General features: G+C 42.4%; 1 protein-coding gene across 1 annotated transcript; it reads right to left on the bottom strand.

The window, feature by feature from the left end:
- Positions 1 to 25931: 25931 nt before the first annotated feature.
- On the bottom strand, positions 25932 to 38391 carry IYD (iodotyrosine deiodinase). The gene is made up of 6 exons (XM_033143985.1): positions 38114 to 38391; positions 32946 to 33137; positions 31924 to 32083; positions 29270 to 29426; positions 26546 to 27607; positions 25932 to 26402 (listed from the first exon to the last, which is right to left on the bottom strand). The coding sequence occupies exons 1-5, from the start codon at positions 38295 to 38297 to the stop codon at positions 27425 to 27427; spliced, it is 876 nt and encodes a 291-aa protein (XP_032999876.1). The 5' UTR covers positions 38298 to 38391; the 3' UTR covers positions 25932 to 26402; positions 26546 to 27424.
- Between the last annotated feature and the right edge of the window lie 33698 nt (positions 38392 to 72089).

Genomic DNA, 72089 nt, shown 5'->3' with positions numbered 1-72089 from the left:
TCAGCTGCAGCTGCTGCCAAATAGGTTGCTGCTCCTCACATACTGTTAGCACAAGATAAATGTGTAGCGCTGCTACAAAATCCTTGTTTCCTTTTTATATTTTCTGAGCTCCTTCCAGACAGGTGCCTCAGTCCTAGCATGAACTCACTTGTTGCTCTTCCACTTTAAGTGGCAAGTGGAACTGCAATTAACACCCTACACTATCAGACGTATTGCTGACTACATAGCATGATATATGCATATACAGACTTTTGTATGTGTACATGTTGCTGTGTTCAGTCCATGATGTAATAGCTGTTCATGTGGGGCCATTAGAAGTTCAGTGCACATCCACTATAACCCTTGCGGTGGTCACCATTTTATAACACCATTTTTAAACAAAAAAATATCAAACTTTCAATTAATGCTAAAATGTTTTCCCCATTTACAAACCATGTGCAGTAAACCAAGAACAAACCTTGACTACACCTCGTGGTTTCTTTAGAACAAGAATCCTGCTTGCTGGTTTCCAACAGGCTACTGTAAGAACAGGATGTTGGACTAGATGGGTCATTGGCCTAATCCAGCAGTCTTCTCTTATGTTCTTAATGATGATTTTATCAAACGTTTTTCTATTTGTGTGCTCAGTGTCTAGAGCAGCAGTATACAACAAGAATCAGAAAAAAGGAAATTGGATTAAAACAGGTGGGAGTTAATGCTACGACTTGTGTGAATGAGCCAGCAGGCAGTTATATGTACTGTGATTAAGTGGTAATTCTCCTACTGTTGCAGATTAACAATGCAGCCTGTGGTATAGAGATGGAATACAGCATCTCCTGCGCCACAGCCATAATTACTATAATTCTGAGCAGCTTGCAAGCCAAGCCTATCGTAAGCTATTTGACAACACAGATGCGCTTATCAGTTTGAGTGTTGTCAACTCCTTTATGTAGAATCAGCATTTAAAAATATTTGCAGGGAGGAAGAAACTTTATCTAAGAAATACTTATTACCATTAGACAGGCAGGCTTTTTAACTAAATATATATAACATGGATAATTGGTTCTGTGATATAAATAAGCTTTGGCTCATTATATACAACTGGAAATAATAAACCAAGGTAGGTTTGGCTATGGAGAAGACTTGATAGTTTATGGGCAACTTGAGTTTTTAGCAGACACTTTGAGGTGCCTTCTCAGCGCTGCTTCTCCCAATGCAGCTACCACATGGCAGTTTGTTCAAGAAAGGCCTGTTGGGGGTGGGGTGGGGAAACATAGCAGGCATACAGCAGTTGGTTAGATATGAGCATGTTATACTTAAGATAATAAGTGGAAAGAATTGCCTTGCTAAATCAGGCTGAAAGACCATCTTGGCTGTGAGTCCTGGAATACTCACTGTTGTTGAGCAATTTGAATGCCGGTAGGGTACTTTTCCTTAGTCCCAGAAGTTAATAATCCAACTCTGATCCTTAATACTGTTTCTAATGGCCAATAGGTGGGGGTTGGGCAGCGAAGAGAGAGAAAGATGGAAAATTGCGTTGGTGAAATGACAACACTTCATTCAAAACCAATCCACTTCCCTTTGAGCCTAATTGGTAAGGTACAAGAAAGTCTTAAAAATATATATTTAGACAGGGGTGCCAACTTGAATAAAATATTGGGGGGGGGGGAGGTAAGCTCCACCCTGCATAATAACTCACAAGACATGGCACACACACACCATTTGAATGCCAATGCCCATAAATTGTATGGGGGGGGAGGGCAAAGGCACCTCAGCCTCATAGGAGTTGGCTTCTATGTATACAGAGATACTTAATTAGCTGCTTGCAAACAAATGTAAGGAAATGTGAAATGAGGATTCTGATCATTCAACAAATGGAGAATCACTGGCTGTTTAAAACACCCAACAGTTGTGGGAGGCTAGTATTTTTAATGCACACATACATATTACAAATGAAAGAAATGATAAAGAATGGGGTACACTGGAATGTTCTTTGGAAATTGAAAATTGCAATGATAATTAGTCTCCTTCATGTTCATCTTCCAGCAGAAACACTAAAGCCCAAATGGTAGCATGGGCTAGACAATCCACCGAGCACTTCCAATTTAATGGTGCTAACTATAGATAGTTATTGTTCTGTGCTTGCCATGGTATTAATAGAACAGGCAAAGCCCGTGAGAAATGCTGAGCTTTCAAACTTTTCTAATTTGAGTAGGGAAATGCAGCTGCATCTAGCTTCTCATTTGATAAAGCCTTAAGATCAGGTGCCATATGTCTGACCTAGGCTTCCTGCTATGAAAACTGCCCTGCGAGAGCTAAATATGGAAACCAGGCACTGCAGTTCCTGTGAGATATCCTCCCAATGCCAAATGATAGGTTACGGTTTAATTTCGCGGAATGATCTGATAGGGCCAACCTAAAAGCATTTTAAATTTTACAGAGATGGCGCCATCCGTGTGTGTGGCACGCTGATGGAGTGACACAAGCAAAGCCCAAGCAAGGGGCTTAGAGTCTACATTTAGACATTATGGAAAAGTCAACAGGTGGGGAAAAGGCAATCAAAGGAGCTAGAGGCAAAGATACGTAGTGAATGGATGCAAGCAAATATGATATCTTCATTCATGGATTGAAGGGTTAAGCGAAAGCATACAGGGGAAAGGTGGGTTGTGATCTGGGTTCTGCTTTCTGGATTGCAGTGTGATTTGTGATCATTAACATGTTAAGTGTTGCAATAATTGTGCTATGGAGTATTATTCGTACTTTATTTATTTCTGTACCACACTTCTGAGCTAAAGAAATGTATTTTAATGTATTTTAACATTTGTTGGAAGCCGCCCAGGGTGGTTGGGGAAGCCCAGCCAGATGGGCGGGGTACAAATAATAATAACTTATTATTAAATTATTATAAAGTATCTATCCCAAATATATTCAAAATAGTAGTAAAACCAATAAAAAGTCGGTTACACCTCCAGGCTCAATTTAAATGGCAACATGGGACCAAAACAACCCCACGCAGCAGTTTGAACCACAATTTTAAGCAGTAGTCTAAGAGGGCAACACTGTTCTAACTATCCGCCCTAAATATGAGTAGGATGCTGGCCATCTGGGCCTCTCCATGCAAGGAGTTGCCTGGAGGAGGGGGCATCGTGGAGAATGGCCTCAGCTTGATAACTGAGCTGTGTGGTTTTTCTGGCTGATATCAGTGCACAAGAGGATATACTGAGTAAGAGATGCACCTTTTGACATAGAACAGTATAAGTCTGCTATGACTTTGAAAGTCCCGACCAGCACTTCAAATTACCGGTATTCCCAGAGGTGTAGTGGTACAATTACTTGAGAGCAGATGCTGCATGTCCTTTTTGGCTGATGCCAGATGACAATCTCGCTACCATAATCTGGATTAGCTGTACTTTCTGAGCACTCGTCAGAAACAGCACTACAGTATATAGAATTCATTGCAGTAGTCTCTCTCTCCAGTTTGTTTAAATTTTGTCCCTTAAAAAAGAGTAACATAAACAAGAACAATCCAGAACAATGATGTACATATTTTTGCTTATGTTATAAATTAGCTGTACTGTATCTATTACAATCATAATATTTTTCAGACGAATGCATGTGCTACCGCTGTGGTTTGCTGCAGAAGCTAGAAAGACTCTTAAAACTTAGTTACAGGTGGGTAGCTGTGTTGGTCTGCCATAGTCAAAACAAAATAAAATAAAAAAATCTTCCAGTAGCACCTTAGAGACCAACTAAGTTTGTTCTTGGTATGAGCTTTCGTGTGCATGCACACTTCTTCAGATACACTTCTACTTCTTAAAACTTAAGAAGTTTTATATATTTACAGCACATCACTGTTAGTGGTATTCCTCACAATAAATCTTTACTTGGTTCAATAGCTTGGACTCTTGCTTCTTTACTGTCTACCTGTTTAGTAGTTGGCTTTTGCCTTAATATATAGCTTTATTGCACCCTTTGCAAGAAGGAAAACAACAAACAGAATCCAATTGTTCAAGAAGGTTGCAGGCATGGTGGGGGGGGCAGAGTTCACAGCTACTGCAAACTAATTGTTTAAGGACATCAGAATGAAGAAATTGCTGGAGGAACTGGAAAAGGCATATCCTGAGGTTGCCTTTGAGGCAAGAAAAACAGCAGCAGCAGTGGGACAGGAAGTGCACCACATTAATTCACGTCTTCCCCCAAGATTTCATCTATTTGGATGACAAAAGAAATCTAATTTTGCCTCAGGAAACAATAGGAAAACAGGAGCAGTTCTGGATAATATAAGGGAAAGGCAAACTCACTCTTCCGAGGAACTTCTCCCAGTCCTGATAGCGTTTCAAAGGGGGAGTATGTAGCTTCATGCTCTCTCTTTCCCCAAGCATTGGGAAATCCAGGATGGCTTGCACAGAATAGATTTCCTTTAGAGAAGGGATTTCAGTCACAGCAGATGTATAGTGTCTTTGATGTACAAATTTAAATATTGGGCAGATATTACAGGGATCCAACAGCAAGCACGCAAGCTGCACCAGATTCACTGCATCATCTATTCAGTTTCCCAAAAGTTTTTAAATGTCATTCCACTTCCTTTGTACACATTCTGACAAGCAATGGATTTTAGCCTCTGACCTAGCAGTTGTTTGCTAAGGCAGAGGAAGGGGGGGTGCGGTCCGCCCCGGTTGCCACCACTGAGGGGGGTGACAAAATGCTGGGCAGCACTCACCGCGGGGCCTGCAGCGTGCCCAAGCCACGTGTCTCTCCTGGGAGAGTTGCGGTGGCTTGGGCGTGTGCAGGCTCCGTGCTGCCCAAACAGTCCGCCTGCTGCCTCCCCACCAGCTGTAGGGCGGCTGAGTGGGAGGAGGCAGGCAGACTCTGGAGGCCCTGCGGTGGCACCCTGCCCCTATGGGCGGCTCGCCCTGCTCCTGGGTTCATCGCCCCAGGCTCCCGAGCGGCTTCCTCTGCTGCTGGTTGTTTGTCCTGGAGCTGAGCAAAAATGCCCTCCTAAAGTTCTCCATGCTATTGGAAGTGGCAAAATGGGGGGATTGTGACAAATATTCCTTAGAGTGTGAGATCCTACATCAGTCCGTCCATCCCCCCCCCAAAAACCCTCTCTTTTGAGGAATTTCAGCTCATTTAATAGTGAATGAAACTATTTTAGTTCATATTGGTGAGCGAAGGAATCAATGAGCTAAAAAAGGAGGGCTAAAAAAAGAGGACCCAACTCTATTGCTCCCTTCAACAATATTAAAACTATTACTAATGATATTAAAACTGAATCCACAGATGCCTGAGGTGAAGGGTACGATGACATCAACCTCGTATTCCAATTACAAAAGCCAACTGAACTGTCAGCTGAATCTTGCTTCACCATTACAGTATTTATTATTTTCTACATTTATATCCCACCTTTTCTTCAAGGAACTCAAGGCCGTGTCCACGATTCTCCCCAGCTCCATTAACATCCTCACAGCAGCTCTACAATACAGCCTAGGCTTAGAGATAGTGAATAGCCCAAGGGTTCATCCAATGAGCTTTCTGGGTGAGTGGGGATATGAACCCTGGTATCCCAAGTTCTAGTCAGGACAATGTGCTTTATCACACCCGAGGGCAGCAGGGCAGCAAAGGGGACACAGCCAGAAAGGCCATGTGGCGCATATACCTCTGCCTTCCAAAACATTGCTGTCCCATCTCCCTCATTAGGCTGCTGCCTCACTGTAGGGCCAACCACGGTTCTGCCTGAAATTCCATCCTATTCTCATGTGGCAAAATTGTGGAGGCTATGTCATGGAATTGCCTTGCTAAATCAGGCTGAAAGACCATCTTGGCTGTGAGTCCTGGAATACTCACTGTTGTTGAGCAATTTGAATGCCGGTAGGGTACTTTTCCTTAGTCCCAGAAGTTAATAATCCAACTCTGATCCTTAATACTGTTTCTAATGGCCAATAGGTGGGGGTTGGGCAGCGAAGAGAGAGAAAGATGGAAAATTGCGTTGGTGAAATGACAACACTTCATTCAAAACCAATCCACTTCCCTTTGAGCCTAATTGGTAAGGTACAAGAAAGTCTTAAAAATATATATTTAGACAGGGGTGCCAACTTGAATAAAATATTGGGGGGGGGGCAGGTAAGCTCCACCCTGCATAATAACTCACAAGACATGGCACACACACACCATTTGAATGCCAATGCCCATAAATTGTATGGGGGGGGAGGGCAAAGGCACCTCAGCCTCATAGGAGTTGGCTTCTATGTATACAGAGATACTTAATTAGCTGCTTGCAAACAAATGTAAGGAAATGTGAAATGAGGATTCTGATCATTCAACAAATGGAGAATCACTGGCTGTTTAAAACACCCAACAGTTGTGGGAGGCTAGTATTTTTAATGCACACATACATATTACAAATGAAAGAAATGATAAAGAATGGGGTACACTGGAATGTTCTTTGGAAATTGAAAATTGCAATGATAATTAGTCTCCTTCATGTTCATCTTCCAGCAGAAACACTAAAGCCCAAATGGTAGCATGGGCTAGACAATCCACCGAGCACTTCCAATTTAATGGTGCTAACTATAGATAGTTATTGTTCTGTGCTTGCCATGGTATTAATAGAACAGGCAAAGCCCGTGAGAAATGCTGAGCTTTCAAACTTTTCTAATTTGAGTAGGGAAATGCAGCTGCATCTAGCTTCTCATTTGATAAAGCCTTAAGATCAGGTGCCATATGTCTGACCTAGGCTTCCTGCTATGAAAACTGCCCTGCGAGAGCTAAATATGGAAACCAGGCACTGCAGTTCCTGTGAGATATCCTCCCAATGCCAAATGATAGGTTACGGTTTAATTTCGCGGAATGATCTGATAGGGCCAACCTAAAAGCATTTTAAATTTTACAGAGATGGCGCCATCCGTGTGTGTGGCACGCTGATGGAGTGACACAAGCAAAGCCCAAGCAAGGGGCTTAGAGTCTACATTTAGACATTATGGAAAAGTCAACAGGTGGGGAAAAGGCAATCAAAGGAGCTAGAGGCAAAGATACGTAGTGAATGGATGCAAGCAAATATGATATCTTCATTCATGGATTGAAGGGTTAAGCGAAAGCATACAGGGGAAAGGTGGGTTGTGATCTGGGTTCTGCTTTCTGGATTGCAGTGTGATTTGTGATCATTAACATGTTAAGTGTTGCAATAATTGTGCTATGGAGTATTATTCGTACTTTATTTATTTCTGTACCACACTTCTGAGCTAAAGAAATGTATTTTAATGTATTTTAACATTTGTTGGAAGCCGCCCAGGGTGGTTGGGGAAGCCCAGCCAGATGGGCGGGGTACAAATAATAATAACTTATTATTAAATTATTATAAAGTATCTATCCCAAATATATTCAAAATAGTAGTAAAACCAATAAAAAGTCGGTTACACCTCCAGGCTCAATTTAAATGGCAACATGGGACCAAAACAACCCCACGCAGCAGTTTGAACCACAATTTTAAGCAGTAGTCTAAGAGGGCAACACTGTTCTAACTATCCGCCCTAAATATGAGTAGGATGCTGGCCATCTGGGCCTCTCCATGCAAGGAGTTGCCTGGAGGAGGGGGCATCGTGGAGAATGGCCTCAGCTTGATAACTGAGCTGTGTGGTTTTTCTGGCTGATATCAGTGCACAAGAGGATATACTGAGTAAGAGATGCACCTTTTGACATAGAACAGTATAAGTCTGCTATGACTTTGAAAGTCCCGACCAGCACTTCAAATTACCGGTATTCCCAGAGGTGTAGTGGTACAATTACTTGAGAGCAGATGCTGCATGTCCTTTTTGGCTGATGCCAGATGACAATCTCGCTACCATAATCTGGATTAGCTGTACTTTCTGAGCACTCGTCAGAAACAGCACTACAGTATATAGAATTCATTGCAGTAGTCTCTCTCTCCAGTTTGTTTAAATTTTGTCCCTTAAAAAAGAGTAACATAAACAAGAACAATCCAGAACAATGATGTACATATTTTTGCTTATGTTATAAATTAGCTGTACTGTATCTATTACAATCATAATATTTTTCAGACGAATGCATGTGCTACCGCTGTGGTTTGCTGCAGAAGCTAGAAAGACTCTTAAAACTTAGTTACAGGTGGGTAGCTGTGTTGGTCTGCCATAGTCAAAACAAAATAAAATAAAAAAATCTTCCAGTAGCACCTTAGAGACCAACTAAGTTTGTTCTTGGTATGAGCTTTCGTGTGCATGCACACTTCTTCAGATACACTTCTACTTCTTAAAACTTAAGAAGTTTTATATATTTACAGCACATCACTGTTAGTGGTATTCCTCACAATAAATCTTTACTTGGTTCAATAGCTTGGACTCTTGCTTCTTTACTGTCTACCTGTTTAGTAGTTGGCTTTTGCCTTAATATATAGCTTTATTGCACCCTTTGCAAGAAGGAAAACAACAAACAGAATCCAATTGTTCAAGAAGGTTGCAGGCATGGTGGGGGGGGCAGAGTTCACAGCTACTGCAAACTAATTGTTTAAGGACATCAGAATGAAGAAATTGCTGGAGGAACTGGAAAAGGCATATCCTGAGGTTGCCTTTGAGGCAAGAAAAACAGCAGCAGCAGTGGGACAGGAAGTGCACCACATTAATTCACGTCTTCCCCCAAGATTTCATCTATTTGGATGACAAAAGAAATCTAATTTTGCCTCAGGAAACAATAGGAAAACAGGAGCAGTTCTGGATAATATAAGGGAAAGGCAAACTCACTCTTCCGAGGAACTTCTCCCAGTCCTGATAGCGTTTCAAAGGGGGAGTATGTAGCTTCATGCTCTCTCTTTCCCCAAGCATTGGGAAATCCAGGATGGCTTGCACAGAATAGATTTCCTTTAGAGAAGGGATTTCAGTCACAGCAGATGTATAGTGTCTTTGATGTACAAATTTAAATATTGGGCAGATATTACAGGGATCCAACAGCAAGCACGCAAGCTGCACCAGATTCACTGCATCATCTATTCAGTTTCCCAAAAGTTTTTAAATGTCATTCCACTTCCTTTGTACACATTCTGACAAGCAATGGATTTTAGCCTCTGACCTAGCAGTTGTTTGCTAAGGCAGAGGAAGGGGGGGTGCGGTCCGCCCCGGTTGCCACCACTGAGGGGGGTGACAAAATGCTGGGCAGCACTCACCGCGGGGCCTGCAGCGTGCCCAAGCCACGTGTCTCTCCTGGGAGAGTTGCGGTGGCTTGGGCGTGTGCAGGCTCCGTGCTGCCCAAACAGTCCGCCTGCTGCCTCCCCACCAGCTGTAGGGCGGCTGAGTGGGAGGAGGCAGGCAGACTCTGGAGGCCCTGCGGTGGCACCCTGCCCCTATGGGCGGCTCGCCCTGCTCCTGGGTTCATCGCCCCAGGCTCCCGAGCGGCTTCCTCTGCTGCTGGTTGTTTGTCCTGGAGCTGAGCAAAAATGCCCTCCTAAAGTTCTCCATGCTATTGGAAGTGGCAAAATGGGGGGATTGTGACAAATATTCCTTAGAGTGTGAGATCCTACATCAGTCCGTCCATCCCCCCCCCCAAAAACCCTCTCTTTTGAGGAATTTCAGCTCATTTAATAGTGAATGAAACTATTTTAGTTCATATTGGTGAGCGAAGGAATCAATGAGCTAAAAAAGGAGGGCTAAAAAAAGAGGACCCAACTCTATTGCTCCCTTCAACAATATTAAAACTATTACTAATGATATTAAAACTGAATCCACAGATGCCTGAGGTGAAGGGTACGATGACATCAACCTCGTATTCCAATTACAAAAGCCAACTGAACTGTCAGCTGAATCTTGCTTCACCATTACAGTATTTATTATTTTCTACATTTATATCCCACCTTTTCTTCAAGGAACTCAAGGCCGTGTCCACGATTCTCCCCAGCTCCATTAACATCCTCACAGCAGCTCTACAATACAGCCTAGGCTTAGAGATAGTGAATAGCCCAAGGGTTCATCCAATGAGCTTTCTGGGTGAGTGGGGATATGAACCCTGGTATCCCAAGTTCTAGTCAGGACAATGTGCTTTATCACACCCGAGGGCAGCAGGGCAGCAAAGGGGACACAGCCAGAAAGGCCATGTGGCGCATATACCTCTGCCTTCCAAAACATTGCTGTCCCATCTCCCTCATTAGGCTGCTGCCTCACTGTAGGGCCAACCACGGTTCTGCCTGAAATTCCATCCTATTCTCATGTGGCAAAATTGTGGAGGCTATGTCATGGAAGCCATGAAAACAAAACAAAAATTAATGGCCAGAAAATCATTTTCTGAATTTTTTTTTGTTCAACCTAGATTGTAAAAGGCTTGCATTCCAAACACTTGGAAGAGTCACTTACTGCCCTCTAAGAATAATTCTGCCATGTCAATCCCAGTGGAGATCATTTTTCCTTTTTCCATAGCAGCGTGGCTTCCAAAGTTAGCAATGCAAACCACAGACATCCTCAGAGAACAAGTTATACTTAAGAAATGGACTCGCTGAGTGTGGCTTTGAATTAAAATAAAAATAAAAATCTACTCACGGTCTTATTTGATCCTAATCTCTTCCTTCTCACAATAGCCACGTGAAATGGGTCATTTTCCCTAGTTTATACACTGAAAAGTGAGGCTGAAAGAAGTGACTTAAGGCTGAGTAAATCTAATACTTAAAGCATGCCACAGCCACAGCTAGGGCAGGTGGTGGGGCAACTGTGGCATCTTGGGAGACTCAAGGTTAGCAATGACAACAAAAAACCCCAAGGAATTTGATAGGGGCCTACAGTGAACTTGGGTGCCTTGAGTGAAAGAGCTCGGAAGGCCATCCATAGGAGAGAATGAGGAGCACGGTGGAGACAAAGACCACATTCACACCATACACTTAAAGCACCATGGACAGTCCTTGGACAATAATGGCTTCCCCCACAGAATTCTGGGAGCTGTTGTTTGTTAAAGATGCTGAGAGTTGTTAGAAGACTCCATTCCCCTAACAGAGCTACATTCCTCAAAGTGACAGTCAATCCCTCCACCCAGGGAACTCTAGAAACTGTAGATCTGTGAAGAGAATAGGGGTCTCAGCACCCTTAACAAACTACAGCTCCCAGAATTCTTTGGAGGAAACCATGACTCTTTAAAGTGGTACCATAATGCTTTAAATACATGGTGTGTATGTGGCCGAAGTGGATGGGAGGGGGTTAGGAGATTGGTGAGGTGAAAGGTGGTGAATATTTGGGGCCCTGAAGGAGATGAAGTATTAGAGGCCTTAAGCATACAGGAAAGAGGGTCATGACCAGAGTGTGCAAACTTCTTAACCATGGACTCATTAGAGCAAAGCACACGGTTGTTTCAAGTTAAATCCATCAGGATTTGGACCAGAAGCAATGTAAGGTATTAAAGTGAGGAAGAAAAGCGGGAGCTTTGCTGTGAAATATATTTCACCCTTTCCCTCTTATGAAACTCTAACCAAGACATATCATGTACGATCTTTGGAGACAGGAATTAAGCTATGGAATCTTACACAAATGCTGAGAATGAAAGCCGTGTGTTCTTTGGGAATATTGGATTTCAGCCCCCTGGAATGATGAAGACAAGAGACAACACAGACTGCAATGAAATAATTGGAACAGAGTTTCCAGCCAGGGCACCTTTGTGATCAAGCGGGAACACTATTCCCAATTGGCCCGGGCCTTCGATGGCTGAACAAAGAGGAAGAGAACAATGCAGATGGAGGGGCTCCTTGTTGCCAGCTCTAATTAAGGCCAAGGAGATCTCTTTGCCTGACCTACATTATGTGGGATTTACACTTGACAGGCAACAGGATGCCTATCTGCTTGGGTTAGTTCATTACCGGAAATCAGTGGTGACTGGTTTGAAGTGAACTTTTTAAGCATGTCAAAAGCAGAAAGTGCGGGGTGGGAGGGAGTAAGACCGGCAATTCTTTTACTCTTTATCCTGATAGGTCATGTCCATTTGGGATATGGGTTATCTAAAGTGCAACACTGCTTAAGCCAGCTGGAATAAGCTGTCATCGTACACATGCTAATGTGAGACTGACTGACTTTAATTTAATATTATATTGATATGCCTGTACCAATACAAAAGGGAAGCATACAGCAGATATAAACAAAACACAGCTGTAACAACAGCAAAAACCTCCACACTGCTGTTCAGGGTGATAAGACCATGGTGGTCAAGGCCAACAAAAGCAACAGGGGCAGTACATCACCCCACAGATTGCAGCAACAGAAAATAAGTATCTTGTGAATTCTACCAAATGAAGTCACACTTACTTGGGTGAAATATAAATCCAAAGTGATTGTTTACATGTGCTATGAAAGTCCACCAGACAGCCACAAAATTGTGGGACTGACTTCTAAATGAACATGCACAGGATTCAGACTATTTTATGTATGGTGTGAAAGTGTTCCCCACCCCCTACGTGCAGTGAGTAGGAGTGTAAAACCTACATGGGTTACAGTGTTCATTGGATTTTAAATATCAGTTTGCACGAAAACACCAGTCAACAAAACCATACAAGAGCGATAAAGGTTCTTTTGGTGCTATGTGCAAAAAAAATGCCTCAGAACCTTCAGTCTCTTTACCGACTTTTTCTTTCAAAAAGTCATGGAATGATACTCGACCATTTGTCATTGAGCCTTCCGTCCCTGTGCTATTCTCTTAACCACTGGTGTCAACAAAAAAACTCTGTAAAAGAAAAAGAAAAACACCGAACATGTAATTCTCTCCATCATCCATATTGTTGTTCTACCCTTTCCCTCAGTCAACCCAGTTGTTGAATGACCTTTGACATCCCGTTTCCCTTCCGCTCCCCTTCCCATCCCCCAACAATTCATTATTTTCATCTGAATTCACGCTTGGTTTGCTTTTCTGAATTTGGCACAGATTGGACGGCCCAGATGCTTTCTCTCCTCCCTGCTTCTGACAGTGTTTGCTGGGTCCTGCCCCCTCCCTCTAATTTATATCAGTGCTGAATGGCTTGGAGAGTCGCGGTAGACAAAACTGGACCAGGCGACCATTTTCTGGCCCTCTCACGGCTATTGTGTCTGCTCGATACCCCAAACAAAGGTGACAGCCATTCAAAAGAAAGAAAGGGAGAGAGAAAGGGAGAATAAAAGCATGGAGGGAGGGGAGAAAGTAAGGAGAAGCCATTGTGTAACCGATCACAATGAGTGAATACGCTGGTAGTCAAATTACTGTGAACGGAATGGGTTAAGGCAGGGGAGACTGATCAGAGACATTGTGAGGCCTTGAGGACTTACATTGTATATGAACAGGGTATGGCAACTGCTCCCAATACAATTAACAACTGGCATTGCCAACTATCCTCCCTCTCTCTGCTTGAGCCCCTGACTGTTTCCACATCCTTGACATATATGTTGAACCAATACAGTGTTGACTGATTTCACATCCATCTTTTCAAAAGTATGCAAGGCCAAGAGCAGAAGGTCGGGGGGGCATGGGGGAATAGAACATTGACAATAAGATTAAATTTAAGCATTTTGTATAAAGTTGGTACAGAAGCAGGAGTGGAGCAAGGTATCACGTCCTGGGTGTCACCTCCGAGGGGGGTGACAAAATGCTGTGTGGGACTCAACATCTGTGAGAGACGCTGTGGCTTTGGCGCACGCAGGCTTCCTGCTGCCAAAACATCCCACCTGTTGGCTCACCCTCAGCTGTAGGGCGGCAGGCATACTCTTTATCTCAAGGCACGTGATCTCTGCAGAAAAAGCTCAACAACTCTGCCTCCCCCCAAAAAGATGAAATAAAGTCAAACAATTTTTTCAGGCAAAAAACTATTTTTTAAATGGGCGGGGGGGGGGGGGGGTTGACAAGAAATTTTCCGCACCGGGTACCACCTGACCTTGCTATGCCACTGTACAGAAGAGTGGCTCGGAGTCCAAGTTGTGAATCGGAAAGTCCTCCATCTGCAATAATAATGCTGACCTACTTGATAGGGTTGAGAGATACAAAAGAGGACAAGGCGCTTGTACCTTTAATAACTCTTTCTTGCCTGGATGGAAAGGTGCACAAGTGCAGAAGCCTCTGGCATTAGAGTGGCTGGAATGTAGTGGACAGTGCAAGTGTAAGAGTCACATTCTTTGTTGTGCCCACTTTTGCCTTTTCCTCTGATGTCACCCACCATTGGCACCACTGGAAGGCTTCCCATGAGATGATGCAGCTCTCAGACTGAAAAAGGAGTTCCCTCTATTGCGGTATACACTTACCTCACAGACAGTCCCACTCACACCACACCCACTAGAGCACACATGGGGGACCTGAGAGCCTCCCAATGTTGTTTAACGACAGCTCCCTGTATTCTTGACTATTGGCCATGCTGGCCGGAGCTGATGGGAGGGGGAACTCCCCCTTACTGTGTGCCATGGCTCCAATCCAGGCCACTTCTCTCTCCAGCTGCTTTTGCCATGGCCAAGTTATAAGCATCGTAACGAAAAATGCTTTTAACATTACATGTAGTTTGGCCCTTGTGGCACAGGGTTGCGTTCCGAGAGTCTACAATGTCAACTGCAAACTAAAATTGGCTTGTTTAATTCAAAGCTGTTTGCCATCATAGGGAATATTGAGATGGGCAACCTTGAATGGCGGCCTACAAAATAACATATTCAGTATTATGTTTTGTAATAAAATATTAAATATAGTATTTCCTTCGACCAATTGTTTATTAAACTGCAAATCATCTAAAAATGTATATATTTCCTTTAGGGGCCTCAAAACATCACCTTCGTTTAGAGTTTGCAATACAAGGAGGACATTAGATTAAAATGCCAGCTAAATGATGCTTTTTTAAAATAAAAATAAAAATCTTTTAATTGGTGGCTTCTTGACAAGTGCCTGAAGCAGCTGCCCAGCCCAGTCTGGAGAATTGCTTCTTGTTTTCCAGATCAGCTGCCCAGGACTGCTCAAGCATCTGTTGTATGCGTATCAAAGGCAGACGACTTTGGGACAACATGAAAATATGCTTGAGTCTCTCTCTTGTTTATTGTCTGGTTGGCTTCTTTGCGGCCTGTTTTTGTGCCACTGGGAGATCTTAATGAGTCTCAGCTTCTCTAACATTCATGAATTCCCCGGGATAATGAGTATGCAAAATATATTACTGCTGCCTTTAAAAGGGTCTGCTTAGGCGCTCCACTCCCTCAGCAAGCTCATCCAGGCTTGAATAAAAGCACGATTAAGTGTGAAATTGGCCCAAGCAGCTGTTTTCAGTGAAGAGTTTCTCTAAACCTCCCACTGCTGTAGGAAGCAGAAGGAGCCACAAGGTATTTCATTGAAAAGAACAATGTGGAGCCAATAATGCCCACTTACAACACAAGGAACTCGTAATCCATCTACTCTCAGCAACCAGAAACATCATAACCAGACACTGGAAAGACCTGTCAGGAGTCAACATGGACCAATGGTACCAAGTAGTATGGGAAACAGCCCTACTAGAAAAATTAACCAACAACCTAAAACTAGCACGGGGACAAACAGAAGAAGACACCTTCACCCCCGTATGGTCCCCCTTCATCGCACACACAGCCCGACAAGACAATGACAAAAATCTACCGACAGCATACAAATCAATATGGCTAAACTGATCCAAAACACCCACCCACCCCACTCACACAGGAAACCAAAGACCACCACAGCCAACCACAAACGAACAATCAAACCCTACGCCATTCGCAACCTCTCACCGCCAAAGAAACACAAGCAAACAACAGAGAACCAACACAAGCGACGCTGATACCAAATCCTACATATATTAAGGAAAATAGAAACATCATCTCCCCACCCCACCCTCCCACCCATCCCACCCACTTCCTTCCCCTCCTCTCTCCCTAATGTCTCAACAACTAAAATTGATCTGTAAAAATGTTTTATGGAAAAATACGAGAGACATTACACACACTTTGTAAACCAAGAAAATCTTTAATAAAAAAAAGAAGAAGAATGTGGAGCGGCAGTGGGTATCCACAGCCAACATCTCTCAACTTTTCCTTAATACCAGGTACCAGCTAAGCATTCAGGTCAAAAGTTTTGATGGGCTGCTGTCTGGCTCCCTGACCATGGACTAGGGTGCCTTATCATCATCATCATCATCATGTATGGTCCTATGTGCAATTAGTAAGAAGTAAGTACTCGTGAGATCAGTTATGCTTATAAAAACTGCAGTCTTGGATAGTTTGAAACAAGAAAATTGCCACTTGCTAGCTTAAGAAGGACTTTGACAGTATTTCCCTACATTTCCAGGTCAGTGCTACTGTAGCAGATGAAAAATTTAGACTGCTGGCATTTTTATCCAAGTTGCACGTTAAAAGGATTCCATACTTTATGATGAAGAATTCCAGCTATTTCCAACCATGTTTGTGCGTACAAACACGCACAGTCTTTTCTTGGCAGTTTTCAAAACTTCATTAATTTAAGAAATAATACTGCATTCTAGGAAGAAATATTTCAAATTGCTTGACTGAAAATGAGGACCTGTCATTGTGACCTAACAAACCCTGTTTTATTCGAAGGAACAGCATGAGGTCCTTGCTTTTCTAGTTCATTACCTTCATGCTGAAAGGTTTATCTGTAGTCCTGTGACAGCCAATAGGAAAGCAGGCACCTGACATGACATTCTTCACTAAACGTGGTCATTGGCTTTATAAAGTAACAAGGTGATGAAATCTCCCAGTCATCCATATCCTCTGTTCAGGCAAACTTGCCTTCCTGATAAACTGTCTGATTCTGACAGCAACTTTTTTAGCCATCAGATAAACTCCCCTTAAACAGATAGTGCCAGGTTGTTCTCCGTGTAGTTTATTAATTAAAATAAATTAAGGTGTCATTTAGAAGGCTTACTTTTCATTGAAATATCGTGCTCACAGCAAGAAAAAATAGCTTCAAATGTGCTTAGTTTATCTGTGCAGTAGTAACTTTGACTTTTTGTGTCTGATTTTACTCACAGTTTAATTATTAAGTTTTCCTATGAGGATGGGACCAGCTGACAGTGCAAGTGGTCAGAGAATTTTAATCCACTGCCTTTGTTCTTAGATGCAGCTAAGAGGCTGCTATAATATGCAATGCAGTAATAAGAGACAGCTTTACAGCAATTCAAAAGTGCTATCACCTAAACCATGGATTGCGATCCAGAACATGCAAGATTTTCAGTTACATATTCCACGTAGCTATTGGACATCCAGAGATTTATGCATCACTCCAAAGATGAAAGTAATCATACACACCCAAAAGAAGACACATTTGCATAAAATTTACATATGCTGATTTATGTGTATATATGGAAATTGAGAAATAATTACAGTAATTTACATAGAAATTCAATATATTTTACCATAGTGGAGAAGTCTGTGACCAGATGACCTATATGCTCTTCAGTCTTTGGGCCAGATACTAGCTGTTGATAAGCAACGTCAAGGCATCTACAATCCATTCTTACAGGGTTCCCCCTCTTTAAGCCAAACAGACAACCTTTCAAATAAAGGGCTTTTCTCTGGCTACTCTTCAGACACTGTCCTCTAGAGTGCAGGATTCACATCAACCCTGTTCCTCATTCAATACTTACCTGCACATTCAGAAAAGCAAATACAATAGTCATGCTTCCAAATCAAGATGGGGGGAATCATCTGATTGAAATACGTTAATATTTCATTTGTTTTCACTGTGATTTACTACCCCTGAATCACTGGATTGTTGTGAAGATGGATGAAAGGAATTAGTGAAAACCTGAGGATCTGACATTGTCAAGAGCAGGCCGATACATTGGCATAGGATCATCATTAATGTTGCCACAGATACGTCTTAACCTCTTCGCTGTCAATGAGCTACACTACAGGGATGAGACAGCTAAGGGGAAAGTGTTCGCAAGCCTAACCTAGATACAGGTTCCAAGCCAACAACGAAAGAGGAACTTGACTGGGAGAAAGGAGCCAAATTAAAATGAACCTGCAATGTCTATTTTCAGTACAAATCTAAGCACGCTTATTCAAAATGAATGATATTGAGTTCAATGGGACCTACTCCCAATAAAGTGTGTGCAAGATTGAATTGAGGAAGGGCCCTAGCTCAATGGAAGACCATCTGCTTTGCATGCAAAAGGTCTCCGCTTCAATCTGTGGCATCTCCAAAAGGGGCTGGGAGAGACTTCTGGCTGAAATCCTGGAGATTTGCTGCCAGCAAGTGTGTGGACAACACTGGTCTGGCTCAGTACAGGTCAGCTTCCTATGTTCCTCATTCGTCTTTGTGTGCTGCTCTTTTCCTGTTCCATAGAGTCTCTGTTGGCAGCGCCTGTGGCGTACAACTGTTTATATTTAATGTATGCTGTCACTTGCTTCCACATTAGTCATAAATCAGCTGAAAGGAACCAAATGACCAGCTTCCTTCCCATTGGTTGTGGCAACATGCCGTTAGTCACACAGAACGTTAAGCAGATTGTTTCTTTTCATCTCTTAAAACAGGACCTGCAGAGTTCTTCACTTGGCTAGATTTGAATTGGTGGAAGTGCAAGCAGTTAGTGTATCTGGATGACTTCACCGCTTTCTTTTTCAGGTTCCCCTTTTAAGGTTCCCACTCATAAAAGCCATCAGTGTTTTGTGATATCATAGCCATACAAAGGCTGCTCTTTAACCTGTAGTTTTAAATCCATTTTTTAAAAAAGCTGTTGCCGATGTGAGGGAAGCCCTGATCTTAAATGTAATGCAACATGTTAAACATGCCTCAAATGATTTTTATTAATGTTTCCATCTGATTTTTTTAAGTTTCTAAGTGTTCTGAGGACTTATTTGTTTTACCTTAACAAGAGACCAGGTAGGGAGCAATCCTACCTGGTCTGGGGGGAAAACAAACAAACCACAAATATAATTGTCACAATTTTCTTTATCCTGAAAGGCTCCTATTAACAATCCAGGTATAAGTTTGACCCCCCCCCCCATTGCTGGGATGCTGTGTTCATTTTTGCCCCATTTAGAATCATGGCATGGGACAGTGCTTGTGCAGAGGCAATGAAGAGGACAGCCATGTTTTTTACTAGCAATGAGTTGGTCTAGTAACTAGTTTCAGAGGCAAGCTTCAACTTTTACGGTAAGTCCCATCAGCGGAAACTCTGCACAAGGACTTCCACTTGCACAATGGAGGTTTCCTCCCTCACCTCCCCCATGGTGCTCCCTGCATTCCCAGAATTGGCTCTGGGGAGTCAGGAGAACCTGAGACAGCACACAGGAGCAGGAGAAGGGTGGTCATTCTGCTGGCAAGCCCAAATGCTTTCGCTGGCAGAACAATCATAAGAATGTGATTTTGAGCTCCTCCAGTTATTTTATTTCACTTTACCTCATGTTTGCATACTTTGGAATAGACAGAAGCCAGCAACCCACAGGTTCCACTCATTAGGAAGAATAAGGGTGGCAAAATGTGTAGCGGAGTAAGAAATGAAGAACAAGCCTTCCATATGGTACACAGGAGAAGTGTGTGTGTGTTGGGAGGTGGGGAAAATACACTTAGGCAGGAGGTGTCTTGCGTTAACAAGACAGACTTGTTCTTTGTTCCATTCTCTATAAATCTGCATCCCCTCCGTTCCTTTCCCCAGAGGATCTGTTTCCAGCCAATCAGCATAAATGGAGACATAGTCCTTATTCACACTGCATGGCTCCTTGAGGGAGGGTGGATGTCATAAAATACCAGGAAGGACAACCATTAAATCATACAGAAGGTTGAGGAATTTACCGGTATTAAATGGGCTGATCTGAAACCTAAGAACTCAAAAACAAACAAATGCTGTTTTCTGGCCACCCCTGATCTCCCACCCTTCACTTTTCCTCTCCCACTTTTGGATTAAAAACCCTCCAAGAACATTCAGTCTCTGGGGATCTGGGGAGTAATTAAACATTTTGTGCATCGTTTCATCCTCTGCCAAGCAGCTGGCATCGCACAAAACCTCCCCTTGCCAGCCTTTTCCACTGATGCCAAATAATATAAAATCCACCAATCGGAAGAAATATCCAAATGCTTCTGAATCACCCTTGAGATTCCATGTGACTTAAACATATGGATGGTGTCAGGAAAGCTGTGGATCTGATAGCTGTGCTGTGTCCACAGATGCTGTTTATTCGAAGTAGAGCCTCTGAGTAAGACAACTTGCACTTAGAAAGTTTGGGTTCAAATGAGCCCTCTCGCTATGTACTGCTGCAGATGGCCACAATATTGACAACTCAGGCTGCTACAGTCAAATAGCACTGTGTGCAAGGGTGGAATTTCGGGAGGGCAGTTCCTCCACACCATGTTTTAGCACGGAGGTATGGAGAAAGAAGATCCAGATTTACAAGCAATTTTGAGGGCAGTTTAAGAGTTTTTGTGATAGGATCATTGATTTGCAGTAGGTGTTAAAACACATGGCTTCCTACATAGAATTCTGGGAGCTGCAGTTCGTTACGGGTGCAGGGAATTGTAGTTCTGTGAAGGATAACACTACAATTCCCAGGATTCTCTGTGGAAAGGCATGTGCTTCAAAGGCAAAACCAGTCACCTCTGTTTCAATGTGGCTGCAGTTCTGTATTTGCACCTGCAGGTTTTACTACTGGATAACTCCTGGTTTGCAGCAGGTAATGATTCACTCCTCCACTCCCTGTACCTCCTTAGCTCCTGTTGGCTCTCCCCCACTTTCACTGCTGGGTGAAAGCCAATGGGAGCTGAGGAGTGTCTCGTTCAGGATAAATCATCCCCAAAGGATGAGGGGGTGAAAATGCTTACGATTGTCCAAATGCAGGAGAGGTAGAGCAAGGCAATGAAAATGCAAAGGGACATGATAACAATCCAAAGAGGCCAAAGCCCCATAGGAAAAAATGCACATTGCTGAGGCATTTTTTAAGAGACAACATGTATATTTGTTTTTTATGCTGTTGCTAGAAGTCTCTGAGCCAAGATGAGCAAGCAAAAGTGCTTGGGATTTTGTTCTGGTTTTTTGTTTTTGTTTAAGAGCATAGATATAGTGGGCGTAACGGAAACTTGGTGGAATGGAATGGAAATCTGGGGGGAACTGCTGGACATGGTCGTCTCTGGATACAAACTCGATAGAAAGTTGCTCTGGATATCAAAGAGGACATAGAGTCCAACAAGATAGAAATTCCACAAAACAGCAGCGGATGGCAACACTGGACTCCGAGAGTAATTTTGTAATGGGGCTGCATTGTTGCCCTTCTGATCAAAATGCCAGGATGGTGTTGAGATGGAAAATGAAACCACGGAGGCATCAAAAGAAGGAAATGTAGTAATGGGAAAGTCCAATTACCTTCACATAGACTAAGTGTTTATTCCTGCACTGTAAAATTTCTAGATCCTTAAAATGACTGTATCATAGAACAACTTGTTATTAAACTGAGCAGACGAGAGGTGATCCTGGACTTAATCTTAAGTGGTCTTCTGGACCTGCTACAAGATGCAAGTCTTGTTGAACCGCTTGAAGACAGGGACCACAATGCAATCCAATTCAACAGGTAACACAAGTGGACAATTGACAATAACTCTCAGTGGGCTCACATTTTACTTCAAAAGAGGAAATGCTCCACAGTAAATGTAGCAGTCATGGGAAACGAGGGCAGGTTCTGTTATGGATCAGCACCTGGTTAAACAACGAAGCAGAGAGAGGGGGAAATGGACATTTCTCATAATGGAAGGATGTAAGAAGTTGGGGGGTTTTCCCCAAGGAGTGGCACTATATTAGGAATGGTAGTTTGCAATTTTGTCCATGGAGTTTTCTTGGCAGGGATACTGGAGTGGCTTGCCAGTTCCTTCTCCAGGTGGGAAAAGGGGAAGGGGACGACAGAGGATGAGATGGTTGGACAGTGTTCTCGAAGCTACTAACATGAGTTTGGCCAAACTGCGAGAGGCAGTGAAGGATAGGCGTGCCTGGCGTGCTCTGGTCCATGGGGTCACGAAGAGTCAGACACGACTGAACAACAACAACAACAACAAGTTTGCAACTTGCTCATGAGTGACAGGGGTGAACCATGAGGTAGCCAAATTTGATGACACCCAATTGTTCCAGGTGGTAAGAACAAAAAGGTATTGCAGGGCATCCTGTGTACAAAATGTAACATAGGAAACAGCACCCAGTCCTGGACATATTCTCAACTGGGGAAAAGCCCACATTTTATAAGATTCTACCTATGGCAATAAGTTTTGTTAGTGCATGCTTATTAGACATGGTCTGTTCATAATTACTTGCCCTGGCAAATGATACAAAAATGAATTCATCACTTAATTTTTTTTATTTTCAACACCCATCTAGCATTTGCTTTTTCTCTCTTGCAGCTGGCACTGAATACTGGGCCAGACCTTGGAAAAGTACTTCCTTCCTGCTGGGAGTTGGTCAACAACATGACCAGGAATTCCACATCTGTTTGGGAACCACCCGGAATCTCTCTTTGCCATTCTAGACTGCTAAGTGTTGCTAATTTCACTTGTATCCTGAGCAATTATGCACTGATTTTCTGCAATTGTAAAAGCAGTATGATTGGGATTGATGTGTATATTCCGATGATGAACGCTTTATATGTTTATTGGGGAGAGGGATAAAAACAGAAGAAGAGTGATGTTGCTTCAGACAGAGGTTCCCTCAATAATATCCCTTTTCCAGCATTCACAATTGTTCTGCTCTGTTCTTTCAGTTCTGACACCTTTGCAAAGTTCATGTTACCTGCATGCTAATTGTGTTTAATAACAGGTGGGGGAGCTGAGTTCTGCCTTGAAATAGCAGCCCAGCTTTTGCAGTAATGATGCAACTCCTCTTAAATAAATGTTAGATAAAATGTTCAATACAAACTCCAAAACTGATTTGGGAGTTCGTACAGTCTTTCTCATGTTAGCCTGCTTCTCAGACAGACATGGTTTACAGGAATGGAGTTTAACTTGAAGTAAAAAGTCTAGGTCTCATTTCCTTCTAATTGCAAATCTGTAACACCCACTGACAAATACTGCTAGTTCAAGAATGCTCCCACGTGAAAGTGGTTGCTGATTCAACTTCACATATAAAGTCTCATTCACTAGCATAATAATACTTTGCAAATGGAAAAGTATAAGCAAGGGAGCATAGGATACAATCAAAATGATAAAAAGAACCATATAGGAAGTGATAGTCAACCCTCCTTTTGCACAATAAACTACAAGGAAAGGATTATAATATAAATAGTTCTGTGTGGTTCACTTGGAAATATTAAGCATGACTTCCTGGAATTATATTCACTTTGTTGCCAAACCACCAAGCAATAAGGAAAGTCCCAGAAAAAGTAGCAGCAAAACAATGCCTAGCCTTATCTAAAGCAGACCTGTACAACTTGCGATTTACCAAGCTGAAAAGAGTAGCTTACCTGTTTATGGCGCCCTCCTCATAGAACCTTCGTAAAGCTTCTGTTTTGTGCCTGCCTTGGAATTGTTAAAAAAAAACAAAACAAAACACTGGATGGTTGTCAAGCACCAGGCATGTCATAATTCTAGTTGATGGGCTGTACAGTATTTGGCCTGATAGGTCATAAACTAGGTTAAAGAGTGCACATTTCAAGCAGAGTTATTGTGCCACCTAGTGGTCTAGAGATAACATCACAGTTGCATTTTTTCGGTACAGTAAATTCTATACGGCCTTGCCTGTAATTAAAAAAGATAAATTAAATGATGTGGATTTTATTTTACTTGTTTAAATTTATGAATTGTCTTCCACATAAGTCTCAGTGTGATTTAAGTAATTAAAAGTTACATCAAAATCCATAAACTTTTCACAAGAAATAATAACCAGGAACACTCACTACAAACTCTCCAACATTACTCTGATGAAAATAGGAATATATTATAATTATACCCTACTTATCCTCCTGGGTTGCCCCAGCCACTCTGGGTGGCTTCCAGCATATAAAAAAACATAATAAAACATTAAACATTAAAATCTTCCCCATATAGGGCTACCTTCAGATGGCAAGTTGGGGGCTGGATGACTCCATACCCTCCAACATTTCTCCAATGAAAATAAGGACATCCTAAGGAAAAGTGGGACATTCCGGGATCAAATCAGAAACCAGGTCGGCTTCTGTAAATCCCATACTGTCCCTGGAAAATAGGGACACTTAGAGGGTCTGCCACTATATCTAGAATTAGTCTTAAGTGTTCCTGAGGAACAGAGTGTAGCTTTTCCATTAAGACTTAGAAATAATTAGCACTTGATGTCTGTTATTTATGCCGTATGCCTGTCATGATTATGCCATATGCCTGTCATGATTTTGGAACCATATGTATGCATATAAGATGTTAAAAACATGCAGGTAGCATTTCCTCCTCTCTCCTTAACAAGAATTACTGGTGCCCTCCTTTCATTGTGTCTAAACTGTGCCAGATATTTCATTATTGACATCACAGCAGCTTACTTTTTGTAAATGAGAGACTACATTTTTAATGGCAGACAGGCTTATGCTTCTTCAGGAGATTTCTCTGATGGTATGGAAATAATTTATCACTGTGGCACTTACATCTTGCTATATATTATGATGGATTCACATTGGGCTTGCTATTGTGACTAGAGAATTTGTACGGGGATGGTTGTTAAAATCAATGTTCTCCTTAGTGCAGCACATTTCACATTCTTCCTTGTTCAGCAAGCCATTACAGAGAAACATGACGTCTGAAGAGGTTTTCTTTTTCAAGCCCGCTTACAGAAATCCTTCTAAAATAGTTGTCTTTTGGCCAAATGCAGTTTATAACTTACAGTTGTGTGGATCCCATCAACAGTTTTGGGGCATGGCAGGAGCATCCATAATTAAAGACACCCAGAGATGAACCTGAACTGAAGCATTTGAGAGACTCTACTTCCGAACACAAAGAATGGTCATCCATCATAACATTTGAACTGTTTATTGTTGTTAATGTTACAGCATAATAATAATTAAAAAAAGAAAAGCAACGTAAAGACTTTAATTAACACATATTGGTTGTTTCATTTTATCAAAGATATTATTTTAGAAGGAAGTATAAAAGCAAAACCATCTATCTTTGAATTCAAAAGATGTGGCTGAGTATTGCCAACTTTAAACAACAGTGGTGTAGGAAATACCTATGATTTTTTCTTTGGAAACATTTTTTGTTGTTGTTGTTGTTGTTGTTGTTTATTGCTATTATTATTATACTGCCCTACACCCACAGGTCTCAGGAAGGCTCACAGGATTCAGGGTAGTTCAGGGGATCATTTGCCATACCAGTCCTTAAAAGTAGATGTGATTCCATTTTTATACCTGGCCCTGAAGGCTGTGACTTGATGGCAATTGTGATCCAGCAACATCTGTTCTAAATGTTCCAAATGTTCTAAATACTTTATGCTCCAAAATCCTGAAAAAACATACTTTCAACCAGCATATTTACATCTTTCCATCACAGCTGATAACATTAGTTGATATAATTGCATCTGCTCACTCTGAAAAACTACTGGTTGCATCACACTACAAGCAACCATCAGACTTCAACACAAGTCAGCTGTACAGCTGTAGTCTTATGCATATGGATGTCATTAAGATTGGGAAACAGTGGTATTTAATTACTTTTATCATGTAGATGGGTGGATTTTTGTGGTGGCTGGGGAAGTGTGTATATGGGCTTTGACTCAGGTAAAAAGGTAAAGGACAGCTAAGTCCAGTCAAAGGCAACCATGGGATGCGGCGCTCATTTCACTTCAGATTGAGGGAGCCAGTGTTTGCCCACAGACAGCTTTCCAGGTCATGTGTCCAGCGTGACTAAACCACTTCTGGTGCAATGGAACACCGTGACAGAAACCAGAGCACACAGAAACGCTGTTTACCTTCCCATCACAGCGTTATCTACCGGTATCTATCTACTTGCACTGGTATGTTTTTGAACTTCTAGATTGGCAGGAGCTAGGACAGAGCAACGGGAGCTCACCCTGATACAGGAATTCAAATTGCCGAGCTTCTGATTGGCAAGCCCAAGAGGCTCAGTGGTTTAGACCACAGCACCACCCGTGTCTTGCTTTGGCTCAACCCACCACTGGCATCTGGGTCCCAGAAAGTTACCCACAAGAGAATGTAGCTCTCACCTTAAAAAGATTCAATACCCCAGCTTAATTAATTCATTAATCAACAAGCAGCAGAAAAGTCCCTTACATTATTACTATTCTGTCCTTGAAAGGAAACAGATGACAGATGACTGGTGCTGTAACTAAGGGAAGTAGGAGTTGCACAAAATAATACATTCATGTTCAATATTTAGCTGTCCAAAAAGAAAGATGCTGGTGAGCTAAACCCTGCGTAAACCTGCTGTGCTCTGACTTAAAACTCACGTATCCTATAGGCACCTGCAACCTGGTGCTCTCCAGATGTTTTAGACCAGTACCCCCATGACCCTAGCCACTGGCTATAAAGGCTGAGACTTATCTGAAGAAGTGTGCATGCACACGAAAGCTCATACCAAGAACAAACTCAGTTGGTCTCTAAGGTGCTACTGGAAAGAATTTTCTATTTTGTTTCGACTACGGCAGACCAGCATGGCTACCCACCTGTAACTGGCTGAGACTTACGTTAGTTGTAATCCAAAACATCTGGAGGCCACCAGATTTGGTAATGTTGTTGCTATAGATGCTTTTTTCATGGCCTTTCAGCTCAGACGCTCCCTTCCCTATGATGATTTCACATGCTCCCAGACGAAGCTGTGAGTGAGACTTAAAACTATCTCTGTAAATATTAGCTTTCTCTTCAGAGCTAAAAGCAGAGAGGATGATGCACTGAGAAATAGAAACTTTATTCATATTCAGAGGGCATTGCTGAAGACTGGGAACTGACTGTCCTAACACGTATGTATTCTATGCAAATCAAAATCACCAAAATATTAAGGAAAGGTATTAGGCAATTCGGATCAGGGGACTGTGAAAATTAAAGTGATGAAGGTCATTGAAATGCCATTGCGTATTTGCCCTTGGAGTAATCAATAATACTGATCAATTAACTACTCCATACTCACTTTACTAATTCTGATTACTTACTGTTATTAGCGAGTGCACCTGTTGTCATTATTGGGATTTAGATGGTGTCTAGACTTAAACAGCTGGAGAGATACACATAAAATGTAGCTAAGAAGACACAAAAGGTGTATGGAATATGTACTGACTTAGACATGCTGTAGCCTCCTCTAAGTGGATTCCTTTGGACTTTACCACACTTTTGAGATTGTGGTGGATGCTGCGTGAAAAATGCACACCCATTTACAATTGTGTGAAATCCATGTGAGCAGGTTTGTATGTGTACCATTCTCCATGTGATTCTGGATGCACATGAGCCTATGTCAAGGAGGCTGCTGCCCACTTGAATGTGCCCAATGCAACTGGCCAAAGGAAGCAAACAATTTGCAGAAAACTCTCGACAGCAACACATTTTCAAGGGTCTCCTTGACTGCTCCATGTTTATACAACCACCATAATGTCTTCCAGCGGTTTCCGTGTCAGGTCTGGCACAGTAGCATCTTTTCTGGGGTAGCCAACAGGTAACAGCAAGAGTAGCTTTTCATTTGTTGGACGCTCAAGCAGCACCCTTAGACGTGGGCCGCAGTTCAGGGGTGTAGAGGTAACCGTCACCAGACCCACATTCTAAAGAAAAAAAGGAAATACTGGAACACTCTAGGACCACAGCATCTATCACCTCCCTTATCTGTGCTCTATAAACTTCCTTCTTTACATGATCACAAAAATGAATAAATCTGTTAGACTCTTTTGTCCTTTTTGCTATACACATCAGTTATTTTGGTGGTTCCCCTTCCCTTTATGTAAGGGATAAAACTCTGCAGCTCATGAAACTGCTCTCATAACATCAAGCCATAACCAGGAAGTTATGTGTGATGACATACAGCATGCTTTTGCAGCTGTTTTAGCTCACCACATATGAGTTCACATGGTGTAGCCACAGAAGAGCTGGGTTTCAAAGCGTTGTTGTTTTTAAATTCCTCTCAGCTTTGAAGCTCACTGTGCAGCCTCCACCATGTCATTATCTCCAATCCTAGCCTACCTTAAAGGATTGTTATAAGGCAGAAGTGACCGTCTTATAAACTCTGTGTGTGTTTATGTGTAAATAAAAGTAGAATAGCCAAAATGCTGAGTTGCTGAGTTCTGTTATGCAACTGCGCAAACTCTGCAGATCCATAAGTGTGCTGATGTTTCTTGGCATCAGTTGCTGTGATGTTCGGGCTGAAGAAAGCTTTTGAAGCTCCCAAACAATCGACCAGGAGGGAGGGAACATGCCAGTCGGGCATGTGTCTCTGCCAGGGTCCTGCTCGTGTGTAGGATATCCTACACACGTCCTACACATCCACTGAAACAAACAGCACAGTTAAATGCTTGAGGCTGACATTCTAACATGCCTGCTTACTAAAATGCAGGTCCAAAGAGCTTAGTAGGACTTACTTTGGAATAAATGGAGAAGAGCCACAGTAGCTCAGGGATAGTTATCTTCTTTGCCTGTTGGTGCAGTCCCTGACATCTCCAGGTACAGTGGGGAGAAACCCCTGCCTGAAGCTCAGGGGACCTGCTGCGAGTCAGTGTGGGCAGTACTGGGTTAAATGGATCTCACTCAGTATAAGCTTCCCATGCTCCTAATTATGTTTAGTATTGGAGCTCCAATGGGCACGCTCAGCTTTCTCCAGTTTGTACCTAAATATATACTTATGTATACTTTACGTTACAGACCACAGTATTTCTCTGTGTGTTTTCGGTCAAACTATCACTGCAGCCTATGCTAACCTAACAGTTGTGCCTGAGCATCTGCTTCTCTGTGTGGTAGTCCTAGGGAACTTCCGGACTGTTAAACTGACAAATTCAGATTGCACACTTTAGACTTGATGCTCTTGTGCAACAAACCCATTCCCCTCCATGGACCTTTTTCATTCAGGAAAATGACAAGCACTAGGAATTGCTTGATGCCACATTATCTAGCCTCTCTGCAAACAAGTCAGGATGAATGCTCAGTAAACAGCCCATTTTGTTGAAGCTCTCTGCAAAAATATCAGGATGAATGCTCAATAGAGAGATGGCCTGGAAACAACCCTAGGGTTCTCCCACTGGTGTTTTTCCTGCTCTGGGATACCTGGAAATATGGTCTGTTTCCTTTTAAGCCCTTCCCTGCCTTCCCCACCTTAGCCAATGTGTCCCAGAACACAATTTACTGAGAGGCTTCCCTAGAGGCTACTATCTTGAATACCTGCTGCACATTTCTTATGTTTCATCCACCTCTTGCTTTTCCCCAAATTGCAAGCATACCTGGAGTGCAGCGAGGAGGATGCCGCAGGCAATAGACACACTGATCTCATTGTAGTAGTGGGTTTTCTTTTTCCCATTTGGAAGCCTTCCATACACCTGCTTGAAAATAAGAATCAGGTAGGGAGCTGCATCCAAGTATTCTTTTATCCAGTTTGTCCTAGAAAAGGATATTTGTAAAATGTTATTTAACCTTTAGCTCCACATAAAATATTTGTATTGGCTAATCTTCTTTCCCTGGCTATATACAACGCTTTGCTCTAATCTGATAAGCCTGGCAGTCTGTGGTTCTTGGAATAAAAATATTTAGCAACTGGTTGCTTCTAATTGCTTCTAAAACATGTGCATAGGTTGGTTGTAGTTTTCCCTATCTGCAATATACCGGTAGGTCCTGCGTTATAATCTATATCATTAAATGCAAAACAAAAAACAAAAACAAATGGGATGTCACAAGGAAGCAAGATCTTTTGGAGTGTTAATGCTACAAGCCCTTCCATCTTATACTCAGATTGTATGCATGTGAAAACAAAACCATATACTGTATCCTAAATACACCACGATATCCAGTGACATCCATTCCAAACAAACCAAACCCTGGGTAAGTGCTGGAATCTCTGGGGTCTCTCACTGCTTGTGGGTTGGGGTGCACACAACAATATATATATATATATATATATATATATATATATATATATATATATATATATATATATATATATTCCATCTGTTTAAAAAAGCAACACTAAGCTGCCAGACTTTTATGGAGAAGCATGTGTGTGTGGTCAGAGTCTTAGACTGGACCACCCACAGGTTACATTTTGCTCCTATTGCTTTTAGCTGTCATAGGGGGTGTCAGGGATGCCTTGATGGACAGAAAGTTGGTATATAAACATTTTCAATAAAAAAGTAGAGACATGGTAATTGAATGATGCTATTTACATAGTGAACCCTGAAGTCTGATGAAATTAGAAAAGTTCCCTTTTCCAGCTAGAAGTCGTTCCCTTGAGCTTTCTATTTCAGCTTCAGAAAGCAAGAACGGCGTGTTAGAAATACATATTTAAACAGTGAAATAAGTGAGTTGCTTTTAAAGGGCAGCAAATCTCTCCAAGTTCTTTATTGAAAACCTAATCTAATCTGGAAACGTCCAGCCTAAGCTTTTTAAAAAATCCATCTCTCAGATTAATTAACATCCCTGGCACTTACTAATTTTTAGAAAATATATATGCTGCTCTTCAAACAATAGTGCCTGTTTTGTACTGAAAATAATAAAAGAAAAATCAGCCACATACAAATAAAACATTGAACGGGAGCTGTGATCCTGTAACGACTTATATGTGGGTAAGTCCCATTAAAATATATGTGACTGGCAAGTAAATCCACTGTTGAAATCAGGCTTGGGCTCACAAATGCTGACATTAGCCTTCTTCAAGTATTTTTCTGATTCAGTAATTCCATATGTGAGTGTGATACAGGGATCCACCGCCTTCCCCACTGCTGTGACCCTCCATGAGCTGAATGGATGTTGCCTGAAGTTGAATTCAGTTATGTAGGCTCCCTGCACAATAGAGAATTTCTGATTTTACAGGGTTCTACATTGTACAGGGAGGCTCCCCAGATCAGACATCCGTTCATCAACTCATGGATGGTCAATGGGGCACATATTCTAAGCTCAGAAGAACACCTGAAGATACCAAACCCTTTTGGACTTTATGCCACTATCTAAGAAACAAGGGCTATATATGCACACTTACCCATTTGTAGCACCAAAGTGTAGTTTACCTGAATCTGGAATCATTCGTGCTCATCCGCAACATGCTGCTTTCAATCTAAATTTATTCTAGATCTTGCCATCCATGTGGGCGGAATATGGTTACTTGATACATGTTTGAAAACTCTCTGCTTGATTAGGAAATTCACCAAAATCTGCACTTCCAACATGAGTTGCCATATGTCTGGATTTCCCTGGACATTTAAATGATTTCCACCCAGTTACTGTTACAGACGGCCAAATCCCGGCTATGTCTGGGAAATTCCGGACGTATGGCCGTATGGCAACCCTGGGGTATCAATGTCCTTTTGCCCCTGCACTTGACCCAGGTGTATGAAAAAGTGGTGATTTTGATCTTAGTATCATCATTGTGTTGTGCAGATGTGAGCACACACACAAACACACACACGCACTGCTAGGACTACAAACATCAGTTTTTATCTGTTTTCCAATGGATTCATTGTGGCATAATGCAGAACTTATCTGCACTGAATGTTTATACTGAGAATGAAACCACTTTCTCAAGAGGCACTTTCCCAGGGCAAAAAGAAAATGCAGTAAATCTAGATTACTGTATGTCTGGACTACATAGAAATAAAAATACTCTGTTTCCATTGTTTCCAGAATAAAATGTTTTATACACACAGTCTAGAAGGGTCTTAGAAGAGGAATCTAAAACATTCAGGTGCTCATTGACATATCCTGCTCCTATTCCCATTTGGAGATTTGAAAATTCAAACCAGCACCTTGAATTATATCTATAATAACCTGTTCAATATCCTGTCTCTCACACATTTTGGTTCCAGGCCTTCCCCAAAAAGCATAATAAAATACATATTTAAGCCACAGAAGCTGCCCGGAGCAGTCAGTATCACACTGGTATTGGTACCTCAATCTTTTCAAGTCATTAACCCATTTGTCTCCCATCCTTTTTTTGTAGTTTATTTCTTCTTCATCTTCTATGATCTCCCGGATCTTGTGTTTTATTTCTGCATCTTGCACTACTACAAAAGTCCAAGGCTCCGTGTGTGCCCCACTGGGAGATGTTCCTTTAATCAAATAAAATAAATGCTCATATTAAAGGAAGCTGCACCACAAAGACATAATGAAAATTAAACCTTATGACACCCAGGAGGTCTCACCCTAGTTCTTCAAATTCCATGATTTATTTGTTTTTCATTGGAGGGGTAATGTGGGAGCAAGGAAGGTGTCTGTGGGGAGAGGAAACAAATTCTGATAACACACTTTGCAACCCTTTGTTGAAATGTAGCCTGAGATGTTTAGATCTACTCTAGGCTCCAGAGCAAGGATGGGGGAACCTGTGGCCATTCAGATGTTGCTGGACTCCAGATCCCAGATCTGAAGACTCCAGATCTGAAGAAGTGTGCATGCACACGAAAGCTCATACCAAGAACAAACTCAGTTGGTCTCTAAGGTGCTACTGGAAAGAATTTTCTATTTTGTTTTGACTATGGCAGACCAACACGGCTACCCACCTGTATCCAGATCCCATGTGCTTCAACCAGCACAGCCAATGGTCAGCTGGAGTCCAGCTGCAGGGCCAGTGATCTAACACTAGTGTTTCTGGGCTGTGTCTCTTCCTATGTGGTCCTTGGTTTCTCACATTACCCTGGCTGCACGCAAAGCTTCCCATAACACCAGCATAATGTAAAAAACATGTACACAGTTAGAATGCTGGGAGGGGATACTTTGAGGAATATTGAAGCCAGCTGTGAATTTTGACACAAAGGGGAGCCGCCGCCCTCTTCTTCAGCACCATCACTGACTCCTATTGCAGGCATCATTTCATAATATCACTTGAAAGCATTTGCCATTAAAGCCAATGGGATACTAGAATGTCTGCCCAAAGTTTTTGTCACTCCCAAGGAATTCATTCGGGCAGCGTAGTACCTGCTGTTTTAATCACATTGTCAATGACCTCTCTTGGAACCGGCTCGTCACTTATAAACCGGACCGATCGTCTCTTATTGAGAAGCTCGTAGAAAGCCTTTGATCTCTTCAGCATGTCTTCTTCAGCATATCGCTCAGTTGAGAAGGAGACGTGAGCAATGTTGTCATCTAAGCCTTGCCATTCACCATCATCTGAGTGGGGAGAAGCAGAGGAGAAAGTTACCTATTTTCCAGACAAGATTTGCTCAACTTGCTGTGAGAAAAAAAAATAAACATGTTTTTCTGATATATATCAATGTAAAGCATTATTGACTGACTGACTGATTGGTTGGTTGATTAAATTTTTATACCGCCCTATATCCGTAGATCTCAGGGCAGTTCACAACACAAAACTACAAGCAAAATACATAATAAAAACAGAAACAGAAACAACCCAGTAATGTCAGTCAACACGTTTCCCATGGATAAAAACAATCTCTAGCACAGCTCATTGCAAAGACAACCCTGGAAGAGTGGAAGGGAACTCTGGGCAGAACACCTTATGAGAAAGGAGGTCTTCAAGCAGGGGAAGGAGGGACATCTGGCTCTGGGTCAACTGCATCAAGATGGGAACTAGATTTGATGACCTATGAGGTCCTGTCCAAGTCTTATGATTCTATGGCGTCACTGCCCCTCTGTGCCTCTAGTACTCCCCTACCCCTCCAAAATGCCTAGTAAAATACCCCACATATTCTGATGGCATTGCCTGGTGTATTTCATAGCCCCCACCAGTAATGGCAGAGATGTATAAATACACAGCATGCTGATTTAAGGGCATGGGGGCAACTTTAACTTCACGTTACAGCAGGAGGAGGAGAGAGAGAGCCCACCATTTTGGTTGGCAGTTCCGTCTTTTTTGTAACAGGTAGCTCTGCACCAAGAATATAGGCTAGGTAGAGATTCTGCAGAGACAAATGTGTGTCACTCTATGGGAGGACCAGTGCTTGGGAGCTGTGATGATTTTTGGAGTCCCAGGAAGAAGAACAAATAAAAAATGCTACTAATAATACATGTAATGAGTTATATTTTCTAATAACACAAATTGTGGTGGGACAGTTATAATTCGACCTTATAAAATCAATGAAAGCTGGTCTGCTTTGTAAACACTCTTTCCAGTGCCCTTGCAAACCCAGTAAAATATGAGAGTGATATCTCCATTACTGTGTAAGCTATTTAAGAGACATTAAAAATCCATTATGAAAAGGGGTGCCCCATATAATGCAAATTTAATACTGGTAGCTGACATTGACTAGTCTAAAGTTCAAATCTCATTGGACCTGTTGTGATACAATAAGGAAGTGTAAAGATCTCCATTTCTTATTTTCTGGTTTGTAAAGGGATTATCAGTTGAAATGGCCACAATCAACAGAGTTGTGCAGCTTGGTCCTATTTATGTTTGCTTGGGAAACAAGTCCCTCTGATTCAGGTAGGTAGCCGTGTTGGTCTGACGCAGTCGAAATAAATAAAAAAATTAACAATTGTCCAGTAGCACCTTAGAGACCAACTAAGTTTGTTCTGGGTATAAGCTTTCGTGTGCATGCACACTTCTTCAGATACAAAGATACAAAGTCCCACTGAGTTCATCTTTACTTACTCTCAAGTATGCATTTTCTCATAATAATATTAAAGAAGAAAATGCGCACAGGTTTGAAACAGGAGAACAACATTTGGCCTGCAGCAGTGACATTTGTGACACTAAAACAGCATGTTCTGCACCTTTTCCACTTAAAAAACTACTGAGCTGCTGAAGGTGGTAAAGAGTGTCTTCTTTAGCTGCAGTCAAAAATCACAAAAATTGCTTTGAAACATTCTTAACCTTTCCCAAACTGCTACCTCACTCCATTAAGTGAGTCTAGTGACTCCATCCAAGCAGTTCAGGGGGCTCAAAATAATGGACTGCTGGGTTAGAGGTATGCGATTTCATTGGTTTCTGACGTCTTTCACTCACACACCCTTCCATTGTCCTGAATCTCCTGAGCCAAATCCTAAGGGCATGCTGGAAATATATTGGTATTAACTATGGTGTATATACTGCTGTATGTGTTAGATTAATCTGACTTTAAACCTATTCCTGAGTCTTGAGTTATTCCAAGCAGCCAAAGATGTATGATACATCTTCATTGATCCAACATAGCAGGAACCTGTGCCCCCTCCCCACAAAGCTGTTGGACTCCAGCTCCCATCAGCCTCAGTCAGGATGGACAGTAATTATTAATTATGGGAGTTGGAGTCTGGTGACATCAGGAAGGCCATAGGTTCCCCAACTATGTACTACCGAAACCACCGATGAGGACTTTGTTGAGAACTCCAGAGCTTAAACCTGGCAACAGAATATCCACACCACATTTCTTTATGTATCTCCAGTAAGACACAAAGTGAGAAAGGTGTTTGTAAAGCTGGGTGGTTGACTATCAAGACTGTTACTGTTATTATTCTTGAAAAATAATTGTAGAGGAATGCCATCAAGTCTCATGAACAGATTGATAATTTCTATACCTCCCCCCTTTTTTACTAGGTTTATTTGTGTGTGTTCCAAGCAGACCTGGACTATTTTCAGAATGTGAGTTAATGCTTAATTTAAAAGGAACTTTATAAATAAAATACTAAGCTGTAACCTTTACTAGGTTCCTACCTAGGCTTCCTCTGCTCTATGAGAAATCTACAGAGCTCGGATATAAAACTTTGAGTAAATCAAAACAAACCTACCATGTCACTAATGAATGGTATACATCCCATAATCGTGGTTGTGGAAGCTGCTTATTTTCTCTATGATGGCTGCATGTTTCCATCATATGGGTTGCCTGACTCATCCACCACAAAGCTTTTAACGTGGTTGACGTGCAAAATGTTAAGCATTTTTCTTTTCTTTTCTTTTTACAAATAATGCTTACATTGGACTTTGCATCCCTCCAACCCAAATCTGTTATTAACTTTCCCCCCATTTCTTACATTTGGATTTCCTACAAACCTTCATTTGCTAAAATACACATCTCATTTGAAAAAGCTCTCTCTTCTACTTTCTGGCCTCAGTCAGAAACATTAACATGTGGCATGCAACCCAGTTTAAAGCACAACATTGTGTAGATGCCCTGTTGCACTTAGATCAGACAACCTGTCCGCCATGGGCAGGCACCTGCTGTTGGCACAAAAAAGGACCAGAAACTGTCCTGAGCAGGATGATTTTTCCTTATGCTCCACAAAAACACTGCACAGAAGGTATTGTTCTGGGTTATTTTGAGCCCTGGAACTGCAAACATGGGGATAAAAGACTATTTTCTCACAGAGGTATTAGCTTAGCTGCTTTAATTTCCTTAGAGATAAAAGGTGCTTGACTGGCAGAGATCTTGGACTTTAATCAAGTGCAGCTCAAGCAGAAATTACTGTTCTGTTGATAAGAAGCAAAGTGTGTGTGTGTAAGTGTGTGTGTGTGTGTGTGTGTGTGTGTGTCAGAGAGACCGTGCTAAAGGGCTTCAGGAATGTTTGCAGTTGTGGCTTCATTACACAGCAAACACAACTGGAGATTTCCCCATTACCTTCTATTGTACTTATAAATAGTATTCTAATCTGAGGGTGGATATTTAGGGCAGCATTTTTTATTTGGATCATTTTAAATCCTAGACTGAGACAAGGGCGTAGCCACGGGGGCACAAGGGCAGTTGCCCCACCCTAAATCAAGTAAATCAATAAAAATACTTAACTAACTGAGGTTCTCCCCCCCCCCTCCTTTAACATAAAGCCTGCCCCCCTAACATAAATCCTGGCTACGCCCATGGACGGAGGAGTAAAAAGCAAAAGGAGATATGGAAGAAAAAGAGAATCATTTAGGTGAGACATCAAAAATGGAGACTTCTTATTTCACGTTGGACACTTGCCTTTGTTTGAAAACTTGTTTTGGTTTAGAAAGGATTAGGGCACTCACTGTTAATTATTTAAAATTTACTTAGGATCACCAGCGTCACACACACCATATAGCACATGAAATTGACACACTCTCCATCTAGAAAGCTCACAGTCTATGTTAGGCAGACTTACAAGGCAACTCTATACATGGCTTCTCAGAAGTAAGTCCTGCTGAATTCAATGGGGCTTACTCCCAGATAAGTGACTATAGGATTGCAACTGAACTGTTACCTTTAATCCAAAATTATCCACTCTTTGTCATTCTTTATAAGTTGAGTAAGAAATGAAAATCCCCAATCCATCCAGGGCCAGACATACACAGAAGCTGTACTTAGATCTGGAACCTCTTTCATGAACCCTGCAAATCTCTTTAATGTGGTTTAATCAGTTTCAGTTGGTGATGCATATAGAGTTACTGTTGCAGATCTTGTTCCTCACAGCCCATATAATCACCATTGCTTATTCTCTCTTTCAGAATCATCACTACCTACATACACTATACAGCCACAGAGGAGGCCCCACAGACAGAGATGCTGCAGTTACCACTTTGGGGTCTTTCTCTTGGACCCCATTGGCAACACTATGTCAAATGAAATGCACACGATTAGGAACTCTCACTAATTTTCTCCATCACCCCAAGAGATGGGTTTTTACTGCTCTTGAGCCACAGTTGACTCCCAAGCCATGGGTATGGATGGGGCACAAATTCATTTTTGTTTCACCCTTCTAATTCACCCTTCCTGAAATAAATATATGCACCCAAATGCAGCTGCTCTTCAAAATGCAGGCTTCTCCAAATTGTGGGTTGCAGTTCTTCAGCCAAATAATATGCACAAAAATGCATTTATTAGAGGAGACTGTGCATACAAATGCACGCTATTGGTGAAGAAAGTAAACAAAAATGCATTCTGTTAGAGAAAATTGCTTGCAAATATGCCTATATTTGGCAAAACTGCACTCACAAAAATAGCATATTAGTAGAAATGGGCACAAAAACGCTGGCAAGTCTTCCTGGAAACTTCAGCAATCCACATTTCCATATCTGTTTCAGAATGGAAAAATGAGAAACTCAGAGAAATCAAAATTGGCAGATTTGCCATTCCCTAACTGAGAGTAACCAAAAATTGGCTTAACCCTGGGATCACATCTTTCTTTTTGTCCAAACTAGAGGAACATCAGCATGCAAATGCTGAACTATAGTCTCTTTTTTTCTTTCTCCTCTTGCATACCTTCTTCCTCCACAGGCAGATCGGTGCTGTCTTTTAAGTCTTCATCCACCCACGGGCGAGACTCTGTCTTGTGGCTGGCATTGCTCTGCTCTTTTCTGCTGCTCTTCCTGCTTCCTTTCAGTATTATTACAATCAGGACACAGATTATTGCTACAAAGACGGGAGTTAGGGGAGAGAATGCCATAGTCCGCACGCAACAAATGCTTCCCTTTCAAAAGAGTGAGAGATTTGGTGAGATCGAGACTGAGATGCACAGAAGGGGTGGAACTAATGGCGCATTGAATGAAAAAGAGCAATGTTCAGCTCTCTTGGCTCCCTGTAGCCAGGAACCTTTCATAACTGTTTACACAAATCACTTGCTCTTCAACCTTCAGCAGTTTCTGGATACCGTCCAAAGGCTGGAAGTATTTATTTTAGCTCAATGTTAGTTAGACCTTTCTGGGGGGAAATTGACTCAGTGTTAGAGTGCTACACAACTTTTTGACATATCAAAATTTAAAAAACTGAATTGAGTTAGACACAAAGGATTGTATTCAATGTAGCGCTAAGCAGAACATTCCATCAGGGCAAGGATTTCTCTGTGTGCAATGGAATGTACTCCCAATCTCCTACATCTGCCTGCCCTAAATCTGTTCTGGGTTTCCCCCAATGCTCCAAAGCAGATTTGCAACAGTGCAGGCCATGCACAGGGGAAGGAGAGATCAATGTTTCAATGGTTCTCTCCATTCCACAAGGTTTCTGTTTTTCCTAGTATATCAATGTCATATTCTAAGACCAAACACTCAAGTTCACCCATCTTGCCTCAGAGGCTTCTAGAATTTGTGAATAATCACTTGTTTACAGTTTCTTTCTTCAAGTGCGTTTGGCACTTGTTTTGGCCTGTGATGCTCTGGCCTCTCTGAAGTGCTGTCTTGCATCCTTGCACTCTCAATGCCTACTTCTACACTGCCCCTGTTTACATGTTCATCTCATTCTCCCTGACAACAGGGGAGCTGTTACCATGGGAACAGGACACAGCTATAATGCCCTTGAAGGCCTCAAGTGAACCTCTCTACTAACCTCTCTGCCTTTTTTTAGCTTTTCCAGGTCTGCTACCTTGGCCTCAAGGGAATGAACTTGTTCCCATAGTCAGGAACTCATAAAAGTGGTGACCATATTGCATGTGGGTTCCATTCCTGGCTCCCACATGCATTGGTGGAGTGCGCATAAGCCTGTTACACCCCATTATGCCCTGTTATGCTCCTGTTATGCCCCGCCCCATCATGCATCAATTGGATGCGTGCAAAATGGCCGCCGTTTGTAGTACCTTGGGCACAGCCATGACTTCTACCCTTCTTCTACCCTACAGGGACTTATGCGACAGACAGTACAAAACCCTGGAAAGCTCCCACTCCCCTGCTGCCATTTTACCTGTATAATTGTTTTTTTGTTTTTTGTAGGTTAAGTTACTTTATTGAGAAGCTGGGTTTTCTATTTAAAAAAAACCTGCTTGATCTAGGTGTCAGGGAGAGGAGGGTCGGAGTGGAGTGTTCAGGCCTCCTCACCTTGCTGCTGAATTTGCACGTCTGCTTAACTCGCTTTGATGCTTTATCAGCTGGAGCCAAGAGGCTTTGTCAGCTGAGGGTCCCTGACTGTACTTCTCACACAGATAACTTAAAAGTTACTTTCCCTGAGGTAATGTGGTGTTTAATTTTCGAGTGCAAAGCAATGTGAAGACAGCTCATAATGCTTGCAAATCCCTTTCCTATTAAATCTTATTTGGTAAGTCTTTTCCCACTCTTTAATATTTTCTACTAAAACATACACCAAGCCTTTATTTGAAGCGATTGCGTTACATTGCTCTCCAACCTCACAAAACTCCTGCAATGCCCAGATTTATTAAAACCAGACTAAGTTTAATTAAATTCTCATACACACATTCAAACAAATATCACCCTCTGGGGGCTGGTAGTGAGGAAGAGGCAAAAACAAATGATTTGAAATATTGCCGAGCATCTCCCTTAAAATGCAGATTATTATTGCACACCACCCCAACCTCCAAGCAGGGGTTCTAGGTGCTTCCTCAAGGTTTCCTTTTGTGAATGAGGCACAGTGAAGACTGTGGTGTCTTCATGATATATGGCTTATTTATGCATATATACAACCTGAGCCTGCAATGGAGGGGTTAACAGCATCAGCATCCCAAGAAGGTCTTGCTTCTCCTATAGCCACAGCCTTGGATTCCAGAAGATAGCAGCCATGGCTCTCTTGCTCTGACTTTCCAGCCTGCAGCGTTTGACTCTCATCTCCATCTTTAATTGTTGAGGGAGGGAGCCCCCAACCATTTCCATCTTGCACCAAGCCCCTTAACTGCCCTAATGGCTCATCACCCAGGTTTCTCACCTCACCAAGAGACTAGCCACCTCACCAAGAGACTGTCTATTCCAAGAAGTCTTGATTAAATTCTAGGTATAAGGTAAAGGACAATTATGGAGTTGCGGTGCTCATCTTGCTTCAGGCCGAGGGAGCCGGTGTTTGTCCACAGACAGCTTTCAGGGTCATGTGGCTAGCATGACTAAACCTCTACTGGTGCAACGGAACACTGTGATAGAAGCCAGAGCGCACAGAAACGCCATTTGCTTTCCCATCGCAGCGGTACCTCTTTATCTACTTGCACTGGCATGCTTTCGAACTGCTAGGTTGACAGAACAACAGGAGATCACCCCATAATATGGAATCAACACGCTGACCTTCTGATCAGCCAGCCCAAGAGGCTCAGTGGTTTAGACCACAGCGCCACCCTTTTGCTAAATTCTAACACTTGCTGAATCCAGGGATTAGAGGGGTCTGGCACCCAGTTTAACACCCCAAACTCATAACACTATATTTCTTTCAATCTGCTACTGTTTCTTCTTTCTGGCAGGTCATGCTGTGCACTTCAGACTTACGGTATCTCCTATCTCAACAAAGAGCAGGGATGTTTGCAGAGAAAACGTCTGCTTCGCCTTTTATTATACTTGCCCTTTCCTTCTACAGCCCATCATGCATGAACAGAAATTGACTAGTTAACCTGCGTCACCTGTACCATGTGGATTCTGGAAAAGGTCTGCTTTGTCATACTACATGTGAGGTCCCGTCACTATTCATGCGCAGTTGGATCCCAATCTGACTTTTGCAAGCAGAAGGCAAAGCAGGTAATCAGTTATCATTGTCACCCTATATGCAACTAGATCCCATGGGAGTTGTGTGCATTGAAACAATTTCCTGTTGGAAATCTCAGAAGCCAAGACTCAAGTTTGCGGCAAGTATGCTTTGGTGAGAGTACACCAGCAGAGATTTAAAATGGCAAAACAGGCAGCAAAGAAAAGTGTAGAAATATAGACTGTAAGACCTTTAAAATGTGCTCTTTCCAGTGAATCCCAAAATATCTCACTTCCCTAGCATACAGTTTTGACCACACATTTGGTAAGTTATAAAATGGTTTACTCAGAAAAAGGTCTGATTCACGTGCTTTTCCACACAGCAGGCAGAAAAAGCTGCACAGGCAGTAAAGCGTTACTTGGTTACAAACTGGTAAACTATTGTTCATCTGAAAAAGACAGAGATTGGGTCAGGGCTGGATTTAGGTTTGATGAGGCCCTAAGCTACTGAAGGTAATGGGGCCCTTTATATGTCCAGCTGTAGTTTGTCAACAACAAATTGTCGCTGTTTTTGTGTTGAATATATGCTATATGGTAATTTATGGACCTAATGGTATCTAAATCCATTTGTACATGCAGAATGTAGGCACCCTATATATAGAAATGATCAAACCATTGATATTTTAGGGAGCAGGCGGGGCCCATTACTTACATCATAGGAGCCTACACAACACAAAACACTGCTGTATGTAGGTTTTATTTTATTTTATTTTTATCTTATATTCTGTAAATGTACATCTTGGTGTTTTTTCCTTTATTTTGGGGGGGGCTCAAGAGAGTGGGGCCCTAAGCTATAGCATGTTTAGCTTATACGTAAATCCAGCACTGGGTTGGGTAAAGCTACACTTCATAGAGTGGTTTAACAATCAATCCCTCTTCCCAGGGAACTCTGGGGATTGTAGGTTGAACAGAAAATACCTAATAAAAGTGCAAATTAATGTTGGAACAGACTGAGGCACATTTGTAGATCCCAAGAACTGAGTAAGCTTTGTGCAAGCAAATCAGTATGAATAAACAGGTTGTTTGGAGGAGCCCCCTGTTTTCCATGAAGAGGATCATTGAATCGAAGCAGAAGTAGTTCATGTTTCAGAGGCAAAAATTAATGGATTGCTAGAAAATCCAGGCACTGATTGGAGCATGTGCCATCACTGAGCTGGCTCACATATCACATTTCTCAAAACAAACCACAAGTAGTAAATCAAAAACAACGCTTGGCTTCTCCCTGTGGTTTGTTTGAAGAAAGCCAACCACAAGCCCAGGTTCAGATGAATTGACGAGCCAAACAATGGATTGCTTCCACAGCAGCAGAGGAGGAGCAAAATGCTTATGATTTCGGCCCATTGGCCATTCACATTAATCCACAGCTTGTTTTAACTATGGCTTAATGTGATGTGTGAGCCAAACTGCTCTGTTAAGAAATATGTATCTACTTAGCATGCTTATATTTATCTTTTTTCTGTCATCAAAGCATGTGGCCTTGTCTCCATACTTTTAAAAAGGCATTCTGCACTGGCCACTTTTGTTTTGAAGACGGAAAAAACCATGGGTTTCTAATTCAGAAAGTGCTGCTGATCCGGGTCCTTGCTGAAAATCTCTCTCTCTCTCACACACACACACACACAGAGAGAGAGAGAGAAAGAGAGAGAGAGAGAGTTGCTCTTGAGAGTGCTTGTTGCGGGTCGATGGCCCGCCACCCGTGTGGAGTAAATAAAACACATGGACACAATATTTTAGGTTAATGGGCAAAATAAGGCCACAACTTTATTGGCTTAGGCACTGGACAAGAGGGTTAACAACCAGTGGGAGAAGCTTGTTGATGCAAATTCAACTGGAAGCTTCCCCCTGACGTCACTGGGGGTCGTGCCATGGCCCTAGCCACTAGCAGGGCATCAGACAGGATCCATGACCGCCGGATCCCTTTAAAAGGATACCCCTAGGAGGTAGTCAAAACAAAATCGAAAATTCTTTCTAGTAGCACCTTAGAGACCAACTGAGTTTGTTCTTGGTATGAGCTTTCGTGTGCATGCACACTTCTTCAGATACCCTAGGAGGTAGGTGATAGGCACAACCTGACCTCCAACACACAACACATATTACATCACCTATTGAATATTCCAATGCCTAACCGCCAATACCATAAAGTTGTGACAGGTTGCTACGAGGTAGGTGAAAAACCAAGAGGCCGGTGCCAATTTGCCAAATGGATAAAAATTCCTACCAGGCCCCCTGGGCAACTAAGGCAACCAACCGAAGTCCATAGCAAGGTCAGAATCATAGAATAGAATCATAGAGTTGGAAGAGACCACAAGGGCCATCCAGTCCAACCCTAAAGGGAGGGAGGGCAGGAGTTCCGATGTGAGCAGGGGGCAGAATGGGTGGAAGTGGTGCTTCCCTGGCTGTTTGAATCCAGACACCGCGCCCCCCCTGCCAAACCAATTGGCTGGGTATGGGGCTTGGCGCAGCCGGAAGGAGAGGACAAGGCAGGGGGCCAAACATGCCCCCCTGCAAGCACGGGAAACGGCCCCCGCCTGCAACTCCTCCCCTCTGGAATGAGGAGAGGTCTTGCGGGTCGATGGCCCACCACCCATGTGGAGAAAATAAAACACACGGACACAATATTGCTACACACAGCAATTTGGGCAGCAAACAGCAGCCAAGGAGAGGTCGGTGTTGAGGAGGAACACTTTCTTGAAGAGGGTGCCATGGCTGCTTTTTCTTCAAAATAAAAGTAGCCAGTTAAGAATGTATTTGTTAAAGACTTGAAAAGTAAGTATCACTTAGTTCAGTTGTAACAGGTTGGTAGAACAGCAGCAACAGACAGTATCTGAATCGACACTTCAAAGCCACAGCTATTCTCTCTCTCTCTCTCTCTGTATTTGGGTATATATGCTGCCTGCCTGTTTCTCTCCCTCTTCAGAGAATGTTCACTCATATTGCTACGCTCTAGTGAGTTCTTGCACTTGTAAAGCCTTGCCTTGGATGATTAATCCCTAAACATTAACCTTAGGAATGAATCAGAAATTAATGTTAATGAAGAAATGCCAACTTAAACGGATTTCAATAATGCTTTGCCTTAAGAGGCAAGCACATGCCATATATGGAGCTTTACAAAGGTTCTGTCTTTCTTATTTCTCCCAAAGAGAGCATTTGGGTTAATTAAACAAATTCAAATCCTTAAAAGCAGGAGGAGACCCAGAAAACTTGCTTTCCAGAGGCCTCCTCTCTTCAAGCACTGCTTATTGCTACTCCTTTTACAGAAGGAAAAGAAGGAGAAAAGAATGGTTGCTTCATTCATTGTTCTGTAGAGTGGCCATGTCTTCTGCTTTATGGAGACACTCTTGTATTTGAGGGGCTCAGAGAGCAGCCTTCCGTTTGAAGATATCCAAGTGCAGGTTAAAGATGAAGAACCATATGGAAGGATAGCAGTGGCCTTGAAGTTGCCCATCAGCAGAGAGCCACAGGGCATGGACGACAGCAACTCAGCAGTAATTATCTCTAAACATGCATGCATATGTGCATAAATATATAAAAATTAGCATATGCAAATATTATTCAACTTATTGTCTTCTTTTCTCCTCTTTTTTGATGATGTGATGGGAAGGTAAATGGCATTTCCCTGTGCTGCTCTGGTTCGCCAGAAGCGGCTTAGTCATGCTGGCCACATGACCCACAAGCTGTCTGCGGACAAACGCCGGCTCCCTCAGCCAGTAAAGCAAGATGAGCGCCGCAACCCCAGAGTCGTCCACAACTGGACTTAACAGTCAGGGGTCCCTTTACCTTTACCTTTATGCTTAGGCAGACAAGTAACTGAGAGGTCAAATAATAAATCTAAAAATCTGCTGCCTCCCCCCACCTTCCAAAGAACATAAAATTATGAATCCAATTATCCATTCCAATTTTCACCTGTTAAATACACTGAGATTCACGATAATTCTTCATGATAGAATCACGGAGCAGTAAACAGGGTGAAGAAAGGAAGTAATGTGAGGGTTTTGTTCTCATTAGCTTAGTAGCAGATGGTCTCTTTTTCCATGTGGCAGTGAAACAGCATCTCTTATACAGCAAATTGACTCTCTTTAGCCATTCCCCTCCTTTCCACATCTGCAGTTTTCAATCACCATTCCTAAAAGCACACACCTGTAATGTTTCATGGCAGCCACCAGAGGGTGTGAAAACATTGCACCTTCCTTTGAGCACACTCACCTAAAAAAAGATGGTGAGCTCTCACCCCATGAGTCACAGAGCATGTACCACAGCAAAGCATTCCCTTGCTAGCATTAAGCTATCTAGATGTTTTTTCTTAAACAGCTAAACATTTAATGCAATCGTGTATACCACTTCCATGAAGATTTAACATCCTAAGATGAAGTGAAGAAATCTCAGTTTCCAGTTACACATTACCAACATATATTGGGGGGGGGGGGGAGATGATGATGATGATGATGATGGTTTTATTATTTATACCCCGCCCATTTGGCTGGGTTTCCCAAGCCACTCTGGGCGGCTCCCAACAGAATATTAAAAACACAATAAAACACCACACATCAAACTGCATATCATTTGCAGACTGAAAACAACAACAACAACTAATACCAACTGTTTTCTCAGATTGCTTGGAAAGGAACAGGAGAAGGAAAAGGCTTAGGCAATTGTGGGAAGGTAGGGACCTTCAGTCCTCACAACTGGGAAGAGTTTCAGCTTATTGCACAGATATATCTTGGGCTTGTACTAACTGGATCTTTACAGAAGATTGCAAGCACTGCTCCCGGTCCATTGCCCCCTAGCAGTGATCCATCAAAACTTGCCTGACAATTGGAATATTGCCACCAGCAACAGTTAATCGATGCAAGATTATCTTCTGCATCTGGCAAGATAAACTAACTCACCCCCCCCCCAAATCAATCATTTATATTTGCTTATCACTGCATTTCAGAATCAGTTTGCTTTGGGAATTCATAGATAATGGGACTGGAGGAAAATTTGCTTGCAAACAATTCAAATTTATTTTTTTCCTAAGCTTAGGGTAAGATCAAACCTATCCATTCTTAAGGAAACCAGCCTGGAGTGCTCACTGGAAGGACAGATCCTGAAGCTGAGGCTCCAATACTTTGGCCACATCATGAGAAGAGAAGAGAGCCAGTGTGGTGTAGTGGTTAAGAGCGGTAGACTTGTAATCTGGGGAACCGGGTTCGCGTCTCTGCTCCTCCACATGCAGCTGCTGGGTGACCTTGGGCTAGTCGCACTTCTTTGAAGTCTCTCAGCCCCACTCACCTCACAGAGTGTTTGTTGTGGGGGAGGAAGGGAAAGGAGAATGTTAGCCGCTTTGAGACTCCTTCGGGTAGTGAAAAGCGGGATATCAAATCCAAAACTCTTCTTCTTCTCTTCTTCTCCCTGGAAAAGACCCTGATGTTGGGAAAGATTGAGGGCACAAGGAGAAGGGGGCGACAGAGGACAAGATGGTTGGACAGTGTTCTCGAAGCTACCAACATGAGTCTGACCAAACTGCGGGAGGCAGTGGAAAACAGGAGTGCCTGGTGTGCTCTGGTCAATGGGGTCACGAAGAGTCGTACACGACTAAATGACTAAACAACAACAACAACATCTTGTAGGACCTATACTTGGGGATAAAATGTGAAGCAGACTTAGGCATTTTATGATGTGTGAAGCTGCGCTTAGTTCTTATCATTGTACAGCTTTTAGATAGGGATACATCTAAACATGGCTACACATCCCTTCCATAAGGGCTGATAACAATATAGAGGCTGCTCATCATGCGGAGTCAGGGTATAATATACATGTCGTCTAGTGGTGCAGCAATAAATCTGCTAGCACATTTGCCCAGCTAAGCAGGGTCTGGTATGCCTTCAATTTGGATGGGGGACCATGTGTTGAGATTTCTGCATTGCAGGGGGTTGGACTAGATGGCTCTCAGGGTCCTTCCAGTTCCATAGAATTATATGCTATGATTCCATATATTTAAGAAATCAGTATGTGTGAGATGAAATGAGGTAAATAAAAGCAAAACCAGAATCTGTCGTTATGCAGGCAATTCAAATGCAATTGTATATAAGCTATTCTGGCATGCACCATTATGTAGCTAAGGGGACATGAAATTACTTAGTCATTTTTTATTTTGTGTAAAGAAGAACTTGATTTCACACACAAAACAGAAAATAGGTTAGCATTGGTGAAACAAATTCTGTTCCAAGTGCTGAAAGTTAGCTTGCCATGAATCTGACACCATATAAATCTATTTCAGCTAATTAGATCCAGAAACTGGATCAACATACCGGTACTATTTGCCTAAAGTCATATTAACAATCCCACCAAGGCATGAGCTTTAATAAGGTTGTTCATGTAAACAGAAGGAAGTGTTGCAGTTAGTTTGGGGTTTTGTCCCCCTTGAAAATGTGATCTCTGAAATGGGTTTTTGCAAGAGTTGCAGCTAACCCTTTGCTTTCTGCTTATTCAAAGTTTAAAATACCTTCTCATTTCTTTCTGCCATGTGAAGAACAATGGCTCAGTAATTATATAGCTATTTCCAACTCTAATCTACTTCTGGGTAATTCAATTTGGAGAAAATCATAGCTAAATATTTATCTTTAGATAATTGATAATGACAGCAAGCATATGGTGCCACTTACATTAGAGTAATCATTTGTTTTGAACCTACTTATTTTACTGGAGAAATGGTAGTGGAACTACCAAATGACTTCAGGCTACATGCATTGAAAGTAAATCAAATTATTGACAAATAATACATTTCTGCCAAATGTATTGAAAGTATGTCTTCTGGCAAACATCTACAAACACAGAGATACTGTTCACAGTGCAACCCGATGCAGGTTTATTCAGAATGACATCTAACCACATTCAATGGGGTCTGCACCCTGCAATGTGGGCATAGGATTGCAGCCTCTTCCTTTATAGATGTATATGGGAACAGCCATACACATGGACACAAATGTATAAACAAAAGTATAAACAACGGAGAAAGGAAAAAGAGAGAAGCATTTTATTAGCCACATTGGGATCTGACCATGTTGCTTCTTAAACTTTCTCTAATTACATCATGCTAGAGTGTGTCTGGGGTTCCCTCAGTGCAACCATACAACCCCAACCTCACCAACAACCTGCCCAGGTAAGCAGTATTGAGGATGTCAGAAGGGTGGCTGCTCTACAGCCCCACCCAACCACAGGTACCACTATTGTGTGTTTATGTATGGAGCATCTTGGCTACAGCATCCCTCAATCCACATCAAAGCTGCTGAAGTAGGTGGAAGATGGAACATCTCTCTATAAAAAAAAATAACATCTGTTTTGTTCATCACTGTAACATAAATATGTCCAAGCTCAAAATTCTTTGTTTATTTAACAAATACTTGAGGCCAAAATTCTGAAGGAACAGCTAAAATTCCTTGTGATGGGCAATGCAGTCACTTGCTTGGAAGTATAACAATTTACAAAATTCTATTCATAGAATCATAGAATTGTGGTGTTGGAAGGGATGCATAGGGTTATCTAGTTCAACCCCTTGCAATGCAGGAATTCAAAACCTAAGCATAATCTACTATATGGTTAAAATAGAATATCACTTGTGGGTACTTTTTTCCAGCCATTTTAACCTCAAGGATATTTTAACCTTCAAGAACACTCTGGGAATTTATATTGACAGCTGAAAAAGTATTCAAAATGACCAGAGATTCACTGTGTACAGTATTAAACATCCTTTTATATTGTATATGCCAACACATCCAGGAAAGGGCTCTAGTCTGGGATCTTAAAACATACCTTGAAGCTACTCACAGAGTCCTTAAATGCCACTTAACATCCACGTGAAAGTTGACTCCCACATTTTTTAAAAAATTGTACTCAGATCCATGTGTGTGCCCGAGAAAGCATCTGTTTTGTAGCCCACAGAAGTGTATTAAAATTCATTTCGTATTTCATTCAACGATATTTGGATTTCATGTTTTTAAATACCATATTAGGTTAAGGTCTGAATAACTACAATAACAATTTTTTTGGTAATGTAAACAATTTTTTGGTGGTTGTTCTGTTTTGTTTTCTGCATGGGTGCTATTTCTATTCTTTTCTTCTTCCTTTTTGTGTCTTCTCTTACTCTGTGTACTTGTAATTATGTATTTTTTATCTTTCAATAAAGAATATGTATATAAAAAAATTCATTTCATCTCAGTACATGTGACTGAGAGTCAGTGCCATTTTCCAACATACATAATAAACTGTCTGCAGCATCCCTTTTTTACAAAATCTGAAATCTTTGGCATGTCTGTGTTACAAAATGTGCATGTCGAAATATATATAAAAAATTGTCCAGTAGCACCTTAGAGACCAACTGCATTTTATATATTTCGACTGTGTCAGACTACCTACCTGAATCTAAAATGTGCATGTGTTCACAAGGATAGTACCTAAGGATGCTTAAAACCACAGCCTATTGCATTCACCGCATTTAATAATGCCACCCCAGTCTCTGAATGGTGCGAGATTCCAGGGGTTCCAAGTGCTTACCAAGGGTTCATGTTTCCTTTGGAAGGAAGTACAGCAGAGACGGTGCTGTCTTTATGATATGCAGTGCCATTTTTCTAGAAAAGTGGACGCCGGAACTCACCATGAACGCCTCCCTTGTTCTCTTATAATGGCAATGGCACCCACGTGAGAGGTGCTGGAACTGAGTTCTGGTGAGCTCCAGCTGAAAAAAAAAAAAGCCTTGGATATATGGTTTATTAGCACATACAGGGCCGGCGCGTCCATTAAGGCGAACTAGGCAGTTGCCTAGGGCGCCAAAATGGAGGGGGCGCTGGCCAGCCTGCAGGGGCGTCCTTCTCATTAGGCTGACTGGCGCGGTGCCTGTTTCGCTCCTTTCCTGGCAGCGGTGGCTGAAGTGAGGCGGCAGAGGCGGTGGTGGAGCTGCCTCCGTCGAGGGGTGGCGCCCCTACCCACTCAGCCATATATACAATCTGAGCCTACAATGGAGGGTGCACAGCATTAACACCTCAAGAGGCTCTTGCTTTTCCTATGGCCACAGCCTTTGATTCCAGCTTAAAGCAGGCATGGCTCTGACTCTCTGCCTTCCCAGCCTGCGGCCTTGCTTCCAGCTTCCACACACAGAACTCTCTGCTCTGGCCTTTGTCTTTCTAACTACCAGCAGGTGGAGGGAGGGGGGGCACCCATTTGTCACCCCTCCCACCCATTTGGCACCTGGCACAGAGCCACTTCCTTTGTTACCTTAATGACCCAAACTTAGAGGGTCATTACCTCCTCAGGAAGGTAGGCTAGCTATTCCAGGAATTGAATCCATGCTGGATCCAGGAATTAGAAAGGGGTTCGGGCATGTCACCTACCTCTCCCAAACTTATAGCAATACATACCCACTCAATTTCTCTTCCAAAGTGTTTTTTTTTTTTTTTGACAGTTAAAGGTTGGAAAGTCAAGAATTCAGTTGGGCAGAGTAATTTTCTCTACTGAACTGCAAAGCCATTTTTCAAAAACTATTTTAAGGCTTGGAAGGAGAGGGAAAATTCCAGCCTGAAATAGTGCTTAGCTAGGACTACTTGCACTTAATCTTAATGATTTTCCACTGAATTGGCTGTCTGGGTGTTCTGGCCAATCAGCATGCTACTCAAGGGATAAATTATGCTGTAGAGCAAAAACGGAGAAGAAAGGGGTTCTTATTTGTATTATTACTAGAATGCTGTGATTCCCTAAAGCAGAATTCATGTCAAATGTCTACCTCCGTTTCCATGGTACTCTTAGAAAACATCGAATTAGTGCATACAAGTTGTGGTAGGTGCAGGTCACCTTGGTCGTGCTGAGCAGCAGCCCTCCTCCTCCTCCTCCTCCTCCTCCTCCTCTTCAAAAATGCTGAGGCAAAGTTTTGAGATATGAACATTAGAGCTAGTCGCCCCCTCCTGTAATCAGATCAGGATTCAGTCTGCAGCCATTACACTCCCAGAGATGTTGCTGCCTGGAGTGGAACATCACTGGAGTCGCTCGACAGCATCCTAAATCAATGCTAGCCAATGTGGACCACACAAGGGACTTGGGGATCTGCCCTTCAAAATGCCTTTCAAAATTTAATCAATCTCTCTCCTTTCTTGGCAAAGCTCCTTTTATTATCTGAAGAAGTATTTCTCGTTTTCTATCATAGCATAATAACGGCATGCATGGGGGAGGGCAGCTTTCAGATTATTTACTGGTATATTGCTGGAGTTCCATGAAAGTAGAGAAACACAAGTGTAATGTAGGCCTGTACACAATACACACACCCTTCCCAACTTCTGGTTTTGCTGTCTGATTACAAGGGTGCCTATAGCGGTTTTCTTCCTTCCTTCCTTCCTTCCTTCCTTCCTTCCTTCCTTCCTTCCTTCAGAGGCAGGGAGCAAATATTCCAAACAAACCAAAATTGATGCATAACTAGCATCAAAGAATATGTCTAACAATTTTGGAAGCTCTGGTGACTTGAGAAGCAGTGAGGCCCGGATAGATTTCACCCCTGATAAACTGGTATTCCAAGTTTACCCCTCCATTGTTTCTTAGTGGATAAATGGGTAGTCCTGGCATTCAGACTGGGAATGGAAATCCTCAGCTCTTTCTCTGGTTCCACTGCACATCTTATTTTTTTTTTAAATATTCACAAAATGAGGGCAAGGAAGGAAACCACTTTTCCTTCTTTGTATGAGGTAAGACCTGTTAGAAAGACTTTTAATTCCTCTCATTCCTGTTCTAAAATCCTGGATATCTTATTCTTGACCCCACCTCCTAATGGAGCAGCAATACCTTCTTCTCCTGGAAGACTAAAATGAATGGCTTGAAAAGAGACCAAAAAGTTCCTTCTCTAGACAATGGGTGTGTCATTCTAACCTTCTCTTTGTCTAATTGGCCAGATCCGCTTTCCTAAATGTGACATGAAGGATGAGGTATGCAATTTGGGAGTGCTTGTGGATCCACTGTTGTTGCTGGGGGCCCAAGTGCCTTCTATTAGCTTCAGATGGTGGCCAGTCTGTAGCCTTATCTGAATGGGGATAATCTGGATTCAGTAGTCTATGCTCTGGTAACCTTATGGTTAGATTACTGCAATGTGCAATGCCTGAGATTGCCTTTGGAAGATGCCTAGCTGCACTGGTTTCCAGTGTCATTCAGAGCCCAGTGCTGATTTTCACCAATAACACCTTATGCAACTTGGGGTCCCAATACCTCAGTACTTCAAGAAGCACTTCTCATATGAGCCTTCCATGGACCCTGATACACTGGAGCTCCTCCTCACTGTGCTACATCTGGTAGAAATCCAGAATGCATTGACAACATAGAGTGGAGATGTTTGTGGCCTTCTCCTCTGTGAAATGGGCTTCCTCCCCGCCTAGAGAAAGAAGGCACTGCACTTACCTTTCCAGGGGCTGCCACCACCACCACCACCGCTGCTACTGCTTCTCGTGAAGCGGGTAGGCAGAGCAAGCTCATCCGCTCCGATTTCTGGCCCACAGGAGCACCAGAGCAGCGATGGTAGGAAGAGGCCAAGCAGTAGCGGCTCTGCCAATCAAACGCTGCACCTGGTTTACCTCAGTGCGGTGCGAGGACATCTCTGCCAATCAAACGCCGCTGAGGTAAACCAGGCACAGCATTTGATTGGCAGAGCCGCCACCGCTTGGCCTCTTCCTCCCGTTGCCGTCGCTGGGAGTCTTGGCTTCGCAGGGGGTTCCAACTTCACGGCGTAGGCCGGATTTAGGAACCAGGTGGGCCTGATCTGGCCCGGGGACCATAGTTTGCTGACCCCTGTCCTAGGCCTTGACTGTTAAAATGCTCACAAACAGCAGGTCTTAACTGGATAATTTCAGACAGCAGTAGGAGATTGCTCCTCCTCCCCCATGCCTGCAATCTCCCACAGCCATTCAAAGGTTGGAACAGAACCCACAGACATATAAGTTGTAAGCACATCATAAGATTTATATGCATAACAGGGACTCTGCAAAATGCAGGACCCCCAATCATGCGGGAAGGGCCTGTGTAGATATATTATATACTAGCCTTCAGATGACCTGACAGGACAAGAACAACAAGTGTTGGCAGAACAGGGTCAGAGTCACTTGACTACGCCACTAAGCAGGTGTCATTCTCCCCATCTTCTTCCGCACAGTTATTCTGCGTGCATTTGCGGAGTGCTTATATGATTCAGTCAAGGTCAAGCCGACAACAGTAGCACAGACAGCGCAGCCGTGCATTTGGATATCACAGGCACAGAGGTGCCATTTCCAGACACTACCCTGACTCTTAAAGGAACCAGCAGCGAGGGCCGAGTCATGGTAGGAAGGAGTTCTGCTGCTTGTCACTCTTAAGGTCACATTGCAGTAGGAGCTTCTGACAACAGTGTTGCCTCGTTTAGTTATGGGTGTGCACCGAGGGAGGAACCGCAGATTCCCTCTCAGTAACAACACTGGGCAGTTTGAGCACTTAGAAAACTGAAATATCCTCACAAGAAGGTTAACTTGGAGGAAGGCCCTAGATTCTGTGCATGCGTTGTGTAAAAAAAAAAAAAAGACACTGTGGAATACCTGCAGGGGTCTCTGGAGTCAGCACACAGTCCCTCAGCATCAGTGCTGAACAATTAAGGACAGAGACAAGCCATTATTCATTTACCTTTCTTGCTGTTTCCTTTTCTTCTGATTATGCAGGCTCACAGGTATTAAAACAAGCTAGAGACCCCTTGAAAAATAAGGTTGCATGCACCCCTTTGAAGCAGGAGAAATGCAGCTACAGTTCTCAAGATTCTTTGGGGAGTGCTTTAAAAGCACACAGCCTCGGGGAAACCTCTTTCTTCATCGTGAGGGATTGTAGAGGCTTGCAGAACCCAAGGTGATGCCAAGCCCAAATACTAGAGGCTAGGAATCTATCCAGATGCGTATGAGACAAACTAGGTCACTCACCACCACAGCTTTTTAACTTCTGTCTCCCAGTGCAGGTGTTTTATAAAGCCAGGTGAAGTCTTGAAAGAAGATTAGCATGAGCTAACATCATTACAAAATCCATTAACAGAGAGATCAAATGTCTAAGGATGCAAAATTCTAGCACATAGCCCTGCCTCAGCAAGAAGTTCTCGTTTATCATCGGAGGAAAGAAAAAATTCAATCAGCACTACTTTTCTCATTGTGACTGCTACAGGTGGTTCTGGGGTCGTGGTGGCGGCGGCTCATGGCTGGAAAACAACAAGCACAAAAACCCAGTGTTGACCCAGCAAGGGATTTTTTTTCTGCAGCTTCTTGGAATACTCACATGACTGCTTCTTCAGCTGCACTTGCTGTATAAAAATGATTGCTGGTGTCTGTTAGTGTGTTAAAATGGGTCTCTCTCCATCTTCCCCAAGCCCACCCAGCTTAATACACAGCAAGTAGGAAAATACACATGGCTGGATAGGAGTTGGAACCCATGCTTTCCTGTTATAGGTTTCTTATGCTAGGTCTTGCACAACCAGTGTTCTTCAGCCATCTTGATGTTTTATTGTGTTTTTAATATTCTGTTGGGAGCCACCCAGAGTGGCTGGCCAGATGGGTGGGGTATAAATATATTATTATTATTATTATTAATAATAATAATAATAATAATAATAATAATAATAATAATAATAATAATAAAAAATACCACGAGTCTCCAAATGCTGTTTGATTGCAACTCCCATCATCCCACATTATAGTTTAGTCAGTGGTTAGGGAAGTGAAGTTCAACAACATATGGGGGCCAAAGTTTGAAGAATATTATAAGCATACACCATACAGGCTCTCTTCTGGACTGTGGAATCTTTATAGCATTAACCTCCATGCCTGTTTCCTATATTTTGTTTAACTATTTTATTTTATTACTGTGAAAAACTTTAGGACACTGCCAAATGATAGGCTTCAATGGGCCTTCCTGCTCACGCTCCCTGCAGCAATCTTCAATATTTTTCAGCTTTACTGAACACAGCCTGGTTGGTGAATTATAGGTTCTGTAAAGGAAGTTATATAAGACACCTTAATTAAGTAACCGGCCAAAAGCAGAACTTCTCAGACAGGCAAATATATCTCCGAGTCTTTCCAGTTGAGGCCATCTTGCTGCCACTTTTTCAATTTTAACCTTATTAGCACCTCATAAGTTTTTAATGCATTGTTCCTGTCATTTCCCCTCCTTTCCCTGAAATGTCTTCAGTGCTCTACATCAAATAAAGTTTCCTCCTGGGAAAGTCTTAAAATTGATATTTGTCTTAATACAAAACTTAAGAATGGGCAATACAGGAATGCTGAGAGTTGTGGGCATACTTAATGTTCATCTGCGGCAACAAACTGGGCATCATGTATCACTATCTTGTTGTATTTTAATTTAGATTTCCAAGTCAGTAGTCCCGAAGAAAAAAATACTTTGGGTGTAATAACCGAATCTTAATGCCAGGATACAGAACACATGACCCTCCAGATGTTACTGGGCTCCAGCTTCCATCTTATTTGACCATTGGTCATGCTGGCTGGGGCTGATAGAAATGGACTCCAATGTCGTATGGAAGGTTACAATTTTGCCACGCTTGCCTTATGTCACCATCCCATTTATTTATTTCATTACATTAACATCACCCCTTGCCCCAAGCTGCTAATAGTCCCAGGAAGGAAGCTTCCATGGACTCTGTTGCTTCCCTCCCAACTTGGGGAGAGAGTATATTCATTGGAACCATGGGGGAGCATTAAGCCCTCATCCTCATGTGCCATGGTCTCAAACCTGAACTTTCTCTTGCCTCCCCCCTTTCAGCCGCTATTATTTAAAGAAAAAAAAGGCATGTTTGATTCTTAAATGCATTTAACACTATATGTAGTTAGAAGGCTGCGGTGTCATGAAATTCTACTCAGCATTGATCCAGACCAGAACTCCAATGTATAGTTAGCAGAGTAAAAACTTAAACACGATGCAGGATTCCCCCCAAAAATAGACCAGAGGCAATTACATTTCATCCAGCAGAGCTTTACTGCTACTGAAGGCAAATGAGCATAATGGTCTATTTGGGGGGAATCCTTCAACGTGTTTAAGGAGCATGATTTTATTGAAATTGGGGGAGAGTCAAGAGCTGGGGCTTGTGGATTGCACTTGGGGGTCCCTCCTTCCCCACTCACCCAATCTGGTTCTACATTGTTTCTGGATGCTTTTGAAGAGAGAACACATTTCTAGTGTGTGCTGCATCTGCTGCCTTCAAAGCTCCCATTTCACACTTGACTAAAGCCAAATAGCCCAAGTCATTGCAATATTAGCCTGACCTCTGTTCTTCTTTATGTTTCTTTTCCTTCTAAATACTTCTTAACTCCCCCCCCCCGGCCCCCACAAAAGGCAATCTGGTCACTGATGGCTTCCCTAAATCCAGACATGCTGGGTTTCATGTTGTGAAATCAGCTATCAGAAACAAAATCTCCATTTCAGCTTCTTCAGACTTCTTCTGTAGCAGTGAAGATTTGTTGGTGGGCAGTTTTTTTAAATCATCAGAAAAAGCAGCTCCACCTTGTGGGATAAATCGGGTTCTCCTTTGGGAGAGAACGCGTTGCGGTGGGGGCTAGCAATTCACCTCCCTGGCAGCTGGGCGGGGTTAGCTAGCTGGCCACAGCTTCAATAGGACCCTGGAGTGTTGCTGGGGAGAATTAAATGTTGCAATGTTGCCCAGCGTCCTTTATATTGCTCTGCACGCAGGGTGATCCTTCTCTTGGCTGTGTGCTTCGGATCACCCACCCTCCCTCCCTTTATTTAGGCCTCTGTATTGACCTTGCCCACCTCCAGAATGATGATGGTGTGCAGGGAATTCCCTTAACGGAATCCAGGGGCTCGACATGCTTTTGTCTGAACCCCCGGTAGAGGGACAGGGCCACGCAAGAGCCCCTGGGACCTCTGGGGAGAGGGAGGCTCTGCCCCCAGCCTCCTTAACTCTCCCCAGATGGCATTCTCCCATTGCAGACCGAAAGTCAGCTCTGTCCCGGTGGACAGCTAGTCTGAACCAATGCCTACGCAACCACTCACATAATTTGTATTTTAATAAAGTTGTGGCCTAAATTATTGCCAAAAACCCAAACAAAAATTATGTCTGAAGTGTGAATTTGGGGGGGGGGGTGGCTTGGGGACCTCAACACACAACCAGTCTCAAATAACCAACATGCTTAAGTATAATAAATGCATAAAGGGGTTAAAACCATAGAGTAAGCTGTCCTGCCAGGCACCAGGGAAGGACCTTACCCCTGCCCCAAAGCCTTTTCACTCTCTAGTTTTCCTGTAATGTTTTGTTATGCTTTTGTATGCAATTAAAAAGAAAGTTCATATTTTATTTGTAAGCTGACTTGAATTTTTATTTATTTATTGAAGGATGGCATATAGATTAAAAACAACAACAAATAAATAAATAAATAAATAAATAAATAGGTGTTACAGAGGTGGAGGGGAGAACTTGAAACAGGGCTGTCAGGGGCGTCGTAGGGTGGGGGCGGTGGGGGCGGGCCGCCCCTCGTGCCGCCCCTAGGCGGGTGTGTGCGGTGCTGCTGCTCCCGGGGTGACGGAGGGAGCGGCGGCGCATGGGGTGACAAGCAGCGGCCCCTCCCACCACTCCCACGTGCCGCCACTCCCTCCGTCACCCCGGGAGCAGCAGCGCTGCACGAACGAGGCTCCGGAAGCGGCGGCCCGGCATCCCCGGGGTCGGGGCGTCGCCGTGTGTGCGTGCGTCATGACGCACACGCAGCGATGCCCCGACCCCGGGGATGCCGGGCCGCCGCTTCCGGAGCCTCGGTGGGCTGCAAAGAGCCCTGAAGCCGCAGCCTGGCACCCCTTTGCGCTACGGCAGCGGCTTCGGGGCTCTTTGCAGCCCGCCGAGGCCCCCAAGCCCCCGCCCGGCATACCCCGGGGGCGGGGCGTCGCCGCACGTCATGACGCACACGCAGCGATGCCCCGCCCCCGGGGATGCCAGGCCGTCGCTGCGCGTGCGTGCGTCATGACGTCATGACGCACGCACACGCCGCGATGCCCCGCCCCCAGGGGTGCCTCTTGGCTTCCCGCCCCGGGCAGCCAAGGGGCTAGGAACGCCCCTGAGGGCTGTCATTTCTAGTGAAAGCCTCACTTGCCCATATTTCTCCTCTTACATTGGCTTTCCACCCCTAAAAGTCATATTAATTCCAGAATCACCTTGGCTTCAGCACTGGTTGCTATTCATTCTTGAAGATAAGAGGCACTGAAAAAGGTTTTGCTCAGAAGAAACCATCTTCACCGCCATTGCCAACAACTCAGCGTTGCAGAAGAGAGTGTTCAGCCGCATGAAGGCTGAACACAGGCAGAGAGAACACATGATGTCCATTATCAGACTCCTTTTCTCAATGAGAAACAAGCCATTCTACAGGAGCCTTTTGTTTTCCCGAGTGCTGCATTGTGGTGCAGTCCAGTGACCAAAGGCAAAGTCAGGCTTTTCTCTAGCATTCGTTAGTTTACAGAATCAGGATTATTAAATAAAGATGATTGCCAGAAAAGTAACAAAGGCTGCTAGAATATAGTATACAATATCAGGGTTTTTGTATTTCAAGGTGATGCCTATTCAGTGGGGAAACAATGGGTTCAAATCCAGTCACAATCAATGAAGGAGCTGGAGCTTGCCGGTGGCCCATATAAAACAGAAAGGATATGCTAGAATAGGAGGGTTTCGTGTGTGTGTAGATGTTGCCTTGCATCACAATTGGCACCGTCTTCAGCAAGAACAATTCCAGCTGTCACCCTGCTAACATATGACTGCTAATGGCCTCTCTCTTTTAAACATCTGATTCTGGCTCCTCTCATCTTGGCATCAGAGCTGCTGCTGCTGCTGCTACTACTCCTAATTATTTGTTTAGGTTTATACTATGATGATAGGTCTTGAATTTTGTTTTCCAGCCTTTGCCCAGAGATAGATACCTTTTGCTTTCAAATAGAACCTTGATATTTAGTATCTGAAGCCAAATTTGGTTTCATTCACTTTCTCCAATCTTCCGTTCAGTTCTCCATATATGATTTATTTATTTTTAAAGTCCTTATAACATACCGGTACATGCTGGTATGCAATTTTGCCTAATATACACATTTTTGCAAAGCAATTTCCCCTAAAATACATTTATTCAATTCACAACATTTATGTACCACTTGACCGTAATATAATCTCAAAGAGGTTTATAAAGCAGTGCATTGTGTATGTTGTTGTTGTTGTTGTTATTATTATTATTATTATTATTATTATTATTATTATTATTATTATTATTGACCTCTTACCCCATTATATGCATTTTTGCACACATGACTCGGCTAGACAACTGCATTGCAAAATTCAGAGACATGACGATTTTGAAGGGTGGCTGTGTTTCAGTTCTTGTATTGCTTCAGAAAGTGTGAATTAGTTAGGTTTACCTTTAAATATGAACTGGATTGAATTTCTCCTCCATCACTAGGCTAACAACTGCTCCTATCAAGCAAGAGCAGTTACAAAACAAAACTACTTGCAGTAATATATATATTACAGGAAGAGAGAGAGAGAGTGTGTGTGTGTGTAATTATATAATTATACTATCTCTAGTATAATAGTATAATTATATAATTACTACTATACTAGAGATATAATTATACTAATAATTTATTTATTTATTTATTATACTAATAAAAGGGGACGACAGAGGATGAGATGGTTGGACAGTGTTCTCGAAGCTACTAACATGAGTTTGGCCAAACTGCGAGAGGCAGTGAAGGATAGGCGTGCCTGGCGTGCTCTGGTCCATGGGGTCACGAAGAGTCGGACACGACTGAACGACTGAACAACAACACTATCTCTAGACCAGTACTGTTTATATCAGCCTTTCTCAACTCTGGGTCCCCAGCTGTTGTTGGACTACAACTCCCATCATCTCTGACCACTGATCATGCTAGCCAGGGATGATGAGAGTTGCAGTCCAACAACAGCTGGGGACCCAAGGTTGAGAAAGGCTGGTCTAGAGTCTCTACTTCAGGGTCTCAGGCAGGGTTTGTTTTACATTACGCTTTGATGAAGATGCCTTGGATTAGATCAGCAGCCGTCTACATGCAGTTAGTTTGGCACAAATGCTTCTTCCCTTCCCTGGCAGTAAAAATTCAACATAGTCATGTTTAAAAGAAAATTTGGGGGGGTTAAGTATCACATTAAAAGAAAAAGAGACAGCTATTCATTGTCAGCTGCATATTACTGAGAGTTTACTAGCTACTGATTGTGTGTCCTTAGAGAAATGTATCTTGTGCTGCACAGCTTCAAAGAGATTTAAAAGTAAATGTTATTTTTTAATATTTAGCTTAATCTTCTGTGGTTTTCCCTGCAGAATCTGTGTGTTCCTCCCTTGCAATTAAAAGATAGCATACTGTGCTTCCCCACCACCATAAAAATATCTTAAAGACTTTTCATATTATCAACAAACATTTCTAGCCATTTCTACAGCTGTCCTTAGTGGTTGGGGCAACACAGTCAGATGGGTAGGGTACAGGTAATATATTATTATTATTATTATTATTATTATTATTATTATTATTATTATTATTATTATTATACAATACAAATTAGCTTCCTGTGCAGCTGATGGGTTTAAGTGATTTTCTAATTAAGGACTGACCCTGGGCAGATGAAAACTTTTAGCAGTGGCCCAGACTATCAATGATCATCTGCAGAAGGTGGGAAGAAAAAGGGAACTTGCAAGCCCTGAAGAAATATAATCCATAGGCAAGGGCTAATATAGACAATACATGTACACCACTTGGACTACATAACACTTGATGATTTATAGCTGAATAGGTGTGACTCCCTTCATTAAAAACAACAACACAGCATTTGAGACTTCTTTCTGATGTGTGATGAGTCATGAACAAATGCAAACCACCAGTGCAGTTTCTCGTCTCCTCTTTATCTCCAAGCTCCTGGAGCGTGTGCTACTTATTCCCACCATCTTGACTTTCCTCTTTATTCTTGAACCCTTCCAATCTGGCATCCTATCTCTCAGCACTCTGCTAAACTGACCTTATCAAAGTCACCAACAATTGCCTCACTGCCAAATCCAAAAGCCTCTGCTTAGTTGATCACTTTGTTTTGCTGGATTCTCTTTTTGCCCTAGGCTTCTTGTGAGTCTGTCCTGTTATTATCTTCCTACCTGTTTAATCACTCAGTTCCATATGGGAAGCTCTTACTTAACTTTTACTGATGGGATGCCTCAGGGCTCCGTTCTTGGCTGCCTGCTGTGCTTTCTCTATACGCTGTCCCTGGGAGACTTCATTGCGCCCATGGCTTTCAGTACTACCTAAATGCTGATGGCATCCAATCCTACATATCTACCCTACAACTTCCAGCCCTGCATCTTGAAGTGCCTCTCTGATTTCTACTTAGATCAAGCGCGTCCAAAGTTGATTTAGGGGGCCTAATTTGGCCCGCCGGCCGATTTAATCCTGTCCCTGTGGGCTAAATCCTTAAAAAAAGCTCAACAACTTCAATCCTAAAAAAAAGCCCAACAACTTTGGGGTAAAATTGTAAAAAAAAAAGCTCAACAACTTTGGTTGGCCCGTTCACTTCTTCAAATCTGGCCCTCTTTGAAAAAAGTTTGGGCACCCCTGAGATGGTTCATATTCATTTAACATACAGTATGTCACCTGAACTTCCCATCTTTCTTCCCATCTCTTCATTTACTCTCCTTATCCACTAGCAGCTTCACCATTCACCCTGATCAGAAGGCATAGTCTTGTGTCATGGCTCCATTCTTGAGCATTGCTAAAGCTGGGAGATGGAGGAGTTGGCTGGTGCTTTGTCCACCATATCACTGTGTGAAGAACACAGCCAGTTACTGAATGTGTGGTTGACTACTGTGAACTTGCAGAACCTGAACTCAGACTTTTACAAATGGTTTTCCCTGAGCCCAGTTCCTCTGAAGCATCAAGCTCCACAGCAGCTGCCAAATAAAGGAGGGAGCATACCAGTCAAGAAGCCCCAGAGGCATAAAGAGTGTGTGTGTATGAAGCCACCCCAGAAAAGAGTAGTAATTTAGACTGGCAGGAGTTATAAGGCATCAGTTAGCTGTTGTGCACATGTCCTGTTTACAGACTACTCACATGCATCTGGTTGGCCACTGTGAGAACAGGATGTTGACTTGGATGGGCCGTTATCCAGATTCAATAGGCTCTTCTTGTTCCAAAAGATCTCAAATCTCTTCCAAGGTACAATTCAAAGTGCTGGTTTTAACTTGTGAAACTTTCTACAAATTGGAACCAGAGATATCAATGATAAGGAAAGGAAGGGGATACTCACAGGACACCAGGATATGGTTAAATTGCACTACATATGACCAAGGAGAAGAATGGAACTGGGCTTCCATTTTCAGTCAGAGCTACTTATAGCAGAGGCAACCAACATTTTTGGACTGGTGAGCACATTTACAAACCAACAAAATTATCATGGGTTACACACACCCTAATAAGGATACACCACAACCTTTTCTATTGGCTGCAGTATAATGTCTATGTCAAACCTTCTTTCTAACTTCTGTGGGATGAGGGGCAGGAGGTTCTGTAGCCCACAAGGGGCTGCACATTGGCAGCCCTGACTTGTCACAGGCAGGTCCACCCAAATTCTGATGCTAGAGGCAAAGTAAAGTATCAAATTTCAGCCAATACGCAAGTTGGTTTGCTATGCATTCTGGGATAAAGGGCATTCCCTTCCTTATTCCACTGTCAGTAGCTGTGTGTTTTTCCATTATGCTCATAATCGGCAGCCTTGGGTGGCTTTCCTCATATTTCTGCATGCTCACATAGTTCATAGAACAAAAAAACCTGAAATAAAATGCTGTGGAGGCACGGCCGACATAACTCCCACGTGAGCAAAAACCAAACAAACAAACACAAAAACAGCTGGCTCCATTCATGGAATGAATTGTATGGAGACAAGGCCTTGTTGAAGACGGCCAAACAAAAGAACTACTGTATTGTCTTGGTTGGAAACTGTAAGGCTACTTGGTCAAACAAGTCAGTTCATTAATTTACACATTAGTTGAAGGGCCACTGCAAAGACAGCAACGCTTGAAAAATTGGAGCGAGGAGTCATTTAAAAGGGCCACACTGACAGCACAACCCTAAACAGAACTACCCCAAATCAGGTGTTTGGAGAAGCTGAAAAGGTGGGAAAGTTATAACTAAGGAAAGGACATACTTTCCCCCACTTCAAAAAAGGCAATATAGCTTGTAAGTAATAATTAAAAACATAAAATCCTCAACGGATGTGTCTAATTCTCTTTTAAAGCCTTCCAAGTTGGCGGCTACCACTACATCTCAAATGAGCAAACTCCATTGTTTAACTATGCCCTGTATGAACAAGTACTGGTGCTATTTGCATACAGTATTTCAAAAAGCTGCATATTAAGATGCATTTAATGCCACATCTGCTTTGGTCATGAATAGTCCTAGGACCAGACACACTACTTCATTTGGAGGAGGGGGAACCCCACTTTCTTTTTATTTTAAGCATATTTTGTAGAATCCATTATTAAAATTTGGCGTGTTCCATACAGTGTGTTTCTGCCTCAAAATGAGGTACACCGATGCTTCCTTTTAGAGCAGAAAAGCGCAATTTAGATAAAGATATTTTTAGCATTTGAAGTGATCTTGCTATAGAAGTTGCTGTCATGTTACCAGAAAGATTACGGGTGGGTGGGTAGAATAAGACAAGAAGATGATGTATGGGTGGGGAACAGTATAAATGGAAGCCTTCTCAGAATTAGAAAATAATGACGGGAGGAAGGAAAAGCATAGGAGTTATATTTGGAATTCGTGCAGCCGCTTGGGGAAAGGGTATTAAGAAGGCTTTAAAAGGATTCTTATCAACATTTTCTTCAGAAATTAAAGTACTGTATAATTCAGTCATCTTTAATTTTTCAATTTGAAATCGTATGGCAGAGAGCAGACTACTGTGTGTACTAGCCAGTAAATTCTCAGTTAAGTCACATCAAAGAATGAACGTTGCTGCAGGGAGTAGGAATGAAACAGCAGTAGAATACCTATAGCTGAGTTGGAAATCTTAAACATATATTCATTTATTTATCTGACAAATTGCGTGGTGGCAAAAAGAAAACCTACCCCAAAAGATCGTGAAAACAGCATGAATTCCACCACACACACCCCCCCCCAAGATTTTTAGTTTGAGGGTAGCTGCTTAACTTTTGTCAGCTGAGCAAGAAGGACCTAGTTAATAAATATACAAAATCCTGTAAAGGCTATGCATCAAATCAATTTCTGTTTGAATTCAGCACTTTTTTCTGGAAAAAAATGTGAGGGATCTCACCATGTTTGTTTGTTTGTTTGTTGTGGGCCCAGTCACAGTGCCACCATGCTGCCACCAACCCCTGTGAGGGTGTGGCTAAATGTAAGGTGTGTTTAATAAACTCAAACAGGCAATGATCTGGCTTAAAAATGGCCACTTTATTGATTACAGATATAGATGGATTTTTGGCTCAGGCATTGAGGGTATATCTGTTCCAGCCTCCCTCCCCCCCACCAAAATAAAATATTATTATTTAATTTTTAAAAGGTAAGGGCCTTAGTTCCCCCGAGTTCCTTCTCAGAAAAAAAACCCTGCTTAGATTGTTGTCCCTGTTTTCCTTAGGACGTCCCTGTTTTCATTGGAGAAATGTTGGAGGGTACGGAGTTATCCGACCCCCGAGCTGTCTGAAGGCAATCTTGTAGAGGGAAGCTTTTTTAATGTTTAATATTTTATTATGTTTTTAGATATGTTGGAAGCTGGCCAGAGTGGCTGGGGAAACCCAGTAAGATGTGTGAGATATAAATAGTAAAATTATCTTTATGGAATGGGACATCCTTATTTTCATCAGAGAAATGTTGGAGGGCATGCACGCCTGCTACATCAGCGCTTGCTTATAAGTTCCTGGGATGGGAGTGTCTGCAACAAGCCCCAGATGTCTCCAGTCATCTCTTACAGGTTCTGCCAGGCTTGTAGCTGAGGCCAAAACCCCTTACACTCACACCTCAAGCAAGTTATGAGGTTTAAATAGCCACATAGGGACTAGAAGAGCATTGTTGGACCAGACCAAAGGCCCAGCTAGGGCAGCAACTTGCACCCAGAGGCAGAGTGTCTCCAATAGTGTAAAGCTCAAAGGAGGGGCCTTGATCTCATACAGGGCAGAGACGTTATCAACAATGATCCAGGACTACGTTTAAAACCAGGCTTTTTGCTCCTTTTGTAATTTAATTATGTATCAAAGAAGAAATAAAAGTAAAAACTGCAGGCTGAATTTAGGAGTACTCATTTTTTTTATTGCCAGTAAAAAGATAAAAGCCAGACAAAGGCAGATAATGCTTGCATTTTCTATAAATGTCCCTTCAGGTTCTTTTTATGGGCCACATTTTATTAGTATTAATAAATATTTTCTTTTTTAAAAAACTCATTAAAGGTATTAATAGCTGTGTTAATAAATGGCTGGTTATTGCTACAGATACTTAGAGAGACATCTGGGGCAATAAAAATGTTTGTAACAGTCGCTCATAACTACCTGTCTCCTGCTGATGTGCTTGAGTCCCCATAAACATATGCAGCTAATTTCTATAATAACTTCGTAACGTTGGAGAGTCACTCATTGGCCATTAAAAGGAACTCACATTAAAACTGAAGGATGACACATTTTACAGAACATTTATTCAAGAGGCTTCAATATTAAAGCAGACTTTAATTGCGCCACATATTGTAGTTACCTTAGAGTTTGCTAGAAATCAAGACACTTCCAATTATTTAGGCTTTCACCAGGACAGATGTGCAAATACAGCCTTCACCACAGAGCCTTTCTTGCTGACACAGGAAGCATAGAAAATTCCTAGGCTGCATGCCATAGTTTCAAACTGGGAATTTTCACTAATATATTTGATAACGTTTTGCAGCAGCCATATTGTCTCATAAATTTCCCACTAGGGAAGCTTCCTCCAAATGGTGATCTCTAGATCTTTTTGGACTTGAGTTTTTGGACAGGCTTGTGCCGGCTGGGACTGATGGGAGTTGTGGTGCAAGGTAAGATAACCACAAGCAGAATTATGGTAGTGAGAGTTCATTATGTTGAAGATAGGAACATTTTTTCAAATCCGAAGGAAAATGTTAGCCTGTTCAGTTGTGTAAAGCATCTTCCATGAATTCAGGACACCATAGTATATTCAGCAAATGCATAAAGAATATATTTAGCTACAGATTTGGGGTAACAGAGTTTGGGTGTGTAAGGGCACCCATAACTGCTAAAGTTGGTGAATGTTATAAATTAATAAACGGTAGAATTTAGATAATATTTGGAGTATGGAAGGGAAGATGCCAGGCCAGTGAAAAATACACGTGGAATACAAGTTGTTAAGAATGACAAAGGATTTTTTAAAAGTGACATTAACAAGTGCAGAAAAAGGGTGTTTGGTTTTCTGTTTTTGAAGGGAAAGTGGTTGGGTGATCGTATTTAAATTGGCTGGAGCCTGGAGATGGGAAGAAGCCCTTAGGCCAGCGTTGGCTGTTGTATGTAGGTGTTAGTAGGCAGGGTCAGGATAATAGTGATCATCAAATACATTTAGTATCTTAAAATAGAAACAGCGGGATTAGCACAGTAGCTTGTTATTCCGGTTTAGCTCAGTAACCCGAACCCTCTTGCTGGCGGATGAAATGTAAAGCATCTCCTGTCGTTAGCATTAGCCTTATATGCCCAGCACTCCTGCAAGAGTTAAAAATAACCCAGCCCATTGTGATATGGGAGAGAGAGGTTTCATTCATTTTTGTTCTATGTCTAAACCAAATGGCTAAGCAGCTTTCACTCAGGCCAGTTCATAGCAGGCTCAGTGGTAGTATCTCTCCAACCAAAATGGGATTAGTACATGACAAAAAAGGCAAAATGTTATTGTGTCTTTAATTAGGTGGTGCACAGTTGTGGGAATGGCATTGCATTCAGACTCTTGTATGCTGCTGGCTAGATTTTTATAACATTCCTTTGCAAATATAGTGCTTTTCAGGGTCATCATGAGGCTTGTGACTGAGAACCCACTGCCATTTGCTTTTTAAAATGGAAATAGGACATAGTGTAGGAGTCAGCTCCAGGGGGCTGTGGGTACTTGGGCACCCACAATAGTATAATTGTGGGGGCCAGGCACTCACAAAGTCAATGAAAAAAGCCAGCAGGAGAGAAGCAGCTCAGCTCCATCCTCCACAGCCAAAAAGCAAGGCACCCTTTTCTAGGGGGTGGGGCTTGGGCATGGAGGCAGAGTCATAGGTTAGAAGTGGTCCCAGCTGGACAAATGTTTCAGGGATCCAACACTGGGAGTGAGCAAGCTGGAAGGAGCCTCTACTGAGAGTAGCTGTTGTCTATATGGAGAATTAGGTTGAAATCCTATACCCTCTCAATAGGGAGGAAGTCCCAATGAATCCCTGTACAAGCCAAGCACAGAGCCCTGTGCAAACATCCACTTCCCATGTGGCTGAAGAATTAAGAAACCAAACAGAGCTGCCTGTGGAGCCTTGAAGTTCCCCATCAACATCTGGAAAGCAAACTGAGCAAGCATAGATTACCTGGTCACAATCTTCCCCACTCTGGTGAGATGTACTGTTTTTCTATTAGATTTTCTCCTTTGTCTCTTTGGTTCTCCTTTGTCCTGTTTTTTGGGGGGTTATATATAAACAACCACCCTACCTGCAGCTCCATTTCGCTACCAAAGTATCTGTATTATGAACGTGGCAAGGCTGGAGCCAAACCACCTGCCTTTTCCTAACAATACTTCATAGTTCAGTTCCCAAACATAATGCCACTTCCCATTCTAAGTGAGGGACAACTATAGATTTTCAAGCCCAGTCTCTTCCTGTTGTCTTTGCATTATATTTAGATTGTAGGCCTCTCTGGTTCAGTTTTCCAGAACCTGCCCAGCTTCTGTGTTTATTTGCAGCTCTTGGTCCCAAGTACACTCTTTGTACCACTCACATATGTAGACAAACCTGGCAGCTGTCATGGAAGGGGCCTGAGTAGCATGCAAGTAAGGGGTGGCAAAGGGCCAACAGCAGGTCTAAAAATATTGCAAGATGGGGGCATAATAGACTATTAAGTAATCCGATAGATTAAAAGAGAAATGTCTATCATGCCTGCAGAGATGCCTGAATATGGATTAGCATGGAAAGTGCTCGGAGCCATCAGTGCTGAAATTTCAGGGAGGTCCCTTGTTCCTTCAGCTATTACTCCACTGTCCATGTATCCCCTACCCATTATAGCCTCTCCACTATCCTTACTTCTCCCCTAAGCATTCATTTAAAAGAGAGAGAGAGAGAAATCCACATGTAGCAAATAGCGATTTTGAAGTTGAGTATATGCATTTTGATAATGTCATTCATGCATGTAACCAAACAATGGTTGAGCGCAAACAAGCAAACGTGTGGGTTCTTAGAATGAAGATCATGACCTCTGTGCTCCTCGCCTGGTCCTGCTGCTGCTCTGCTATCCAGGGCTAAGGCATGGTTTGGCTTAGTGTTACCTACAAATCCGGGAGCATGCCTCCTTTTATTCCAGACACACCATGAGCTAGTTTCATTCTGCTGCTTATGGTTTGTCTGGGGGGCGACAAGCCACAAGCCCAGGTTCAGATGTAGTGCTAAGCCAAACAATAGCTTAGTCCTGGGTAGTGCAGGAGCAGCAGGACCAGGGAAGGATAAAGTATATAGAAAGTTGTACAAGGTGCTGTAAGTTAAAGCATAATTTAAAGTATATAAAGTATAACTTCCAATTATATTTACATTATGACACTCGTATTTTTATGTAGACAACTTGGATTTTTAAACCAAAGAATGTGAATAGCCTGGGTACCTTTTATCACATGTGGTGGAACTGCAATGTAATTTAAAAATTATGGGAAATAATATATAATGAAATGGAAAAAATGTTCAAACTATCTTTTGTTTAAAAAAACAGAAGCTTTTTTATTAGGAATTAAAGGTACCGAGATTCCAAAAGATCAGAAGAAACTGTTTATGTATGCTACAACAGCCGCCTGGATGCTGCTAGCCAAGAGATGGAAGGAAGAGACGGCCCCAACCAAAGAAGATTGGCAGATCAAGTTGATGCACTATGCCGAAATGGCAAAATTAACTGGGAAGCTCAGGAACCAAGAAGACAGGGGGGGGAGGAAAATGTTTATAATATATATACAGAATTGTTGTAAACAGGTTAAAACATTAGCAGGATTTTAAATAGACTTTTAATGCAATAGAAATTACAGATAATTTAGGACGATGAAAACTTTGGAGAAGTATTGTTATGCATATGAAAATAGAAGACGGCCCATGGATGGGATGGGGGAAAGTCAGGAGATTCAGAGCAATTTCGATATGTGAATGTGTGTGATACTTTGATGTAACTTTTTTCTTTTTAGTTTTTCTTTTTTCTTTCCTTATCTTTTTATTTTTGTATAACTGCTATTGATATGCACACCCTACAATTCTAGGCTTCTACAAAGCCTCCTAACACAGACTCACACACTTGATAATGGACACCATAGATTCAAAGAATATCAAGGATATTTTCTTCATGATGGGGAGGGAAAAAGAGATACGTTTTATATAACCAAGGTGGTTATCTCACATGGGCAGGGCTGGAGGACTGTTTTTATCTAGAGTAAAGTTCACTTTGTAAAAATACTTTGTTGCCAGGAGGGAAGTTCTAGCTCAATAGCAGCAGACAGCTGGGAAGGGGAAGGTATCAAAAAGCAGCCAATCAACTAAGACTTCCCTGAGGCCATGTTTCATTTTTCCAGATCATTACTAACTTTCTGCTGCCTCATTCTAGGTAGCCTCAATATGTTAGCTACTCACATGAATAGTTCATTTGGGGACAAATGGTGTAAGTAATTGTGACAAAATGGAAAATTTGTATATTCCATACAAGGTGCCTTAATGCTAAAACTCCCACAAGATCTCCATAAAAACTTGATCACTAATGTGCCTGCCATTTTGCATGGGTGTTGTTTTCTAGACATGGGGAACTCCAGCCCAGCAGCCAAATTAGGCCTGCCAGGCATTCTAATTTGGTACATAAGACAGCTTTCCTCAGCCCCAGTCACCTGTCCCATATCTGAAGTCAGGTGTGGAGCAGGTAAATCTGTGACTGCAAAGGAACAAGAAAGAGTGTTGGAGTGCGCTCCAGATTGCTCCTGTGCGAGTTGGACTTGCATTTAGCACTTTTTAAAATTGGCAACAAATGTGAGCCCCACTGGGATTGACTCCACTGAGAAGCTCCAGGTCAGAGCTCCTGCTTTAAGGTCAAACACAAGAGTCATGGAGGAGTAATTGCCTTTTGATATGCGTAGCATGTAGATTCATCTAAAGCAGCCACCAGTATGTGAAACATGCATAGTAAAACACAGGACTCCCCTGAGGCTGCCCTGGCATTTTGTTTGGCATGTGGGTTGGTCACTGAGTACAGCAACTTTATCATGGGGTGGGGGGAGTCTTTCTGCAAAAGCACGAATGCTTCTCTCTTTGCAGCACATCAGGGAGGATTTTGCTTCTTGCAACACACACAGAAACACACAAAGTTTCTCTTGCATGCTATGTTTGTGATGATCACATAATCACCATTGCATTCTTATGCTTTATGTTTTGACTTTTACGCTAAAAAGAATTATCTGCAAAAAAAAAAAAATGAGGGTGGACAGAATGGTTTAGTCTGACAACCGTGTGGCTTTCAATAAAGTCAGTCAGCTGGACAAAAATCATCTGACAGGATCCAGCAAGCAGCCAGCTGGAAATAGGATTAAGCCAGTACTGTTTTACCAGTTCTGAATCTTATGCGGCACTTCACAATTACAGTTTTCTTCTGCTGCAATGGAAACAAAGCACACCACCAAGGTAGCAAACAATTTATTGCACCCACTTACAATTTTGTACCCCAGCATATATTTATTCAGTCTCTTCTCTCCAGAATTGCCGTTTCACATAGTACATTTTGATGAAATGGGTCCCCCCACATCTAGATTCACATCAATTTTGTCTTCAGAAAACAAATATTGCCTCTTGAAGATGAAGAGTTCCTTTGAGGCCTTTAGACTTCATACAGAAAGCTGCACTTCTGCTTCCATCTGCTACGTACATGGTGCCTCAGCAGCAAGTACATCTCTCACACATATGTCCTTTGTTCAAGCAACATTCAGCTGAATATTACATAGTTCTAGACCTTTGCTACAATTATCACTCAGAAATGCATTACAATACACTTCTCTCTCTCTCTCTCTCTCTCTCTCTCTCTCTCACACACACACACACACACACACACACACAGAGTGCCCACAGTAGAATTTATCAGAACTGTTAGGTTGTACAATATTGCTATGCATTGTATTGACTTAATTCACATGGAAAAAAGAACAGAGCATGCAAGTACTGATAAATATTGGACAGATACATATTATTGCAAGAGCAAGGATATACTAAATAAACAGTGGTAGTAATTTTAGTCTACGATTCATAGTGCATTTTTAAATGTAATTAAATGGTACTTACCCAGTTTTCATATTTAAAACCATTACTTGTACCCACCCAAATAAAATGTGAATGTGATATACACCTGTCTAAACCCATGGCAAGTATGTTTCTGTTAGTGCTAGGTGAAACCATTTTTTTATTTTTATTTATCCTCAAGGAATGCACTCTTAAAATTCTCCTCAAGTCCAGTAGCAGAACAGGGACCAGGAAAGAAATCCTACTCAAGCGGCCTGAGGGC

The sequence above is a fragment of the Lacerta agilis genome, chromosome 3, assembly GCF_009819535.1.
Source record: "Lacerta agilis isolate rLacAgi1 chromosome 3, rLacAgi1.pri, whole genome shotgun sequence".
Taxonomy (NCBI): domain Eukaryota; kingdom Metazoa; phylum Chordata; class Lepidosauria; order Squamata; family Lacertidae; genus Lacerta; species Lacerta agilis.
The sequence above is the reverse complement of the archived record's forward strand: the minus strand, read 5'-3'. Positions and strand labels throughout refer to the sequence as shown.

What these genes read in the sequence shown, in the direction of transcription:
- IYD (XM_033143985.1), bottom strand. Translation starts at nt 38,297, where the DNA reads ATGGCATTCTCTCCCCTAACTCCCGTCTTTGTAGCAATAATCTGTGTC. An exon ending in TCTGCCTGTGGAGGAAGAAG is followed by an intron (nt 33,138 to 38,113) that starts GTATGCAAGAGG and finishes CTCCCCACTCAG; the next exon opens with ATGATGGTGAATGGCAAGGC. An exon ending in CAATGTGATTAAAACAGCAG is followed by an intron (nt 32,084 to 32,945) that starts GTACTACGCTGC and finishes ATTTGATTAAAG; the next exon opens with GAACATCTCCCAGTGGGGCA.